At 38.8% G+C, this 72,089-nt stretch overlaps 1 protein-coding gene across 1 annotated transcript; it reads left to right on the top strand.

Annotated features, from left to right (window-relative positions):
- The first annotated feature begins 48,342 nt into the window (after positions 1 to 48,342).
- Positions 48,343 to 57,725, top strand: LOC140237517 (uncharacterized). The gene is made up of 3 exons (XM_072317448.1): positions 48,343 to 48,464; positions 52,458 to 52,504; positions 56,845 to 57,725. The coding sequence occupies exons 1-3, from the start codon at positions 48,358 to 48,360 to the stop codon at positions 57,723 to 57,725; spliced, it is 1,035 nt and encodes a 344-aa protein (XP_072173549.1). The 5' UTR covers positions 48,343 to 48,357.
- The last annotated feature ends 14,364 nt before the right edge of the window (positions 57,726 to 72,089 follow it).

The following is a 72,089-nucleotide window of genomic DNA, read 5'->3' as shown; positions in this document are numbered from 1 at the left end:
AGAGTGTTGGAAGCATCTCGTCTCATCGCGTTGCTTGCTCACTGTATGTCATCTCTATTTGCATTTCGAGTTCGGTGTGAGGAAAATATCAGGGAATATACGGACGCCGACAATAATATCGGAAGACATGCCGAATAATATATTCATGACAGTCAACGTTGTCTTCGTTGTCGCTCTCATCTTCGGGATGGTTGACGACCACGTGCTACAGTTTGGTGGCAAGGGGGTGGCGGCCTTTAATAGCTCCAACGACATCAGATCCTCTTGCTCGTGAGTAATGTGTGATTGGCAGCACTGTTTTAACTGTGCTAATGCTGAAGATAAATGTACACATGTGTCATATCATTACTGACTCATTGAAAGAAGTGCGTTCACAAATTTAGCTGAAACGTATCGCAACAAGACAGTGATGTGTTGTTGTTGTTGTTTGACTGTTTTGTCTTTTGACGTGGCTAAACCCTTTCATTGAAGGAAAATTTTAGTTCATGGATCATGCTTTATTCAGAAAGTAGAAATATTAGTTTGATCAGCCCTTTTAAACATATATGATGAATTGCTTTTTTAAAAACATTTCTGATGTGTCTTCTTAAATCATTTTTTTTTTTCTTTTCATCATCCAAGATCGGTAACTAGAAAATTAGACACATTTTCTCTTGCAGCCTCCAACTTTGCTGACAGCAAATACAGCCAGACTTTCACCCCTGAACCGAGGGTCGTTCCGAATGTATGTGGGTCTATGTGTGTGTGTGCGTTCGTGAGTGTGTGAATGTGCTGTGTGTTTGTGTGTATGTGTGTGTGCTCGTGTGTGTTTGCTCTGGTGTGAAAGATCGTATCATTTAAGGGGTACCTTATGTCTTTTTTTTAGATAAATGTATAATATCAACTGTTTCCTTTCTTTGTTTGAGATTTTGTTTTTGTTTTAAGACTGACTTTGATAATGAATAGAATTTACAGGAATGATGATAATCTACATGGAAGTTTTGGTATGTAGGCTTACAAATTTCATGAAGTATAAACATCTGGTATTCAGGTCGACCAGGTAGGTCGATCTAGGTAGAATATTCTGCTTAACAGGAATTTCTTCATGGTATAGGCAGTATACATTTTAAAGGGATAGCACAGTATTGGTGGAGGTGAGAATTGGGCTTTTAACTTTTTGCGAGATACCAAGAAAACACATGATATAGTACAGAGCATACCATTTTAAGAGGAATACAAAGTTTATTTGAAGAAAATCGGGTTTGGAATGACTGAAACATCGAAAAACAAAGTTAAACAAAGCAACCGTAATAAACTGCGGGTCCCACACTTTATTAATATCGCTCTTTTTTTTTTTTGGATATCTCAGCCATTTCAAAACAAATTTTCATCGTGATAAACGTTGAATTCCTCATAGAATTACATGCTCTTTCATATTTCATAAGAGTTTCTCATTATCTCACCAAAAAAAAAAAAAAAATGTTAGAAACTTGAAATTAGGTCTCAACCAAAATTATACGATCTTTTTAATGCCATCCAGTAACCAGTTCGCGGTGTTTCGGAGTGTGTCTTTCGTTCCCAAGTACAGTCTCTATCCAGTACTCTTCACCAGGAGCTTTCTCTATGAGATCTGACTTTTTTCTTTAAATAATATTTCGTCCACTGTGATACAATTCGACTTACGTCATTTTACATTCTCCGCCTCCCTTGTTCTCATTTCCTGTGCAATACTGTGTGTGTCTGTTTGTCTGTCAGTGTATAGTTATATCTCCCTCTCCCTCTCTCTATATATCTCTCTCCCTCCCTTTCCTATACTCTCACCTCTTTGATCTCTCTCTCTCGCACGCTCCTTTCATATTGAGTTACTTAGGTGGAACGACGAAGATATTGAAAGGAGAATAATAGTCTTATCATTAGTCAACAGCAGGCTGTGGATCTTACGACGACGTGTCTTTCGTTTCCAAGGCCAGTATTATTACTTAATCGACGAAAAACCGCGGCGCCTTTTCGCTAACTTTTTCATTAGGCTCATAGCGAGTAGCTCCCCATTGTCTTCGAGTAGAATTGGTCCTTCTTCCCTCTTCTTGGCGGGTTAATGCGTTCAAAAGAGGTTTATTTCAATTTTACAATGTCTGGCCCGCGCTTGTGTTCTAATTACCGCGATGGGAAAGGGAAGAATTCCGCCGCCAAGCTCCAACTTTATGCTTTTCAGTTGAGAAGATCTGCTGCGATTGAGGAGTATAATATGTTCTTGATTGTTTGTGTGTTTGCTGTAAAAACAAGGGTCCCTCACCGTTTTTCCGTCCTTTCGATGCAAGTGCCTGGTTTAGCTCGACATAATTTGTTCCTCTTTTCAGCAAGGGAAAGCATGTACTTAACAAAGTGTGTTTTTTTTGTGTGTGTGTGTGTGTATGTGTGTGTGTGCGCGCGCGTGTGCGCGTGTGGGTAGGCATGACATACTGTTGTAGGACAAGCAACAAAAGAAATTCCTGAGAATAATGGTCCCACAAGCGTAAATAATGGTCCCACAACTGCAAACAATAGATTTTGGCTTTATTTAGTATACGTTTGTGGGACGAACTTACTGTTGGTGTCCTACAAGAGTATGCTGTGACAAGAATATGTGTGCGTGTGTGTGTGTGTGTGTGTGTGTGTGCGTGTGTGTTTAATATGTTGACGTACACAGTTTATGTATTTATCTGTGACTTACACATACCGTTGTATTGTTTTATAGAACTTAATAGTTTTTCATGCTACTGTGAGGTGTTGCGAGAGAAAAAACAAAAACAAAAACAGAAATGCGGCAGACATGACCGATTGAGAGGTCTGAAGGTAAACGTGTATAAAGAACACCCGCGGGAAAAGGCGCGCCATCACCGGCCGCTATGCGTGGCACGTTCTCATCTTAACAAGATGATGTACTATCTGCGACTCGATCATCTTAAAGGGAGACTCCCATTGGCTGGCACGCAAGTCTGTGCAACTTATCCACCAGTGGTCTTAGTTGTTTATTTGTTTGCTTTTTCTTCTGCCGTTATCATCATGATCATCGTTATTCTTGTCATTGTTCTTACGTCACGGTGTTATCAGCTGAAGATGAAGCCGCAGGTAGTGTTACCGACGGTCTCTTTAAACTTGCATCATTTCATTAGCGTCTTCTCGCAGTAGTTTTCCCATTTTCCGTGAACTCGTTTACATGAACTCCTCCCTTCATCCCACTCAGTCATCGTACCTATAATTGCCCACGCTCTCACACCTTAATCGTCCTCTTTTGTCTCGTTTTACGCGCCAACACTATTTTATCATGTGTGATTCTTTTTTTTTTTCTTCTCAAAATGATTAGGACGAGTTTCTGCGTAGCCGAAGGGTATTGGTGAATCAATCACTCGAACAGTGCAATCCTCGTGCATAAGTTGTCATGGCGAAACGCGGAACTGAAAAGGGCTCTCTTCGCAATCATAAACCGATTTCCATAATGTGATTGACATTCAAATGTCAACTAGTATTCCACGAAATGTTCTCTGCCCTTACCTTTGGTTAGGAACAGTGTTTAAGATAGGATATTTGGCTCTAATTCTTTCTCTGCAAGAAGCCATTACAGAGAATTACGTCGTTAGTGCAGAGAAAGAACAGAAGAAAGAATTCTTAAAAAGCGAAGCATTCCGCCTAAATATGATTATCCCAGGCAAGATTTCTTTTGGCGCCTTTACTTAACTACCACGCAATGTGTGCTGTATGCTGTGCACGCACAACAATCCACTTACCGTGATATCTTTAAAGAAACCGATTGACGCTTTTATTAGCCTCATTTCCCTCTGAACAATATTTCTGCTGGTAATTTGTTCCATGTTGTTTAAAACATTTCTTTTCTTTTCTTTTTTTTTTTGTTGTTGTGCTGCTTACTATAACATGTATAATATGACAGAACTGTCTAGCAACAACACTCGCACATTTATTCAACTCGTCGAATGTCAGGCAAACTTGGATAAAAAATAACTTGGCCACCTTGAAATAATTCTCCCCGTTCTTCCTTAACAAACCTTTCAACCGGACAAAACTTTCAAAGCTATTTCACCAATCGATGCAGCAACAGAACTATTCTGCCAGCTATAATAGTTGTTTCTCATTTTACCTTTACTATAGGCTCCCGCATTCACATTCCTATAACAGTATTATGCAGTTTTACATGAAAAATGTCTTTATTATACGGCGACTTTACAATATGTTTATATAATTATATATATATATATATATATATATATATATATATATACATATATATATATATATATATATATATACATACATATATGTATATGTATATATATATATATATATCATACATATTATATATATATATATATATGTATATATATATATATATATATATATATATATATATATATATACATATATATAATGGTCTGTGGACTGAGTGAATGCAGCAATACAAGTGAATTAGTAATACATATTATAATAAAGTTTGAGGAAAGTCGGACAATCCATTCAAAAGTTGTGTTTTGTGTGTGTTTTGTTTTGATTTGTTTTGTGTTAGATCTCATCGCCTGATGAGAAGACTACAACAGTTCATGATTTCACAATAGGAGACTGATAAAGAAAAAAATGCAAAGAGAATTCCACAAAAATTCATTTTTATGAAAAATAATTTTTTCAACTTTGATAGCGACATAATTATGTTCAGGGTAATTTTATTTCTCCTGCCCTCTGAAAAAGATAGCAAAGCGCTCTTTCATTATGTTAAAAATAAAAGATGAAAATGTGTTGAATTCTTCATACATTTTCTTTATATCGTCGTCCTACTATGACATCAGGGATTGTTGTAGATTTCTTATCCAATGATTACGGTACATAGATTTAACCGATATGTCAACATCAAAATCATAACGCTACTGATCGTCCGATTTCCTTAAAATTCATTGATACTTGCTAATAATGTTTTATGCATTCACTGAACCCATCTATATTGTAATAAATTATTTGTCGTAAATTCCACTTTTAAGGCTAAACAAGGTGACTATCCTATGACGCACAACAATATCAGCGGATGGGAATAGTGACGATAGTAATTTCACAGCACGTCATGTAAACACGTTGGCATAATGAAACATTATGAAAATGAGAAGAAAAATGTATGCTAAATTGTCGTTATCATTCTGTACTACGTTCCTCTTAGTAATAAGTAAAGTTACCACGATGTTGCCTTGATATCAACTAGTCATGCATTGTTAAAATCCAATCGCATCACAAGAAGGATGATAAGATGTCATCTTTAGGCATGGTTACTAAAATCATTCCGCGTCACATGTCCTTCCTCGGGGGCCATTAACTCTAGTGTGGACAAGTGTGACAACAGCATAGCATGTCCTATAATAGTGATCGGAGTTGGTCTCTTGCGCCCGATAGAAGATAAAGAAATCGGAGCACCTTTAGTATGCACTCCGACCTTCCTCACGGCTTTTAGCCAATCTGTTCAGCCATTCCCATCGGAGCCGAGGCTTCGTTTCTCTGCCCAAACAGCCCTGTTGCCTCAGTGTCACACCTTCCCCCAATTTCATTTCTCATTCCTTCTTCCGTTTCTATTTTTATCTTTCGTTCATAAAGCCCTGTGTCATCTATTTACCCCTTATTTGTTTGGTTGCAACCAGAGCGGAAAATTACATATAGAGCACGAGACATTGTTATTCCAGAGGGTAAAGGGGGCTTAGAAACACCTTTTAATGCAGTGATTCTTATCTATGAAGTATAACCTCCCTGCAGTGTCTTAATTGAAATAAGGACTGTTTATAGACACTGAGGAAAATAACCCGAGTGTCAATGTGTGTTGGTGTAACGTATAAAGGACGCAATAATATTGATTAGTATTACAGTCCTCTCCCTATTAGGTTTCATGTATCTGAATTAGAACTGATTTGTTCTGTTTTGTTTTGTGTTTGCTCATCCGGGAGGAAAACATTACCCGTCTTCAATAAACTGTACGAAATCATAAGCATTTTGCATCCTTAAGATTGTCTAACTTAAAGACCAAATAGTAACCACAACGTCTATCTCTTCATTGGCACCAAGTGTTATTAAAGTAATTATTGGTAATCCTCAATAAAGAAAACCATCACTGCACGACCCGTGATTTAGCCATTTATGTGTGTGTGTGTGTGTGTGTGTGCGTTTGTGTTAGTGGTAGTGTATGTGCCTGTGTGTGTTTGTATGTGTTTGTATGTCCGGAGTGGTGTGTGCAGACTGGACAGTCTTCCATACAGGCAACACGGGTCCATGTAGGACAAAACTGAAGGCAAAGGTAACCTGTACTCTTTCCATCTTTGTAAGCTTCCTCTTCATATTTCTACCCCCCCCCCCCAATTCTGTTTGTCTCGCTTCATTTTTTATTTCACACAGAAACACACGCACACACACACACACACACACACACACACGCACTATATCATCGGGAACCACATCTAAAAGAAAAAAAAAAGCTACGCACATATAGCGCGGCGCATTGCGTGCGTGTGTAATCACGGCATGGGGGCACGTAGTCCGGGTCAATATTGACGTTGATGGTGGACATGGAAAACTCTGTTTGTTTCACTCTCAACGTGATTCCTTGTCCCCCAGCGTGCAATGTGCCGACAATTTCCTGCTAGTTACGGATCACCGTATGCTGTCATCATAGCATTCAATTTATTCTACCTGTGACGAATCCCTCCCCCCCCCCCGTCACCATCACCCCCATCTCCTTAAAACATCAGCGAAAGTGGCAGGAGCCCAATGCGTCAGTTGTCGGTGTCTTTTTTCGACCAACCTATTCTTAGACATTTTAGATTTATTGTCAATGTCTTTTTCGTTCCCCGGATGAAACCATACGAGATGGCAACACTTTTTTTTTTTCTGCAATGGATCTGAGACAGGCTTTACTGAATACGATGATCATTATTTCGAAGTGCGCCTACGCTGTGAAATAGCATTCACGATCCCATTAATCTGAAACATGTAAAGAGCACGCAAACACCCATTCATAAAATCTTGATGCTATTCATCAGGTTTAATGGGGCGGTAATTTTGGAGTTGCTTGGAAAGATAAAAGGACACCGTGACATTTTCTAGTAGAGATGTGATTTCTAAAGGAAATGATGTTACCTTGCACTTAGGACTTCATCTTTTTATCTTCTTCACAAACACATAGCATGCCTTGCCACTTGCGATGTTGTTATTCATTTGACGCTTCTTTTTTTCTGGCTCTTGTTAGAAAGTGACTTTATATGTGGGCCTTATGTCCGAGCTTTCACTCTCTGTGCAAATTGAGCTGTAGGCACTTCTTCTGGAATGGAAAATTACGTGATCGTCTGGAAGACAGGCTACGAACTATCGTGATCAATCATCAGTCGATCAATGATTGAATACCTCGCGGCCAACTGATTGGTCTGTTGGTCTAGTGACGTGTTCTCCTGTCTCTCTTAGGCGACAAGGTATTCGGCCCTGAAGTGGTGTGAAGATGACGATGTTTGGCTCAGATTCACATGCATAAACATGAGCGTTTAGTAGACAGTGACACGAGCTTATTTTCACGCCCAATACAGACACGTCGTATGAGATTCACCTGTTACAGGGAATTCGACATCTTATACGCAGTACTGGGTCATACAAATTTTCCCTTTTTAACCGTACCTGTCATTTCATTGCGAGCCTAATATAAACCCAGCCCACACAATATCAAGTCATCGTAAAGCTAAAAAAGAGTATTTCTATTCTGCTTCGATTTCTTTGAATTTTGTGGTGATCCCTTTTATTTAATTCGTTCGTTCGTTCATTCATCTTTCTTTTTTCATGTGACATGATACCATATAGAAACACATCTTGTTTTGTAGAAGACTGGAAATTAAAACAAAACACTGTAGAAGGGCTACTAAAAAGCGAACTTCGAAGTTTTCTCAGTTCCAGTACTTACGACTCTTCGTGAAAGGACGAAGACAATACTTTATTCTTTACCGTAAAATGAATCAGGAGATTGCTGACCCCTTCAAAATACGTGACAAGTGCAAAATATTTGCTAAACGTTGCTAGATGACAATTTAGAGTAACACATATGACACAGTATTGACTTAAATCATTTCCTGACCATGCGACAATAGATTTGTTTTCCTATGGTTTCAGCAACAGTCTTTCAGTCGTGATATCATGATGGATAATTATGTAGTTATAGTTTCAGGTACCCATGTTAGCCTCCTCAGTGCTTCCACACCGGTCTCCCTGTGGGTTCTAAATATAATCATCCCTATGATGACCATGTGCTATCAAAGATTAAAGGCATTATTTGCCATTTGCAGATGAACAAAAACCCAGCTTTAGCAATGTTTAGTGCTTCAAAATATTTCTAAAATGTGAGTTAGGGATAGAAACAACCAATTTAAAAATGTTAATCAGTATGATCAATGTCAAATATTGATAAATATACAAAATGTGAGCAATAGTTATGATAAAATTGTTTCCAGAATAAACCGTCTGCAGTGATGGTTTACTGAGACAAAAAAAAAAAGTGATACCTCCGTATATTTTAGGCTTTATAGAGAAATCTTTTATATAGTAGGATGTTTTGTGATGCAACTGACCTACACTATTATGTATCAAATTGTGATAACTCGAACATTTTTTTTAAATGAAATCACTGCGCCTGATGGTAAACAATACCTTTAACAGCAGGATCAACGGGATGACGAGGGAGGGGTGAAACGCGGGATTGAAACTTAAAATCTGGTGTCTGGTATGCTGTCTATACAGTAGAATGTGTGGATGTGGATCCAATATATGAGTCATCAGTTCTAGAAAACGGAAATATTTTTCTCCCTTCATGGGTTCACGTCTGTGCCGCCATGAGCTAACGTCGAATAGTGCACCAAAGACAGCTGACCCCGCTATCACCATTTCGACCTACAACTTTCCATCTCCTTGATTGCGAGATGACGAATCACCCTGGAGATTTCTGCTTTCTGCATCATTAAAGTCATCCCGGTGTTCACTATTACGTCAGTGTTAGATCGTCCGTTTAATTTTGCAGATGTGCCTTGCCCACATGTATGTTGTTGTTGTTTTTCTGATATTTTTATGTAATACTGTCATGGTCAAATGCACATTTGTGCTTGATAGAGTTCACTATTACGTCAGTGTTAGATATGTCAGTGTAGTTCTGCAGTTGTTCCTAGTCCAGAAGCATTTTGTTGTTATTCCTCTGATCCTCTAATGCAATACCGAGGAGAAGGTGTCACTTCTTTGATAGCTATGTTCGCATGCACTTGATAGAATGGAGATATTTTTGCGGATTGCGGTTTCCCAGCCCTTGGACTGACCCAGTTTACCAAATGTTTGATGGATATATTCTTGTCCACAGGGACTTTGCAAGGAGCTGTTCAATTCAAGTGTTCCCACCCAAACCATTCTAAAAAGCACCATTAAGTTTGCATGCCATAATTGTTCCTATATCGGGCAGCCTTCGGGCAAGCTTTCTGTTTGCCAGGTATAATACAGCTTTACAGTAATAAAAGTATGTATTACGTTTGAATGCGTCAGCAAACAGGACTGTTTACGACAGTGATTTTGTGCAGGAGGCAATTTCCGAAAAGCCCGCGCAATCATGCAACTAAACTAATGCCAATAACCGCTCTGGACTTGTTTGCTTTATTCGCTGCTATTCAAATGCGGACTTCAGTTGTCAGATATGCTCCAGTCAATGTTACCATCTCTTACCTTGACTCTATACTTGAAAACAAATAAACAAAGAACAAACAGACACTCATTCCATTCTGTTCTCCAGACTCAGTTTTGTGTCTTTCCCCACTCCCGTTCCGTACCTCAGTTTGCATCGATCTTGTCAGAGTCGATGCCGCCAAGCTTACCTTCAAATTGTCCTACTTGCCCATAAGCAATCACTGATCTCAGCTTCCACACCAGACCTACATACGATAGCAACTATTTTCGGCAGTGGTAAGACATAATTTGGTCTCTCCACCTCGCTTTCAGCATTGTATGAAAGTGATGATATAGGATAACAAAAGGGAACAATTTCAAATCTTCATTAGATCAAATAACTACGCGTCTAGTGTTAGTCTATACGACTGCTATCCTCTCCACTTGCTTTGCACGTCATGTTCTTAAAAATTTCACTGCTGTTAAACGGCCTACCGCAACAAACATTGCAATTCGATCGCAGAATTAAAAGGATTTTGAATGCCTGTTTATAACATTGTAACATAAATCACGTACAAGGAACTCAAATAAGATTGTAGCTAGATTTCCTGTTCACCGTAAGTTTCTCGTAAATCTTACCAAAATAAATATTGCGAGCGATACCCGCGATACGATACATGGAATTCAAGTTCAAAGTTCCAGCCTCAAGACCAAACCGGTTTTTACGAGATAGGCCCAGCTGTCATTTAAACATCATTTCATCTTTTGCAGATGAGAAGAAAAGTCCTGTGGTAGTTGGATCTTACCTAACAGTTCACGTGTCTCTGTTTTTGGGCCATTAGCAACCTCTTTGTGCCCTCTGCATCTTCTCGAATTTCAGCGATCTACCGATCTCTCCACATCTTTCAGTGAGTCTTTCTTCTGCTTTCTTCCACCAACCTTCTCTCTTCGTGTGAATTTGTGCTCTGCGCGTCTTCCCTGGTTGTAAGGATATGGTCGAAAGTGAACATGACCTTATAAGGCGCTGGCCTCGTGCGACTCACTCATCCCGGCTGGTAGCCTTCGGGATCATCTTCCTTCTCTTATCCCGTCTCCTCAAACGCGCATCTTAAAGTCTCGAGATGGACACCCGTTTATTGTCTCACTCGTAAAATAAAAAGACGGGAGGGACAACTCGGAACGTTGTCTTGAGAATTCGGCGGAATTTACGAGCATGTCATACTGCGTTAGTGATGGACAAACGCCATGTTGTTACGAGGTGAACTTTGCTTGGCGAACTCAGCGTCCTGCCGCGGACAAAAATAAACCGAAATCCTTCTCTTTCTTCCCCCACAGCCCGTTCCCTGGTGTCTTAAGGAGGGCCAACCTCACTTTGTCAAAGCCCACCATCATACGTCGCTCTCTTCTCGCTTTCTCCCGTAGTCTTTTTGTCTTCCGCAATTTGGCTCAGTATCATAATTATGTTCCAAATTTTCTGATTTGGATACTGTTGTGTAAAACCGCATAAACAAACAGCAAACAAATGCACACACTTACACACATACAGATAACATATCGACAGAGAAAGAGAGAGGGAGGGAAAGAGACTGAAGTTGGGCAATTCATTTCCAGCCGTTAGATTTTCCTTTGTCTGTCTTCAGTCTCACTTTAACTGTAAATCTGTTTGTCTATGTGTATATTTATAACGTCACTATAGTCTGTCGGTCCGTCGGTCCGGCGGTGAACCATCCGTCGGTCTGGCGGTTGATCGGTTGGTCGATCATTAAACTTTTTAGTTTTTTTTTTTTTTTTTTAATATTCCAAATCCACATCGTTGTCGAAAAAGCAACAGTTCTGTATCACCTCCCTTCATTATTTTCGTTCATTTCTTAGGAGCATTTCAACAACCGTCTTTAATTCGTAGGGGATAAAAGGTTGTGCTTGACGAAAGGTTGTGCTTGTCGAAACAAGTCTTTTTGTCTTAAAAAAAAACCCAGAATGTACAGTCTCACTGCGATATGGTTACCACTCAATGATATTAGGTAAGACTCGTAAAAGTTTTTTGATAGTCCCAGTAGGAACCTGTGGTAAGTTTTCCTAATTCATAGACACCCCCCCCCCAAAAAAAAAAGGTACAGGAGCTCGAGTTATATGAATTGTGTAAAATCGTCGCGTTGTTCATTGGCCAAGGGAGGCAGCTTGAATTAAAAGGGATAATCTCGTTATCGGCTGGTGTATATTGGGAGGCATCGGAATTTGGTGATGGAGTGCATGCAAGCGACAAAGCTTGTGGTGAAACTTGAAATGTCACATCGAGGAATTTCCTGGTTCATTTCAACCACACTGCCGTTGCTTCCGTAATGTTGATAATTCGGTGTAATTCATGCGCTTGAGCGTGATATGTTCAACAAAAAAAGAAAAATGTGCGACGCCTGAATGTAGGCAAGTTTAAAAACTTGTCCACTAGCGAGTCATTGCGCCTGTAACGCGACACTCGAGTCTGTTGCACGCGCAGTACGTGCTAGAAACGTGACGAGCATTACATTGCAATTGAGGCACTTTTTTCTAACACTCATTGAAATGTGAGAAAAATCATACCATCATCTCACCCCGTCCCTCTTTCTTTTTCTCTATCTCTCTCTTCCTCCCCACTCCACCATTCTCCTTTACTCTCTCTCTCTCTCTCTCTCTGCATCTATCATTCGATATTTTCATGTATGAACTCCACATAGCTACGCTGTATATGATTCGGGTCTGTATATCTGACTATGGTACTTATCAATCTCCATGCATTCTATCTGTTTATCTGTACATGTCTCACTGACTGTTTATCCATCTCGATTTTTTTTTTTTTTTTTTGGGGGGGGTCTTTTTCTTGGGGGAGGGGGGGGGGGGAAGGAGGGATTGGAGCCCCGCCACGCGTATAATGCAACTTTATATTGTCATCGATATGGCGGCCAAGTTGATAGTCTGTGAGTTCATGACGAATTGTTGCAGACATACATCTCAAAAGCACAGTATATAAGTAAAAACTTATGTATAGTTCCTTTGGTTCCTGGGCACAGGAACATCATACATCTTTCTCTGTATGTGTGTATGTGTGTGTGTGTGTGTGTGTGTGTGTGTGTGTGTGTGTGTGTTTGTGTATGGGTGTGTTTGTGTGTGTGTGTCTATCTGTCTATCTGTCTGTGTCTACCCCCTCTCTTTCTTAAAGAAAAGATAACTAAGGTTGGCAGATTTCTTAATCCAACCCGATCATAGCTAGTAGCAGATAGAAGCGACGCCGTCTACTTCGAGAGCTAAAATGAGACAGTACTGACGAACTACCAGTTTCTGTACAGTCACGCAAACAGGGACCGATATTAGATGTCTTCTTCAAGGAAGAAAGGAAACGCGACAAGAAAAAAACAAAAATGAGATACATTTAAGCGAGAAATTCGACAGGATAATAACACCATTATTCTGGCGCATATTTTGAGATTAGGGAATGTCATGGGGAGATGTAATCGTGCATTACGAGAAAGTAGTGTTGCAAGAAGGCGTTTCTCCAAACTGAAGATATCCGGAGATTGTTAACTCTCCGTATTTCTCTTTGTTACACTCTTATGGGAGGATGAAATGCATCTCGCTGTGCCGCCGTGTGAAAGATTCAATCTTGTTTCCATGACAACTAACGTGATCAAAATGACAAGCCCATGGTTTGTGCTCAGGGCCTAATCCTTTGATAGCAGCTGAAAAGCTGTCGTAGTTATCCTCAAATTAGAACAGACCTGGAAGAAACTGCTTGCCATGCTAGTTGCCAAGTATTTAATGATGCGTGTCTTCGTTGATTTCTTGTTTTTCTATATGTTAACACCATTGGCCATGGCATGGCAAGGGTAAATTGATAATGCATTTACTTCACAATCTGAAATGCAGTCAACCTCATAAAATACATGCTATAAGTTGTAATAGAGCATACGTTAGGTTAAAAAACATACCATGAACAAATCTGTTTTATTTATATATAATGTGTCAGAGAGAGAAGAGAGAAAGGGGGTTTTCCTGAATCAACTAGGCGAAACAACAACAGCTGAAATGTTGGGCGAAGTCTGACGTGAAAAACGAAATGAACATTATATATGTAACTCAACCATCATAATAGTTAACATTTATTCATGTGTACATTTTTCCTTTCGTCGTTATGAAATATCTGAAGGAACAAGAAATTTTCCCAGCCGTGGACAGGCAGATGTTTATTTAAGGCAACATTCAGAGAAAAGCAGCGGTAGAGAAACAGATGCAGGCTCCATGAAATACGTTGTTTATTTAAATTTCATATTTCAACGATTTATAAACCTTCATGTAAACCAGTCGCTCGTAAATCAACTGAGCGATAGCGGTGTTCTGTCATTTTGCGAACTTGAAGAAAAACAACAAAAGGCTGGATCCAAACGCCCAACTAAGGCGACAGCCGACTCGTCAAAAGAGACATGTCAAGATATCGCATTTTCAAGTCATAACTCTCTCGAAAACGTCACGGAGAGGGGCACTATTTGTTTACCTACACATTCCCGTGATGTATACTGTCGCTGTGGTTTAGATAAGGATGCAATAATGGGCCGTTGATAATAGCCGGACGTGTCACCGCGTTGCCAGTCTATACTTCGTTCCGACGTGTATGACGACACACAGGCAAACACACACAATCACAGACACACGCAATCACAGACACACAGAAGTAAAGCGTGCACACACAATCACAGGCACACGAAATATCACACACACACACACACACACACACACACACATACTTACACACTATCACACACACATGCAATCACAGTCACACACAGTCAAAGACACACACAATCATAGGCACAAACAATCATAGATATACTAGTACACAATCACAGACACATACAATCACCCTTGATACACGCAGTCACAGACACACACGGTCACAGATACACACAATCACAGACGCATACAAGCGAAACGTACAAACAGAATCACTACTCACACAGTCACAGTCACACAAGTCACACACACAATCACGTACACATAATCATAGGCACACACAGTCACCCACACACACACACACACACCACACGCAGACACGCACATAGTCATAGACACACACAATGACATTTGACTATTGTCATCCTCATGCTCAGCACATGCGCTCAGCTCGTCTGCCACCTATGCAAACTGTATACCCTTTCATTGCGCTGTCTCTTTCTATCAACATTCAGAAACACTTCCAAGAGATTTATTACAAACAAATAGACCTAGTTGACTAAGTTGCCTCCCACTCTCAATTCCCACGATGTACTCCGATATTATTGGAAGGATTTCTTCAACACCCACATTTTTTAAAGCCCATGGTATGGACCTTCTGTTCTAAAGCTGTATTTAGCACATAATGTTTGGGATCATAAAAAAGAACCTTAGTTTACATATCAAGATCTTATGGATATTATTTTTACTGTTGTTACAGTTTTGTTCTTCACATCCTTTAGTGACGTCCCTTAAAGACGAAGCTCTATCTTAAAAAAAACAACAACTAGACAAAGCAATATAAAAAAGGTAGACAAGCAAATGGTTGGACTAAAATAGAGTAGCCTTCAAACATATTTGGCGTAATCTTTCCCCCGAACAATGCAGCGACAAAAGTCTTGCGTCTCAGCTCCGCGATGCTGATAGATATTGTTCAATGTAGTCTGATAATTCTGCATATTTGAGCACCATACTTTTTTTTTTTCTGGGCGGGTACACCAAGGTTTGGGGTACGGCCAAGGCTTCACTCTAGTAGCTAGTAGGTCTATGACTTCACCATGACTCCCGCCAATGTCGCAAAATGACCTTTCTATTAAGTAGCCAGACGCTCGCCGATTTTCTGAATCCACCGAATTGGGACATTACGCCAACTGGTTTGTTGTTCCGTACCGCTCTGGTAATGTTGGCGTCTAAGCCACATGGTGCTCGTGCTAAGATCACCCTTAAAGCGCGATTCCATTCCATGGTCAAGTTGGTTGTATTGAACAGAGCAAAATCAAACAAACAATGATGGAGGTTCCATCTAAACCTGATGTAAAGACAGTAAGCAAAAATGATTTAGCGCACAAATCTGGCTAAATCTAGCTCTTTTGTCATGAAATCTAAAAGAAAGTATGTAGTATCGTTTTCAGTTATGACTTTTAAAGGGAATAATCATTAATTGCAAATTGTTGAATTATAGACACAGATATAATTCAATTATACAGTACACATATACATGAGTGGTAATGTATGAATGTAATATCATATATAATTATATATATATATATATATATATATATATATATATATATATATGCATACATTCATACATGCATACATACTAACATACATACTTACATACATACATACACAAGTATGTGTGTACGTTTTTGTGGTGTGTGTATCGATGAGAAAGATATGAGGTGTTGAGTGTTACGTAACTTGAGACTCTAAATATTATATATGTTTATATAGTAAAATCGACTTTTAAAAATTATTCTGATTGTTATTCACTCGGTATTCTTTTGTAATAATCGAGCTCCACTCTAAATGTCCCAATCACTCGCTCATTCTAAAACTGGACCTTATAATGCCACGACGATGCTTTGTATAACACTATTTATCTCGAAGAAATCACCGCGGTCACTTCATGTGACTTCTGTGGTGTGATGTCACACTGACTGCTGTACACGATAGTCCCCAAACTACAACCAGACGAACTTCGCAACAGGACTCATAACCCTGTTTCGCAAACCTGTCTCATTGAATAATAACATGGTATCTACACTGAACATTAAAATAAAGAATCAATCCTGTTGACTCGCTGAATGTTTAGTTGAGTGTTTGTGGGTCTAGACAAGAATGCATGTGTTTTCGTTCACGTATGTTTGGTGGGTGTTTGAGTGGGTGTATATCAAAGAGATGGAGATAGGTAGAGGCGGAGGGGGGGGGGGGTAGAGAAGGAGAGAGAGGAGTTTGCAGTGGAGATGGCAGGTAAGGCATTGGCGAAACTGCGTGGAAGATATACACATGTAGTATACCTCGTTTATACTCTATCAACGCCATACTAGTAGCACCCATTAGCGATATTAACGAGAGTGCTGTGTGGGTTGTCACCAGTGTGTGGGACCTTGGGCGCCATCCAGGTGTGACACATGCAACCCTCCCTGACGACCTTGCGTCATCGGTGCACGATCAGCATTCGAGATGGCGCCACGTTTACATGGTGGTTCCACAGCACGTGGGCGACATGGGTGCTCCTCAACCAAGAAGCTCCATGCCTCAACACACGCAGACTCTACAAAGAGCATTGAGAGACTTATAAGCGAAGTTAAACCGATGTTTCTGTTTGTTTGTTTGTTTTTATTGGGGTCTTTTTGCTACAGTTAACAATAACTTTAATAACATATCCTTTTAACATACTAAAGAGTTCAGAAACACTACACCCACTCTCGCACGTACATATAATTTACATGATATTTTTAGAAGGCATTTACAAATTGCCTACGGAAACTGGCCAGCATCGAGTGGTTACTAGTACTTCCACGTAATCATGACACACCCTCGTTAATACGCAGAAATCAATTCAATCCAAGTGAGTACTCACATTGATCTATGAATTAAAGGAACCCCCATAAGTTGGACAGGCAAGCAAATTTTGTGTCTGAATATAAGGAGATGAAATGGAATATACATACATTTAAAAACACACGCACACACACGCTGACACACACATACACACACAAATTATGCACATGATAAGTACGTGTGTGTGTGTGTGTGTGTGTGTGTAGGCCTGTTTGTATATATATGTATATATATATATATATATACATATACATATTATATATGCTATATATATATATATATAATATAATTATATATATATATATATATATATATATATATATATATATATATATATATATATATACATGTGTGTGTGTGTGTGTGTGTGTATGTGTGTGTGCAGCAATGCATCTAATGGCACCTTGACTCCTAAAATGACGTATGGTATGCGTTTGCCTTAAAGTTATTAACTCATCAAAAATTTGCACCAGTCGACTGTGGAGACACTACCTTGAAGTATCACGACGTAAGTATTAGTCACCACACATACATTTGATCCAACTTGGAATCACATGGGATGAGTGTGATCGCACAGTAGTTCCTGCTAATCATGGCCAAATCAGCGTTTCATGCAGAGTGACGCAAAGAAGGGACGGGGGGTAGTTGGGTCGTGATGATACCCTTAAGGGCTGCTTGTGCAATAGGAGAAGAGGAAGGGGCGTGGTGAGAGGGTGAGCTGTAACTGGTGAAACTACCTACCCAGAAGGGTGGAATCAAAACCATTCTTCATCGATCTCCCTGCCTTTCTATTTGGCGGAATCAACATTCTCGCTCGTTCACCACGCGTCACGTACCAACATTTTGGTTGAGCAAATGCTACAGGATTTTGTTTGTTTGTTTGTTTGTTTTAGTTTTAACGATGAATCCCCATTTATTTCCCCCATAACATGATTTTATTCCGAAAAGATTTACAACTTCAAAAGACAATAACAAGGAGTGTCACTACATTCCAAGTTGGAGATGGATAAGGTCTTACGTTCATAAAATCAACTTTTTATCCAGCTTATGGAACATATTGCTTGTTGGTTGATTTTTCTTGGATAGGTGATTAGATTGGGGAAAAAACCGCGTGTGATGATGCATCGTTGTTGGATGAGCTGCGTCGACATTAAGCAGCGATCCGGACGCAGTGTATTGTCGGCCTTCGTATAAAAATAAATGCCATGGCAGGCCTGGTGGGAAGAGAAAATGATAAAACACACACACACACACACACACACACACACACACGCAACAAGATCAATTCATTTTCTGACAGGAGACTGAATATCATTCACACGATGGTCGCCGACATTTGGCATGCTGTTTATCATTATCAAAAAAAAAAAAAAAAAAAACCCGTCCATCAAAATGACTCCATAAAAATCATCGCACTGCATGTAGGCCTGCATACGTTAACACAGCTGGTGACTGGCTATGCAGTCAACGTGTGTGTGTGCGTATGTGTGTGTGTGCGTTTGTCTAGGTGTGTATGTGTGTGTGTGTGTGTGTGTGTGTGTGTGTGTCTATGAGCTTATGTACAAAATACAATATAAACGCTGCACTCTCCGATCTCTCAAAGACTGAAAAGGGTGGATTTTGTCGGTAGAATAAATACACTGCCAACATTATATTATAGGTTTTCCCGGCCAATTTCGCACTTTTTTCAGTCCAATTCCTAATTTGTGCATTCAATTTAGCACAATTTAGCCTGGATGGCATGTTTGGTATTTCAATTTTATAATCTTTTCATTCAAATTCATTTTGGAGCATTCAAATTACATTTAACATCATTCGAATCAGTACTTTTTCAGTTCAAATTCGTAAGACAAGCACCATTTTGCAAATCGTTCATTCAATTTAGCATGATATAGTCACGTGATCACGTATACGCTGCGCTCGTTCATTCAAATTCATTCTTGGGCATCCAATTTCGCATTTACTGCAGTCAATTTAGCAGACACGTTAATGCATTTATTCCTTTTTTTCCATTTTCATTCATCATAGGTAGTGTTTGCAAGCATCTTAGCATTTCATATTTTCGTATTCATTCTTTATGCTGATATCACTTTGCAACAGTACTTTCAAAATATGTGTATGTGTTTAAAATGTTCGATAGCATTCGATTTCATTCACAGATACATTAATCTTGTTTGTTTTGACATTAATTGAGAGGAGGTTTCAATTTACACCGTAATTATATATTTCTTTCATCTGCATGTTTCATTATTTTCATTTGGTGGGTGCTTTCGTAAATTATCATTATGAATAAAGTTCTTGGATCAGCTCTAGCCATCAATTATATATTTGTCAAGGTTATTACCCTCAAATGCTTCTGTGATTCTTTCCCTGTCTTCTTGAGAGATACGCCTGTATCTAACTCGTACTGCCATGACTGGACATAAGAAAGTAAAGTGAATCTATGGTACTGGTGCATGTATAGTTCTGATAACATGTATAAAAGAAGAGGGGCGTTACAGAACAACAAACTTGAATTATTTAGGGTCAAAGATAACTTTGCTAGGCCTATATACTTAACAGTGTTTGGATGAAACAGAAATTCACATTTACCCCCTACGTATAAACCACGGTTCTCACCTTTTCAAAATAGAAATAACATTACGCCAATTTGAATGAACATGTTTGGAATTTGACTGCCCATACGCGAAATTGAATGACTGAAATACCACTTTCCGCCAGTGCTGGCGAATTTGAATGACTGAAGAGCACGTGCCAATTTGAATGCCCGTTTTACGAATTCGAAAGACACATGTGCGAATTTCCTTGATCGAAATGCTAAATTGAATGCACAAGTTGCAATTTTGAATGACAGAATGTGCAGTGACGAGGATTTTCGCTAAATTGAATGAACCTTTTATCAAATAGACTGACAAATTGCGAAATTGGCCGGGAAAACCTATACTAGTACATTTTGTGAAGATTGTGTAACTTTCATGTCAACCACAGCTTAGGTTAGCAATATTGTGAATTGTGTTTTCAATCAAAAAGAATAAAAGAACTAATAAAGAACCAATAAATCAGTATAATTTATCAACTAATGCGAATAACTGATTCATAGTGCATGTCACTATACCGAGATGAATTAGAATGATTTTCTTTGTGTGTTTGTACAAGTCTCGGAAATAATGAGCGCGCTACAAAATAGTTTCAAAACTGAAAGTTATGTGCTCGTCCAGTTTCTGGGAGACGAGTTAAGTTTCCGGAGGATTTTATTTCAGCAAACAAACAAAGAGAGTTTCTTGTTGCCAAAGTGAAGTTGCCCCAATCTATTTCGGTCTTCCTTGCTGTACACCGCCCATACAGCGTGGCTCTTTGGTGCTTTAAGGACGTGGGTTTGATGAAGTTTGTGTGAATTAGCATTCATCAGGGACATTACGCGGATTTGTATATCAGATTTTACTCCTTCCTACGCCTCTAACTGCCTCTCATTTATGAAGGGGTAACCCCTCCCCATAAAAAAAAATGAATAGTAAGTATATATATATATATATATATATATATATATATATGTGTGTGTGTGTGTGTGTGTGTGTGTGTGTGTACGGAATGTAACCGTATGCGTTGATGTGATTGTTTGCCTGTTTCATAATTACGTTTCTCTACACAGTTCGTGTTTGTTTCTTAACATCTCTCCGTCTTTTTTTCCAAATTATTTGTCTTCTCATATCCCGTTTTTACTCTGTGTGAAGAAAACATCTTTCTCTCTCCTGCTTCCCCTTTCTTTCTTTCTTTTTTTTTCTCTTTCTTTTTCCTTGTCGATTATCTTTCCAGTTTTAGTCCCCATTCATTCTGTTCCATCATGTCGTCGCCCCATACTTAGTCTGTCTGTCTCGATAACGCTGTCTCCTCCATTTAACTGCAGCTGTTTCTTCTCTTGTCTACCCGCTGCATATTTTATAGCTCTATTTAATATTTTTATGGATTCATTCGTTTCCGTTACCAACTGCACTGCTTATGGTATGAAGTACAGGCTGCCGCGTGCCTCTTACAAGATCTGTTTTTTCGCTGTCGTGTAAAGATTCCACCGCACACCGCACAATGGGTGTGAAGCGAGAAGACGTGTTTGGTTGATTAAGCTTTTTGGCGTTGAAATCACCTGCGGCGTATTGTCTTGTACATAATACTCGAGACATGGTTTTCAGAAAAAAAAAATGCATGACAGCCGTAAAGATCAGTGACGACGATACATGGCAACAGTTGTACCAAAACACAGTGTTATTTAAAGGCTCAAATGTTGAAGGTTTAGTCTGCTGATAAACAGGAAAATGAATCAAAACCGAAGGTAAATGGAAGTCAGAGTGAAAGCTAAGTGAGGACGGGCCCCGAGGATTTATAAATAAACCTTGACCTTGCAGAGCAAGATATGATTTTGAAATGATTTGTTGTAAACTGCAGACGATTTTGGTGTTCATAGTGCTTCCCTGCAATCATTGCTACCCCGATTTTGTTTGTTTAAAAAGGAAGCCCTTTATTGATTACCACTTATCACAACTATTTTTCATGCTACTTTGGATAACAGTGACAATCTGGAGTCCGCCAAATCCAACCAGCAGATGCTCTGAGATTAATTTGAGATTAGATTGAGAATTCTATGAAATAAAAAAAAAAAACTGCGAAAGATCATTGCAAATATCGTAGAGAAAGGTGCTCTTCTGACTCGGTGACGTTGACCATTCATGGGGAAAAACAAAATAGACGAACTCAAGTCTGGCCAACTCGTGTTTGCGGAAAACCGATACGTGACCCCACGAACCACACTGAAGGCAATGCGCGTCGTCTACCATGACTTCGCGAAAGGGCCCTGCCCTACGGATCGGAGAGGTTTACATTACTTATGGATGACTTCATCACGTGTCAGCTGCCCTTCCTTGAGATGGCGAAAGCATGCATGCAAAACAACTCTGATTTAACACCAAAAAGAAAAACGGAAAGAGAGAAAGATTAAAGAGTTTAGCCTGGGAAAGGGGAAGGAAGTGAAATATGAAAAAGGAGATAAAGAGAAAGAAGAAGAAGAAGAAGAAGAACAAAAGGCAAGCGGAAGAAATATACAAGATAAGAGGAATAGGAGAAGGAGAAAAGCCGAGACAATGAGCAGTATAGACAGAAGAAGGGAAGAACATCCGAAGAAACGGAAGACAGAAAATGCAGGGAAGAATAGTTCTATTATTTTGTGGTATTTTTCCCCATAAAAACATTGGAAAAATGTAAATAAGACGGAAAAGGGGAATTGGTTCGTCAAGTTTCCGACCATTTTTTTTTTCTAATCGAGAGGGAGATCTCTTTAAAGAAAAATGCACGATGACATTTCCCTACGGAATGCATTTATTCTACGTGCTAATGCGACTGTTGCACCCAGCCGATGAAAGCTTAGAAGACGGATGTCGTCCCGAATGTCGAACCCTCTAGGGGATCAGTTCCTTCGGGCCAGAAATAGTGATCCCTGAAAGTCATTACGCGCATGCGTGGAAATGTGAAGAGCACTCCGTCAATCATGATTGTTTTGTAACCCGCAGCAGGTTTTTTTTTTTTTGGTTTTTTTTTTTTTTGGTTTTTTTTTTTTTTTTAACTTTATGCCTGAATGTAAAGCCGAAGCATGGGAGCTGGTAGATAAGTTTCCTTAGTGTGTTTCGTAGATACTAAAATGTTTATTTGATTTGTTTGCATGTTTGGTTTACATAGACTTTGAGGAGAGATTTCAGATTGCCTTGAACTTTCTAAAGTAGAATGTTCTTGAATGCTGATTTCCAATGGATGGGATAGTCTTTTATTTTTATTTTAAGCAAGAATATTACCGATTACACTTTTGTTTATCGGAATTGTTGTTTGGAATTAATCTGTATCTGTGGAGACCGGGCAACTTCAGACTTTAACATCTTGTCTTCCTTTTGAAGTTCAATGCTAGATTAATTTTCCACGGATCACCTAGGGTCGAACCAGTTTGTGTATTATATCTAAACTGTCTTGAAATGTATTGCATGTTCTAGCACAACTCTGGAGCCGCATATCCCTTTGAAATCATGTTTGTTGATTTCAGGAGTCATAACTATCACAAGCAATTTGCCGAGTTCCGGGAATATTTTTCCTATAGCCTCGTGAACTTTACTGAGCACTGAGGGCTATGCCTCTCCTTCGATCTCCTTCGCAGAGGTAAACGACTCTTGAGTTTGATTTTGCCGTACGTGACTTCATTTGGCCGCCATCTAATTTCCGAAATTTATGTTCGGCATGCCGCTGATGCAGCGATCAACTGTTTTCTAACATATCTCCCCATCCCGGCCCGCTGATTAAATGGATTTTCTCTTCTCACGTTCTCCGGAGTCATGCATTTCGATATCGAAAGTGGTATGCAGCGTTATAAATGAATATTTCATTACAACTGATGGCATCAGCTGAATATGCGTTATCATCAGGGTATACTCTCAATAATGTAGTAAACTTTCTCCCGTAAAAGGAAAAAAGAGAAACGCTGAATCAGGCAAAAGGTTGAATTCGCTTATTGGTATCGATCACCCTTCGTTGTATTGGTTTATCTACGAGATGTTACCCTCTCCCAATTCTGTGAGATTTACGTATATATATATATATATATATATATATGCATGACAATGCGCTGGCGTGATGTACAATTGGTAGAATCGTGGTTCACGTTATAAGCTTTCATGCACCAAACTTCATATTGATGCGTTGTGATGACACATAATTATGTATGCGCGTGTGATGTGTATTGTAAGTGTGTGTGCGGGGATAGGGGACTCTTTATCTATTGTGTTCATCCCTATGGTATATATGTGATTCGGCAGTCTGTCATGTAACGTTCCATCGTCTGGCCAACGAGAACATTTCTTAAACATGGAACGTTTATGAATCGAAAGTTCAAGGGATATTTTCATTTCTCGCTGCATATAGGGCCTACGCTATATATTCCGTTGACAATTGTAGCGAAATTCTTCTGCACGTTATTTCTATGCCACACCGGATTTGACATGGAATCTAAAACGAAAGTGGAAATAGCTCCATCAGTTATTAAGGCATACGGAAGGGGATTGTTTTGCTTTTCATCACTTCACAATATTAGGCATACAGATAAATCTGGGTTGCTCTTCCTCTTACTTGCTACCAATTTGTGTAGTACAGACTAGTCGTTCAAGCGAAAACAATTTTTGTCAAATCTAATCAATTTGTTAATATCAAAGCGATTCAATCAAAGAAATTCTAACAATTTATCCTTTTCTTCCTCTCTTTCACTATACGGTAAATCCCCTTTCACTTTCCCTTTAATATCTTGCTCTCTTCCCCATCCCATGTCTTTGCCCCTCCCTCCCCCCCCCCCCCCATTCCCCTCTATTCTTCTCTACCATTAGCGTTAATAATGAATGGCCGGCCTCATCACTGAGGGGTTGGCAATGAGCTAAACGCAGAAACCACGCGTGCGCGCCGAAATATCGTCTCGCACCATTAAACCTGCCACAAACCAGCTAGAAAAATATGACGTCACAAATGGGTGGTGGTTACCAACCATTCGCTAGCAGAAAGGAATCTTGAGGTCAGAAGAGAGAAATATAATGAATAAACAAAACACAATGTGACATCGCACAAGACATGACGCGTGGGAGAAAAATGCGAAAATCGCATTAATGAGACAATCTTCTTGTAATCAATGATTCTTTTATCATCCATACTTTAATAGTATTACCTGTTGGTGGCTGATCGCGAAGTAACAGTTCAGAATTTCCCGCCCTTTGAACGAGGTTATTTGTTACGTCTAGAACAAAGAGAGGATGGCAGTCATTGGTCAAGGTCTGCACGTATACACAATAATGCATTCCTGTGAACATTTATTAAAACCATGAAATTCCAGCTTCCCCGTAAACCTCCGTTGAATGACGCATGAGCCTCGCCAAATACATCAATGAGGGTTTGAGTCTAGACTATCTTGTGTAAAAATAAACAAACAAACAAACAAACAACTGTGTGCAACAGATGTTACCCTTTAGGAGAGTAACACAGGGTTTCTTCATGGCGTGCAAGCGTCTTCTTTGCTGCTGCAACGTCGATATTATCTACAAACAGGGTGGATGCGAACATCCGGGACATGATGCTTTGATGAAAGTACCCACTCCAACATTGCAATGCGTCCGTATGTCACGTACGTTTTTAGTGTATTAAAAAAAAAAAAATTACGAGCAACACAGGTGAACATAATCATCACGTCATATCGGCCAGTAATTTCTTTACTGATCACAGTGTTTCAAATCTCATCCCTAGGTTTCAACAAATGTCAACCAATATTGAAATGTCACCATTTACTTTTTGTAGTATTTTCAAAGAGTGATAATGATAACAGCCTTGGAGAGTTTCAGCACACATCTCTGAACTCTCTCTGATAAACGGATATTCTTTATCGGCAACTAAACAAAGTCTTCTTTCTTTTACTGTAATGCGTTACTTTGTGTAAACTGCTAACCGGCTCAACCAGTAGGAAATATTATGCCGACAACACTTGAGATATTATTATATGGAAGAAACTAATGACGGAAGAAAAACCAAAACAATCATTTTTTTTCTCTATTGCTATTTTTTCCCTTTTTTTTAATTTAATCATGCAAGCATCACTTGAGGAAATGGAGAACACATACCGGTAATGCTGTTTGATAATACTTGCTTTCATATTCGCGCTAATTTCCCCAATCGTTCGACAAGCGCATGAAAATTGATCCAGTTGTTGTTAATAAACAGGACACCACCTCCAGATATCCCGGAGTAAACCGATCCTGAGTTTGTCATGGAGGAAGGAAGATAGCAATGAAGCCGATGATGTCGTACTACAGATTTTTTTTTTTTTTTTCATCAGGCAACGTATGGGTATATAATGTCTCGAGAGAAAACAAACGAGAGAACGAAAAAGAATACGCATGTTAATGGAAATTGCCATCGCTTGTGCTATAAAGGAATTTCGACTTATCTTTGGTATACTCGACGAAGTCATAACGTGATGTGATTATCTATTGCCGCAGAGTCGTTACCACCCAAAGAGAGACTATTAGCGGAGGTGAAGCAACTTGGGAATCGGCGATTCATGGTTTATTGGTCAGTGCCAGTTTAGAATAAAAAGCAAATGGAAATAATATTTGAAATGAAAAGACAAAAAAAAAAAGGTCAATATATTTTGAGATGAGTAGCAGCTAAATCGATCAGATGTCGAATTAAAGTCAGCTGAGACAGAACGAGAAAAGGTCATCCGTTCAGAGAAGAAAAATTTAATGATACTTACGAGGCTAACCCATTCAGCAGTCTTGTTCAGATATACACCATATGAATGAATATGGAGTGATTTAGGAGATAACGAAGAGAGACGGGATTGGCCCCATGAATTAGAAGAGTAGAAAATCCTCTGAGTAAATTAGGAGATCGAGGGGGAGGGAGCTTCTTATTGTACAATCACCGACAAGCCAAATAATTTCGTAAAAGAGGTCTAGCGGCAATGCTGACGTTGAGATTCTAGCCCTGAATTGTGCACAGATTTGACCCTTATGTGGGTCATATCATAAAGATTAGGATCGATACCATCAAGGCGACTCGAATGATCTCGTCTTTTCAGCATTTGCTAAAGAAGCAAAGTAACTTCTCAGTTGAAGCAATTCAATCGTCCTTTAAAATGGTTGATGAATGTAACAACTTTGCACATTTTCCTAACAAACGTTTGGACACACAGTAGATCGCGAACATGTCTTTAGATAAAGGATGTTTTCTCTTCTTGGTTAGTTAGGAATAAGAAGCATTGTAGAAAGAGAGACACATCTAAATGCTTGCTTCAGATGTTTCAAGATGTTTCGAGAGGGAGAATCAGGAGTGATGTAGTTGTCGCCTTGCAGAGAATCACCATCGATCGTCTCTTCAGAGTTCCGGCAACTCAACAGAAAAAAACAACATCTATCACGAAGTAAGTGTTGAGCCACGTTCTTGTCGTCTCATGTTAATTTAACTAATTCAAACCTTGATATTACGCCAACCCTAGTACCGGACAACCTCACCTCCGTCTTGCGCATACAAAGTGCTCGCCGAAAGGTCGCGGCCAGGCAGCCGGTGATCAATCGTGAGTGCACTAATTAAGTCATCACCCTTCGAATTGATAGTGCCGGATTCTTTTCTGACTTTTCTCAAGTTCTATATACGCATCGCTCACGGGCGTCAAGACTTTGAGGGTCTGGGATATCAACAAAGGTCGCTAGGGGGAATCTAATCAATTTTTGATGAGGAGCTTGAAATCAAATAATCGCACAAAAGAGCAAGGAAAACCTGACCGGGTTTATCTCTTATTGGGCATTGAATGAAAATGATTTGGTGTTTGGGATTTTCTTCTCCCCCCCCCCCCCCACACCCCCATAAGTCGGGGGTGAGATTTGGTATAGAAGGATAACATGCTTTTGCATCATCACCTTCAACAGTTGTATTGGCGGTAATTCGGAAATACTGAGCAGGTGCACTGGTGGTTTATCTGCTGGTTTATTGATGGTTTGAAATGCAAGCGTTTTATCAGGGAGTTGCCTACTGAAGACAAGCAGGTCGAGAAAAAAAAAAAACTTGCACATAACCTCTCTTTTATAATTAGAAGCACAATTTATGCGTTCAAAATGTTGTCAATGTTGTATGCGACCGATTTTTTCTTTTTTTCAATGAATTCAGTCACAGGCAGGGTGATAGGATAATGTCGGCGATTCCAGAGATGCACTTCACTAATATTTTGCATGTTGTCGAAGACTAAAATTCATGGAAGCTAGATCGATTACGGGGCACTGAAGATTCAATATAAACCTTCCATCCACACAGCTATTCACATCCAAGCAGAAAATCCATTCTGATCCAACAGAATTGAAAGACAGAGGTAAAATGTTTACAATATAGAAACTTTATCGCTGATTTGATGACGATATCAAGGTGTACAATTTCATTTCATTTCATTTATTTCATTTCCAACATTTTCATACACAAAATAACACAAGATCAGTGCAATGTAGTAACAAAGAAAAATACGTGAAGTTGACAATACTACGCATCACAAAAGCAAAGTAAACAATAAAAATTGAATTGAAACTAAAGTTGCAGGAAATGGAGGAGACATGCTAAAAAGCTAAGCTTGTATTTTGCAGTCTCCTCGTGGACAAAAAGACTAAATAACATCAAAAAGCATTTAGCTAGACATAATATAGAAGGTGTACAACACATACAGACCTATACATATAAACAAACAAACAAACAGACGGACAAACACAAGCAACCTCTCTTGTAAAGAGAAAGATAGAGAAAGAAAAACAAAACACAGTAAAGGAAAAAGAGGAAAAGAGAAAATTATTTTGAAAGAAGAAACAGAAAGAGACAAGAGGACAGGGAAAGGCGAGAAAGGAGAAGAGATGAAAGGTTTATACCAGCACACGCGAGGCACATGATGCCGTGGATCACCGAGGTATATGTACATAATATAGGAAAGGAATAGATAAAAGAAAAGAATGAGTATACGAATAAAAGAGAGCTCAAAATTAAGGCTAATTAAAATATAACTCATTCAACTATATAAGAATTTATGAACAACTTCTTCAGTTTAGATGTGAATGTGTTTAAACTTAGAACTTGTTTCATACTATCATCGAGAGTGTTCGAAATTTGGGGCCAGTAAAAGAAAACATAGATTTAGCAAACATAGTCCTAGTTAATGGCAAATGAAATGAGTTGGATTGCCGGGTAGGATAAAAATGAACAGATCTATTTTAGTGAACATGGACTCAAACACAAATGGGAGAGAATTCAGGTAAGTTTGTACATGAATTGTCCTAGGTGTAAAAAATACAAATCCTTAACTTTTAAGATTTTGTTTTCAGGAAATAACACATCAGTATGACTTCTCCACGATTCATTGCAAATAATGCGAAGAGCTTTTTTCTGTAACAAAAGGAGTCTTTCCAAATGAGAAGAATGTGTGTTTCCCCAGGCGAGTATACCATAATTCAAATAAGGTAAAATCAGAGATGAATATAACATTAAAAGAACATTTTTGGGTAAACAAAATTTAACTTTATTTATAACACCTATATTTCTTGAAATAATACGGCTTATGGAATCAATATGTAAATTCCAGGTAAGTTTACGGTCAATAATCAAACCTAAGAATTTGATTGAAGAAACTTCTTCGATAACTGTGTCATTCAGATATACATTTCTAGGTACATTTTCTAAAGAGTTACTAAAAATCATACATTCAGTTTTTTTAATATTTATGGACAATTTATTTGCTCTTATCCATTGAAGTAATTTATCCAATTCAACATTTAAAACATCGATTAACATATCAGGATCAGAATGTGACAAAAAACATTAGAATCATCAGCAAATAATAGAAAGGAAAGAATACTTGATGAATTCGGCATGTCGTTAATGTAAAGGATAAATAAAAGAGGTCCAAGCAAACTTCCTTGAGGCACTCCACAATTAACATTTTGCATGACAGATGTATGTCCATTAACATAAACAAATTGCTTACGGTTAGAAAGGTAACTCCTGAACCACTCCAAGGCCTTTCCTCGGATACCATAATGTGATAATTTATAAAAAAAAAAAAAGTATATTGTGGTCAATGGTATCAAAGGCCTTGGAGTAGTCCAGGAAAACGCCGACTGTATGATGAAATTGATCAATAGCTTTTGAAACTTTATCTAAAAAGGTAAGTATTGCGTGGGATGTGTTGTGGTTTTGCCGGAAACCAAACTGATAGTCAGAAATTATTTTATGAATATCCAAAAACTTCAATAATCTAGAATGAACAATCAGTCCGGAGTGATCACGAATTGATGGTGAAAATCTTTCCGGATATCGACATTTCTGTATATATCGAAGGATAAAAAAGAAAATAAAGATGTAAAATCTACCGCTTTTGTCAAAAAAAACACAAAAAACTACATGTGAGAATGAATCACTTCATCCTTGGAAGGCGGTGTCCTCTATGACATCACAGTGTTGTATAAAGTGGTTAATTGCAAACACGAACGGTGCAGTCTACAGAGGCAACTGATGCATTTCTGGAGCTACTGCTCCGAATGTCTGTGGAAGGTAAGAGAGTGGTATGAATGGCCAAACTTCAAGAAGACTCCCAATCAAGGGAATCGTTGAATTTCCCGACTTCTGGGAATAATTTGGTTTGTTTTCATTCACCGCGGCTCCATTCCGTTCCCCACATTCTGGTCACCCTATAACACGTGCTGCAATGACCAGTCCGAAGCGATGATTTCACCGATTCACATTCAAGCCACAAATCCTGGAAGAGTTACTTTTTATCATTTCCCATTCTCTAATGATTTGGTAATACATTATTCTTTTCTTAATTCTGGAATGTGTTGAAAAGACACAACCCCATGTGACAAACAGGGGCTTATAGTCCATGAGCCAAGGCCTGAAAATTGCATTTTCGTAGCACCCCCAGGGGGCCCAAGATATCTTGGTACCGTTGGATAGGTACAAGTCTCTACTTTTCGGAAATGATGATCTTAAGTTCCAACTCTTGATCGTTACCATGGCAACGCAGTTGATATCACAACCTCTTAAAACATGTGCCGATTCAATGTCATTTCTAGAGAATGAGACAATATATTAAAGGTAAAAATTTTCTGTAAGTAATCGAATTAGTAGGATATTCTTGTCTTGGAATAAAGGCTTAAGTAACGTACTAAAGACTTTTGCAATAAATATGAACATGACTCATTCTTCGAGGATATGAAGGTCACTTCAAGGTCAAATTATTGAATATCACAAAATTGATACAAATTCAGGACTAATTTTTGTGATAAAAGTTTTTGTCAAATCCTTCAAGGAACTGTACATGCTACTATGAGTTTGCTACACAAACTAGGAAGCAAGCTGACTCTAACTCTACCACATGACCTCAGTCTGCTAAGTTGTTACCATGGAAACGGAAGTTGAGTCTCTTGTGCAAAGAAGAGCTTTTGGCTCTGTAACAGGCCCATGTAATAGAAATTTGTTTTTAAAATGTGTAACAATGTAAAATAATGATCATTCAACTAATTATTTCTCATTACTTATCGTAATTAAGCATTTCAAGTATTTTCAATAGAGGGTATCTGGTTAGTTTACCCTCTAAATCCTTCTCAAGGTCATTCTCAAGGTCATTCTCAAATTCAAAATGCTTAATTTACGTGTATAATGTCAGTTCCTTTGCGAGAATCCCTAATGATCAAATCATTAAAGTTCACAATCTACAGAGTGTGTTGTTTTTTTTTTTCTAAATAAATGAAAAGATTGTTCCTTTTTGTTACCATGGCAACAACAGTATTTAGTGCAAGTGATTCATGATAGCTTTCCGGCCCTATAGTAGTCTACATATATATGACAGTAAAGTGCTTTATGTGCAAAAATGATCTACAACCAAAACTGAATAAAACAGTATCACACATTTCATATTGACTTTCAATGAAGGATAACCATGTACACTAGGTCATTCCCAAGGTCATTTTCAAGGTCATGGCGTTTATAACATTTTATCTTGTAATTTTGTATGTGAAAACTTAAAGTTTTCCACTGCCTCCTCTAAGGCTGTACAAATACATGGGTGTATCATAACATCATTTTAATTCATCATAGATCTACAACATTTGCTTTTTCACCAAACTGACAACAACACATAGAACAGAATAGAATAATATGGAATAGCATAATTTTATTAACAAATGTTCCTTGGATTCTTTTTCTTGGATAGTTTACATACATGTCTAATTCAATATGGATAATCCACTCAATCCATTCAATGTATTCAATGAGGATGAAATGCAGGATGTTTCTTTACCGTAAGGTGAAAGTCTAAGATGGAGGGGCACAAAATAATAGAGATATTACAAAATACATAATGTATTATCATTCTTGATTTTAATATACATGAACTTGAGAGGATATATATACTTTGTTTGTTTCCTTGCCCTGATGATGGATATGGTTTGTTCTGCAAAATTATAAAAAGTACTTACAACTATGACTCCAATTAAAGACATAACATACCTTTTGAATGAAATTTTTTTGAAAATAGATGAGAACACTAGATGAGTATTGCTCTTTGCTATCAATGTCCGATTGTTCAAATCAAGCAATAATCACACTAAGTCCAATGGAGGCTGCAAAAAGGAAAAAGATATATCAAGTAATAAAAATAATTATCTATGCCGCCCAAGTCTTTCGGAGCAATAAAACATGGATACCAGAAAGACTGAATAACAAGGAACTGAGCAACAAATAAAAGAGTCAACTTAAGTCAAACGCGCAAAAAGTTAACCAACAAATAACATCCATCTAACGAGATGAAAGAACAATGACAAGTCTGATCAGTAATGGAGATGAGCCGGTGGAGCCTTCCGTCGTGTACAGCGCTGGAGCGTGGGAGGGGAGGGGTCAGCGTCTGGTGCGGCAGGGAGAGGCTCCTCCTTACGTCCGGGGCATTGAACGGAAGGAGAACACGGATGGAGCGGGGCAGACGGCAGCGTGGTTCCAGGCCCAAAGGCAACTGCGAGGTAGGGGCGTGGTCCCGTGAGCCGGAGGAGACGGGCTGATCACTTCGGCTGTCCTGCACTGGGGAATCGTGGGACGGCTTGGCAGTGCCAGTTGGGGGGAGTGTACTCTCTGTGGTGGGGAAGGGTGGCTTGTCATGGCCCGTTGTGGTGGGGTGAATGGCACGAGGTGGAGGCGAGACCGTGGAGGGCCCTGGGTATGTGGTGAGGGTCGCTCGAGGGATAACCGGCTGGTACTTGCGGAGGAACTTCATGTTACGGAGTGTGAAACGTCCTGAGCCGTCCACCCTGATGACATACTGGTCGAACTGGCACACTTCAACCACTATTCCAGTCTAATTGTCCCACTTTCTCAGGTGGGGGCCTGTTTGGTTCTGGATGCGGACGCAGTAACCAACGGAAAGTGGGGGGAGTACCTGTGTGTGGGCGGAGAGACGTTTGGCAGCGGGCATGTGCCTATTCCGCAAGGCCTCCTCCCGGATTGGTCGACCGAAGGCACACTGAACAGGGGATAGGCAAGTGTCACGGTCGGGAGTGTTCCGATACTGCAGGATGGCACGCTGGAATTCATCAGTGTCGAGGGAGCCATCAGCAGTGGTGTTCCCAGGGATGAGACGCTTGACCGTCTTGACCCCGACCTCTGCACGGCAATTACTGTGTGGAAACGCGACAGAGGAGATGCGATGGTGGACCCCCCAAGCCGGAGAAATGTTCTGGTCTTGTTGGACGTGAACTCAGACCCACCGTCAGAGGTGAGATCGTTGCTAATGCCGTAGGTGATGAATATGCTTCTAAGGGCGGCAATCAGCCCGGCGGCCCCATTGGCAGCCTCCTCCACGATCAGCCAATTGCTGTATCTGTCCACCACCACAACGAGGAAGGACCGACCATGATAGCTAGTGGAAATAGTTGGCCACGAGGCACTGGAATGGATATGCTGGGCTGACGGTGGGGGCGGGGGCGCACGGCTGAGAGGGAGCCATGAGGTTGCATGTTGAACATCGTGCCTGCAGGTCCATTATGTCAGATGACATCCCAGGCCAGAAGAAGGAGGATTCAGCCCTGGAACACATTTGAGAGGCCCCTTGGTTGGCCGAGTGGAGGGCTCAAAGGACCTTCTCTCGCAGAGTGGAGGGAATCATGATACGGTCGTTGTAGAACACCATCCCATCAAAACTGGATAGACCATCGCGAAATTGGTGATACCGGCGAAGATCAACAGGTAAGTCATCGCGGCAGTCTGGGAAGCCATTCTCCACCAAGTCGAGTAAGAAGGGGAAGGGGGGGGGGGGTCACTGGAGGCGGCTAAGAGGATGTCATCCCAAGTGACTGACTCAACGATGGCATTGTCATCGGGGGTACCCTATGGGCACAAACCTGTGGAGTGTCCGCAGCATGCCCTCCACACAACACCGGGGGGCAGCTAGGATGGCACGTGAGAGTTCAATGTGGCCAGACTCACTAGTGGGTCCCTGGAGGTTGGCGATTATCCGGGAGGTGTAGCGGCTGGGACTCACTAACTGGATGGCATGAGAGAACATCAACCCCAGTGTGATGAAGGCACGGGATGTGCACCACACGGAACCGATATCGCAGGGTCCTCTCCTTGAGGTTGCGAAGACAGGGGTTGGGGCTGGTGTCAAGAGAGCGATCACCACATATTCTCAACAGAGGCTTGTGATCCACAGCAACAGTCAAGTCAGAGCACCCAAGGACAAAATAACGCACCTTATCGAGGGCGTCCACAACAGCGAGGGCTTCCCCTTCAATTGGAGCATAGCGAGATTCTGACCCAGATGTGAACTGGCTGCCGACGAGGGTGACCCGCCAACAAGACTTGCAGCAGAAGGGCTTGGTGCTCCAGCACGGGCAGTGCTTCTGTAGCAGCCAAACACTGATCCCATCCTTCGACCAATCCGTGGCCAGGCAGGTGGGTCTTCCCTTGTCGAAGTATAGTGGCACCTTCCTGGATCTCCCCGATGATCAGGGACTTCGCTTCATCAAAGAGCTCTTGCAGGGTGTCTGTCCATTGAAAATGTCTGCCTGGCTTGAGGAGTCTTCTGAAGGGAAGCATCGTAGGACACCTGGTTCACCAGGCCGAACCAGCTGCGGACATCGGTGACGTTCTCAGGTGCGGAGAATTCGCGGATGGCCTGGAGGAAGCGCGGGCAGGGCGGACAGTCGCTGGGGTTATCTCAAATCTGGCAAACTCGATGGTCTGCTGTGCAAAGACGAACTTGGATGGGCTCTAGGTGATGCCGTTGCGGCCACATACGTCAAGCCGCCTGGAAGAAGGCATCCTGAATACTATCCAACCACATGAGTGCGTCGTCCACACACTTTATCTTCGCTGGGAAGTCTGCCATGATGTCATCAAACCGGTGGCTATAGCAGTCCCCCGAGGCGATGTACCCCTGTGGGGCCACGAGTTACCAATAGCGACCCCACGGGGTGATAAAGGTGGTGAGATGGCGGTCCCGCACATCAAGGAAATGCTGTGATATCCATTCCATGCATCAGACAGAGTTTTGTACATGTTAGATGGAACCACACGGGCCTGGTGGAACGGGGATTGCGTATGGTGGGTCTCGTGGGTAGCATGGTGATTGAGTGCCTGGAAGTCACGCCTGAGCTTACCCGATTTCTTCGCACAGATGACCATGCGGTAGCACCGCGTGACGGGGGGTGCCTACTGGGAAAGTTTCGAGAACACCAAGTCGGATGTCCTGATCAAGGCCCTTCTTCACGTCATCCTGCCAACAGATGGGGATGGGTATGGGGGTATGGTGAGCCTCTGGTGTGGCGCCCGGTTCCACGAGTATGCGCATAGGGGGACCAGACATCATCGGTAGGGGCTGGTGATCACACACATTGAAAGTGCTGGACCGGTAGTATGCAAGTAGCCAGTCTCCAAGTCTTGCACAGTTCTCCTCGGTTGCCGGGAAGGGGAGGGAAGTGGGAAGTGGGAAGGGGCCTCACGTCGTGGGCATGGGAAATCAAGTATGGGGGTACTGTCCGGTTGCGACGTGATAGGGAATGAATCCTCTTCATCAGTGCGGCCACGCACACCCCCTACATCTCCGTCGGGCTGGCATCGATTGACGGGCAATAGCTGATAGTGGTCAGACTTGGTACACTCTCCTGAGTAAGCCTGTTAAAAGCAGTCCAGCTGGGGACATTCTGATGTTTGTCATCACATTCTTGGAACATCACTTCCTCAGGCGCCAACCTAGTCAAGAACCATGCAAAGTTATTTTTCCTTGCCACAGCATTTTTCGAAGACGATGCTGTCAGATCTTGATCAACTACTAGTTTCTCTAGCTGGTCCTTTCCTTGGAACTGATTGGTACGGCATCACTGCATTTGGCTGGGGCTTAATGGAATGCCTGCGATTGTTGATGTCGCCGTCAGATTTTGTGTTTTGAGCATTGGTGGAAGACTGTGACAGCCCTATTTCTTGACGTCTAATTTGTAGTACTATGCAACCAGTGCAGTGTGTAGTTCCATGTCCAGAGAGCGTCTCTTCTTGAAGGTCACTGTTATCCCAACAAAATGTCTCAAATACACCATTTTGTCAGTTGCTTGGCAAATTTGAGTAAGTCTTTGAGACATTTTCTTCAAGCGAAGTTTCCATCTCTTCTTACTGTGTGTGAGACAAACCATGACCCATTCTGTTCAAGACAGTTATCATTTCTGAAGATCCACCTAGGGTTCTGACAAGGAAAGGAAGTGCCACATGCTTTGGAGTTTTTACTCCCCCCGACTCACAGCATGTATGAGATCTTGACTTATAGAGAGGACTTGACGATGGATGGTAGCTGGTACAGAAACCCACTGATCTACTTGAATTCGGAATGTGAACATTGTTCTCATCTATATCTTCAGGCCTAATGGGTTGGGAGACCGCTGGATTCACCTGAAATAGAGCCTGCTGTACGATAACTGCCACATGTTGCAAGCTTTTTTCCTCACTTTTATCATATGAGATGATGTCGCTGCTCCATGCTTCTTCTTCCACAGACGTAGATGAAGACTGCCCACCTGCCTCAGCAATTTGGCCCTTTGGTACCTCTTCAAGGAATTCCATCTCAGACTCAGAACGATTCTTTGGATGCCGAAAAGACAACTGATTTCCATAGTGGCTCACTATTCTTCTGTTTTTCTGATCGATAGTCAGATTCAGTGCCAGCATCAAAGAGGAGCTCTTTGAACTTCCTAAGAAGATCAGCCATCTGCATTACCTTCATATCCTTAATTAATTCAGTGTTGATGTATTCCTTTATGGCATCAAATGCAGCATCATATGAGCTTGTAATGTGAGCATCATTCTTCTGAGCCAAGCGTTCCAAGGATTTGTGCTTCGTGAAGCGTTTGTGACAACTCGTATGGTATCTAATGTGCGTGACTGTGAGATCTCTGATGGCTAGTAGGAGTTCTTCATCTTCTCTGACTTCTGCGGCTCTTTGGATGTTTTCGGTAACCTCCTGAGATTGGCAAGTTATAAGAGTCTCTGCCACCCTACTACCTGAGTGTGACTTGACATAGGTCATTGCTTGGCAAAAGATACATTCCCTGAGATCTCTTGGAGCAATGCTAGCTCTAGTTGTTTGCTTTTCAGGTAGTGGTCCATCGTGAATAGATGGAGAAGTACCCTCACTCACAACTGACCGCTTGACCGGCTGGTGGGATACATTAAGTGAAAAGGCATCCATATCTGAAAAAAAGAGTTCATACACAAACAATTTATAATATAAATTAAGCGTCTACTGGTGAGATAAAACGTGACATATAAAAGTGCAAATGAAAAAAAAATACTTTAAATGAAATATTCCTTGAGATTTTATGAAAGTGATTTAAAGGAAGAGCTTGTGGAAATGAAGGTTTTCGATGGAAATGAAAATCCTCTATATTTTTGTTTGACAGTTATTTTTTTTTTGTGTGTATTTTTTAAAATATTTTTTTGGCTAAGACAAATTCTTAAAAATGTAAATCATTGTTATGGTCTACATTTTCACTACTTTGTGGCACGTTTTATGAAAGCGCCCGCACGTGGCAACCTTCTGATAATGATTATCTGAAGGTCACCATATCACCATTGAAATTTCTTATGGATCCGGATTTAGATCATGACTTGTTTTACATCTGCGCCAAATTTTAGAGCAATCGCTTGAAAAAGAACGAAAATACACGGAGGTGGCTCAATGGGCCCTTTGCCAACCTTGTGCCATGGAATCTAGAAGTAGTTTGGACTGAGTAGCGATCACTATGTCCATTGCGCCCTTGATCTAGATCTGGTCTTCCTTTTGGCTTAAATCATACTGACTTTGTTCTTAAATATGAGAATGTTTTGCTTTATATCAAATTTCATCATCTTAATTTCGGTATTTTCCCACTTTGTTCAGCGTTTATTTTGACCAACATTGACTGGGTTTTTCTTTTGTTTTGTTTAATTTGATCATGGCATTTCCATAATCTTGGTCCTGATATTTTATCTTACACTCAGTCTAGGTCACTAAGTCTTATTGATCACCATTGAAATTTCTTATGGATCCAGATTTAGATCATGACTTGTTTTACATCTGCGCCAAATTTTAGAGCAATCGCTTGAAAAAGAACGAAAATACACGGAGGTGGCTCAATGGGCCCTTTGCCAACCTTGTGCCATGGAATCTAGAAGTAGTTTGGACTGAGTAGCGATCACTATGTCCATTGCGCCCTTGATCTAGATCTGGTCTTCCTTTTGGTTTAAATCATACTGACTTTGTTCTTAAATGTGAGAATGTTTTGCTTTATATCAAATTTTATCATCTTAATTTCGGTATTTTCCCACTTTGTTCAGCGTTTATTTTGACCAACATTGACTGGGTTTTTCTTTCATTTTGTTTAATTTGATCATGGCATTTCCATAATCTTGGTCCTGATATTTTATCTTACACTCAGTCTAGGTCACTAAGTCTTATTCCTGATATTAATCTAATATGTGCCTGAGTCTTATGATGTTCTTAATCATATTCTAAATCTTAAAGGGTGTGTACAGCTCTGGTCGAGGTGAGGATTTAGCTTTTAACGCTTTGCGAGATATTCAGAAACCACTTTATGAGATGTCAAAGAGCATGCAATTCTAAGGGGTATCAAAAGTTTATTTGATGACAATCGGTTTTGACATGGCTGAGATATATCCAAAAACAAGGTGAAACAAAGAGATCCTAATAAAGTTGTGGCCTGTCGCCTTTTATCATTATCACTATTTTGAATATCTCAGCCATTTGAAAACCAATTTTCATCAAATAAACGTTGAATCCTTCTTAAAATTACATGCTCTTTCATATTTCATAAGAGGTTTCTCATTATCTCACTTAACAATGTTCAAAACATGAATCCCCACCTCAACCAGTACTGTACAGTCCCTATAATATTAGGATAGGGTAAAAGGTTTTGTTCACTAGCAAAGACCAATAATCGTATAACATATCTATTCATCAGCTCATAACGTGATCGTGATCTTGGTCCTGATTTAACATTTTGGTCTAAATTAAAAGAAAACAGTTTTGAACCTTAGAATTCTTGCATTGGTCCATATTCTTGACCTATTCTTGATGATATACAGATATAATGATTTTACTCTGACTATCGTTATCTATTTGTCACAATGCCAATGCTCCTAATCTGAACAAGTGATTTCCTTTTTGATAGCTTGGACAAACAGAGATTTGACAAAGACTACGCTTTAGCCTTTAACGAAAGTTCATATAACTTACATGAAAATTGATATATGGGACTAATCTTTCAAGACCTTTGTTTTCTAGTTCTAAATATTGAGATCAAAGATTAACACAAACTTTGTAATCACTTACCTATTGTAATCAATGCTGTCTGTTCGGGGTGTATCAGCTGGTTAGCTTTCTCCCTTATGACAAAAACAACTTACACCTGGATCATGCCATCAAAGAAATACTTCCGCCATTTCCGCCATCTTTGTTTCCTTCAGATGTAGAAGTATTATTTCATATTTGGACAAAAGAGGGCGCTTTTCTAATGATCTGAAAACTTATTTTTGATGTCATGGTGCTCCTTCAGCATTGCTTAGTATATCTTCTATTTTTTTTTATTTTCTTTGCAGTGTGTATTACATAACCATGATATGAAGCTGCCACTGTACCATATGACCTTGAGCATGACCTTGAGAATGACCTTGAGAATGACCTAGAAATGACACAGAAATGACACTGAACACTGACCCGATAAAAATATCTAATTGTTCATCGGTCAATCAATTTGGTCCTTTATTGGGACAGTCAATAATTTTTAATGAAGTTTTGGTTTTAAGACTGTACACTTCACAGACATTATTGCCCTTACTGGAGCTTTGTGTAGGCAGAATCACGTTTTATGCTCTTTACATGATTTCAGTTGCCATGGTAACAAACTGGTAGTCTGCCTCAATATGGGAAAATTGAAGTCATTAGACACTATTCTTTATGAATATGCTCCGTTATAACAAATTTTGTCCATTTTAATTGAATAATGCCAATATAAAATAACATTTACTAAAATTTTGACAATGCATTGATATGACTTACAATGATAAGAGTCACATGACATTCAAACGGCATTAGTACCCATAATGCAACACTCATGTTCGTTTAAACCAATTATTTTTCAAGAAATTTATTAAACCTACATTCTTACAAAATACTACTTATATGCTAAGAATATGTTCATGAAAAATAAACTTTGAACTATCTAACCCAATTTCTTGATTTGACACTGAAATGGCACACACTACCAAAGGTTGTGATAGATCAACTGCGTTGCCATGGTAACGATCAAGAGTTCAAGGTAAAAAATGTCATTTCCATGAACTACAGACTTGTACCTATCTTTTGGAAACAAGAAATCTTGGGCCCTCCGGGGGTGCAACCAAATCGAAAAATAAGGGCTTTTTCAGACTTGGCTCATGGACTATTACTGATTTACTGACCTTCTTGCATGACTGAATTGAGACATTATAGTACGAATTGATGGTTTGAAAACAAGGGTTTTCACCATTGAATTCTGACACTTTTCTCTTTGATACATGGTGTCACCGAGGTTTCCTTTACTACCGCGATCCCATTAAACGTTACACGTACATCTGATTGGCCTCATCCATTATCTTCTCGTGTGCAGCTCCTTTCACCTTTCAATGAGACATCACTCTTCGAATATTCCAGCGGCTATCGGCCTGGATGTCAAAATAAATTCATTAGAGGCCATTATTTTCGTTCTGTTTATATCAGCCTCCTCGACAAACGTGATCTTCCTCTATGCTGATTGGTGGGAAGCAAGCAGTATATCTCTGCTTCTGATTACTGGCACAAGTCTTCGGGTCACTTTCTATTTTAAGGGCAAAGCTACTCTCCCCTCCCCCCGCGGAAAAAAGGGGGAGGGGAGTATGAAGACAACCTCAATTTCACAAAAATTTTGTCTGTAAATCGTGTAATTGGCATGAATTGCAGCAAGTGCCAACCTAGAGAGTGGGGACGTAATGGCTTTCTTTTAGGAAACAAACAATACAAAATAGTCAACAATTTCTTTCCCTTCAGCGCATATTTCTTATCTCAACACCCCGCATGTCAACGCTGACATTAAATGATATGAAATGCAAGTACTTATAGGATGCCTATACACAATAATCTTCAGAAGTGAAGGACGTAGGCAAATCCAGAAGAAGAAAAAGAAGACATTTAAAAGTAGGCTACGCGTTCATATTCAGCGGTTATCATTCGATCGTTCTCTTGCCAAGTTGAATGCGTTGGTCTTTTACAATTTATGTTCAGTCGATTTGATGCAGGGCACTTTAATGTCATCTTCAAACGAATAGTCGTAAACAGCTTCGAAGTCAAGGTCATTCGAATTCAATCTACGCAAACCAATATCATAATGAAATAGAAGATATGTGTGTGCGTGTTTGTGTGTGTGGTTGTGTGTGTTTGTTCGTAGCTTTGCTTTGGTATAAGGCGGTATTCCCACACGCATTCATGTGTTCATATGACACGTGATAATACTTAGTACAGCGTGATACGTGCATGCGTGGAGGAAAAAGTCTGATACATGTACCATCATGAAGAATCAGCTAAAGTACCCCAAGCGCTTTAAGTGATAACGGGGACCGAGTTTAGAAGTGTCTATTGATAAGTTTCGTGATTTATTGCTCTCAATAAGACCAAAATGTATAATGGGGAAAAAAATCTGCTAAAGTGCATTGTACTATATTTCGTGTTGTGCAGATTTGCAGCTACACATGAGTAGTACAGTTACAAACTTTTATTTGGCAAGGTGGTTACATTTTCGAAAGCAAGCAAGCTTAGCGCGAACAAAAAGAAATGTGTTTCATGACAATGACTATCAAAATTTACGGACAACTGGATGTGCACCCACAAGAAGATAAGCGAACGTGACAGAAAATATATAGTTTAATATATACACTAATAGACAAAGAGATAGACAGGTATAGGTAGAGAGAGAGAAAAAAAAAAGAAAACCGCAGAACAACTGCCAGAGAAAGTGTGAAGTAGGAAATGAATCAGGTCATGATTATTCAATAGTGTGGTCTAATTATTGATTTCTTGAAGAAGTGCGACTTCTGGTGAATATGTACAGTGTCTTCATCCGCACCCCAATCGGACAGCTGTCTATCGAATGCACAAATCACTTCACTGCCTGAATGCAAAACTGGCTTCTGCGTGCTTATGCAATCCCAAGAGTTGGATTGCAACGTTCAAGATTAAAATGCAGAGCTGATCTGCTCTTTTTTTTGTGTGTGTGTATGTGTGTGTGTGTGTTTGTATGTGTGTATGGGTGTTTCTTACTGGCAAAGAAAATCCATGAAGTGGTCGGTTTGTCCTTGTTAAAATGAGATACAGAAATCTGTGTTTGCCCTCGATTCAGAGACACGGTTTGGTGTCTTCCTTTTATATAACATACCGGATATATCACCTCATTTCTGTGTCACTGTGACTATTATGTTCCTGTGTATCTCCCTCCCTCTCTCTATCTAGCTCTCTTTCTCTCTTCTGTATGACATATATATATATATATATATATATATATATATATATATATATATATATATATATATATACATATAAACAACACATACACTTCTGATGAATATGTGCACTGTCTTCAAACGCACTCAAATCAATATTATATATATATATATATATATATATATATATATATATATATATATATACATGTATATATTTATATAACATTTTTAATAGGTCTACATGATATTTCTTTAATCATTTTTATATCTTGCAGTATTCAAGCAAGCTTGCAAACATCTACTTTCGTATCACATCATCGTTGACCATTATAATATATGCCTCTTCGACAATTTGAAGTTGCAATAATTGCGGTTGTCCTGGCAACGGAATGGTTATATGCAATTAGCTCTGCATGGTTCATGACAGTTGCAATCATCATCATAATGATTAGTGGTTTAAGATTTAGTGTCTCTGCTGAACAGGACGCAGGTAACCTGGCAGCTCTCGTGCCGTTGACATTTCACGTCCTTCTTGCGCTAATTCTTGAGAAGTAGAAGGTGCAATGAGCTAGTGGTGTGAAAGAGACAGTGTGTATGTTTGTGTGTGTGTGTGTGTGTGCGTGTGCGTGTGCGTGGGTGTTTGTGTGTATGTAAAATGGAAACAAATTCATGCACTTATGTTAGCAATAACTCATGGAAATCTCATCAGTTAACTACAAACTACAAGCCTGTAACTCTGAGTGTATATATCTGATGTTTAATTTCCTTGTAAAACCCCGCCGTCTTTTTTTCATGTTCAGCCAAGGAATCGGAATATGGATATTAAGACATGCCCGTGTCACTACGTAGAAAGTTGAAACACAGATCTTATTGGTAAAGGTGACAACCATTTCTCTGTACATGAAGCCTAGAACGTCAACAGTCCCACCTCCTGTGGGTGCGTGTCACGAGCTCGACACCCACGAGTCATACAGCTCACTAGAGAGACACTAAGTGAACAAGGGCCACGAGCTCGACCTCAACTGAAATAGACCCACGAATTACACACTAGACAAACAAGGCCCACGAGCTCGACACTAGGTAAAACAGGCCTACGAGCTCGAGATTACATTGAGGGGCTTAGGTAGTATCGAACTCGTGGGCATCATTTACCTAGTTTCGAGCTCATGGGCCGTATTTGCCTATAGTTTTCACTGCATGTGGGGCTTGTGTGCCCGATGTCTGGCTCATGGACCTGTTTTATTCAATGTCCAGCTGCATGGGCCTGTTTTACTTGGTGTCTATCTCTTTGGCTGTGTGAATCGGAGACCCTTCTTCAACGTCTAGCTCTTAGGCCATATGACTCGTGGGTGTCGAGATTCATTCATAGTTACAGTTGTGTAAAAAAAAATATATATATATATCATAGATGATAAATATGGAGCAATTGACAAATATCTTACAGAAATGACAGATCATAATACCTTGTGGTCTTTTTTCGCAATTGAATTAAGATTTGTCCCGTTTGCCAGTCGGCGCGAATTTGCCTTCAGCGTTTAAAAAAATTATATCGAGATTACTTTGGATAACAAATGGACCCCAAGAATTATTCTAAAGAACTATACTCTATGGAGATGATGACTGTCAGAACATGGGACCATCAAGTCAAATAACATGTTTTGTGTATTTTTATCCCCCCTTCTCCCTCCCAGAATGCGTACGTCTGGTATTCAGGCCTTCTTTGAATGCTGCTCCCATGAGGTGGAGCTCACAGAATGCGTCCAAGGTAAGGACATAGGAGAGATTAAGGGAGAACGTGAAGCGGATTTAGAGGAAACGAGAAAATCGCTTCGTCTGGTCTTGATATTGCATTTGCTAATATCCAGACGTGATCATGTAACTACTTAAAACCTAATCAACGACATGTTGTTTACGCCTAAAAAAAAAAATCATTCGATGTCTGCAAAGCACGACAGATGAACAAATATCACATGGAGGAGGGGAAGAGGTAGAAGAAATTGAAGTAGCGGTAATTTCACGAGTTGAAGTATGAGAAACAGTAGTAACAATAGAAACAATTGTAATTGTGGTTAGTTAGAGTTATCAATAGCACATGTTTCACTGTTGTTATTATATCATTGTTATTGGTATTATCAGCATCGTTTTATTTTCATTATTATCATATTAAATTGTCAACATCAGGATTGTCTTATAATTATTGCTATCACTACTATTATCACTAGTAATCATATCTACATTATTATTCTTATTATTGAATTATTATTGTTAATATTATTATTATTATTTTTATTATTATTATTATTATTATTATTATTATTATTATTATTATTTTTATTATTATTTTTATTATTATTATTATTATTATTATTATTATTATTATTATTATTATCGTCATTATTATCATTATTACCATTATTGTTATTATAGTTTTATCTATAGTGAAAGCAGCCATGGAACCGAAGTATTTTACCTGCTTGAGATTCTCGCATTCCATAATATGCCACATTTTGGCCACTAACCACAGAATGTCCCTGTCGTTACGGAGGTTATTGTGACTTCATCGCCCGCAAGTGTCGCTGTCCGCCGGGCCGCTCGGGTCCTCTCTGCCGCGAGACTTGCCGGACGGGAACTTATGGTATAGACTGTGTCCAGCGTTGCACATGTGGGGACGGGGCATCCTGCGACTTGTACAGTGGGCTATGCAGCTGTCATCCAAATCAAAGGTATACGTAGTTAAAAGAGAGAAGTTTTTCTACCCAGTAACTCTGTCTCAAGATGAAAAATATACCCAGTTGGAATTAACATACCAGTTGTATTGAATCATATCTGAATGTGCTTGAAGTTATTGAAGGGAGAAAGGCATCAAAAGTACAAAATAATCCGACTCATGGTAATGGAATCAATTCTTAAAGGGATGGTATAGTATTGGTTGAGTTGAGGATTCAGCTTTTAACTTTTTGCGAGATACTCTGAAACCACTTTTTGAAATGGTAAAAGAGCATACAATTCTAAGAGGAATTGAAACTAAGATAGGTAGATGAATAGCAACGCAAGAGAAAGTGATCGTTATATTAATGTTTGTCACAACGCTGTATGGCTCATTACTTTTCAAGCTTTTCGCTGCGTCTCTTTGTTCCCAGCTTAAACCGCGCTAGACAATAAAGTCAAATATTTACCATGCTTTGCGTCGAAAGATTATACGTTGGTTGTGTTTTGCAAGTACTCCTGTGTTGATCACCACCATGGATCATATGAAAAACATTTCTGTAGAATCTCACGAGCTGCATGCCTTGAATGAGAGCTTTATAGGTAATTTTGCTAAAGATTCTGATTGTAAAGCTGTCAGGAGGTTTCAATTCTCGATGGCTCGTAAAACATAAAAATGTGTTTGGTGGAATGATTTACAGATTGGCCTACTGTATACTAGCAAAAGAGTTAGCAGCGCAGATCGGCATATACTTGTCACAGGGGGCTCCGCAGCTTGTTGTAATTAAGCGATTCCTCAAAATTGCGCGTAATGAATTTTACTAAACCATTGCTGCATGTGATGAGATGTTTAAAAGAGAGGACAAGAGCCTTATCAAGCTGTCATTCTTTAAGACTGTTCGATGTTTCTTCGGATTGCTTGCAAAATATCGATGCTTCTGAATTCACAGTAAAAGCAGACACCTTTTAGCAGCATTAAGTAAATTACCCTACTGTAGAATTGAATAAAAAGCAGGAGTCAATCAATTTTGATACGAACATTGGTTGCGCATTTTACAGAACGTTCGTTTTGATTATGCGTCTTTACTCTATTTCATTCATTTTCTTCCTTTCTTTTTAGTTTGTAAAGCCGACATCCATCAGAATACAAGGGGCTAGGCTCAAGCTATCATTCCGCATTAGCATTTTACAAGCAGAAGCTTACAGTTGCATTAAGGATTCTGAAAACAACGCTCTTCATAACGCGGAGTAATCCCTTATTGTGTGTGTGCATGTGTGTGTGTGTGTGTGTGTGTGTGTGTGTGTGTTTGCTGTTTATTTGCTTGCTTCTTCTATTTACTCTGTTATGGATTTTGTTCCCTTGTTTCATGCTTTCAGCTGTACCGTGTGCCGAGGCGGCTTTTTCGGGCCTACCTGTAAGATATCTTGCCCGTGTGACCCCGGAGTATCGTGCGACCAAACGACGGGACAGTGTCATTTGAGTATGTAGCACGTTTTGCTTTGTGATGCAACAATCACCATTATCTATTTATGAAATGCTTTCTTGGTAAAGAAGATTGAGACATTTTCGTATCAAATGCCAATCATGCAGTTGTGACTCTATTTTTAAGGGGCGAGTCACATCATATTCCAGTTAAATTCCTTGCCAAACGGGGGGGGGGGGGGTTGTCTAACTGGTAAAAAGTTGCACGTGTTATTACGAAATTATGATATCGTGTTTAAGTTGCACACTCATATAACGTAATGTGACGATGTTTCCTGTGTCATTTAACTCCACAAAATAATATTCCTATGAACATGAATTTCAGATATTGAATGAATAGAATCATAATCAGCTGTCAAAGTAAATGGAATGCAAATTACTCGCTGATCAGGGGATCCCTCACATAGCTGGCCGGTGAAAAGTCAATTGGGCAAGATATTTCATTTCATTTATTTCATTTCCAACAGTGCAAAACATTTACATACACAAAATAACACAATATCATTACAATGTAGTAACGAAGAAAAATACGCGAAATTAATAATACAACGCATCTCTGTCAGATGAAACTATATTATAATTAAAGTTGCAGGAAATGGAGGAGACGTGCTGAAAAGCCAAGCTTATATTTTGCAGTCTCCTCTTGGACAATAACTAAATGTTGAACAAGCTAATTATGACCAGTCGCAATTGCAGTAATGTTCATAGATAAACAGTTCAATACAGAACTAGTGGTTCCTCTAGTCGGTGTTGATCAACGTCTCTGGAATAATGAAATGTGGCAGTGTGAGATTGTGAAAATGGGACATGCTTTTGTTCTTTTCTCCAAAGAAAAGAGCTAATGGAAAAATAAACTATGTCGCGGTTTTGGAGACTCTCTCGTTGACCTGCAATATTGCATTGTACGTAACCATCACTTATTACTTGAGAAGCTTTGCAATCATGTGATCCGTGTGCGACTGAAATAGTGTACGTTTTTGTTTTCATCTGTCGCTTTATCTAAGACAATAATGATGTCCAAACATGTTAAAGAGGTTGATTTTACCGGTATGGCGATAACAACGAGGTTTTCATTTGCAGTGTTTGGTGCTTGACGCAACTTTTTTTCCTTTTTTTTTTTTCAAATAAGGCGGTGTTCAGTATCAATTCTGATGTGGAATGTGAGAATGTTATTTTCAGGCATATTTTCCTCTCTTTTTTATTTCATTTTGTCTTTTTTTTTCGCAGCTCCTCATTCGGACGACGACAACTTTTGGTCTGACTTCTCCCTCAGCGAAATGGCTGCCATCGCTTTGGGAGCAGCGCTGTTGGTATTTATGGTGATAGGTGGCGCCCTCCTCATTCGGTCCTGCTGTCGACGGCGATCATCTCAGATGCTAACCCTGTAAGTGTGGGCACTCTCCGTGTGACGTCACTCATACATTGCAATTTCAAAAGCTCTATAGTCTTCTATTCTACCTGGTATGTCATCACATATGCAATCCCGCCTACAGAGTTTCTTCATTCCCAAAGCCTGATATGTATTAATATTTCCCATAATATGTCCGTAACGTTAATCATACATTCAGCTGCAATATAACCAGAAAATCAGGAAATGGCTTTGCGAAATTTCCTGGAGATGTTGTTGTTGTTGTTGTTTTTTTCTTTCTGTTTTGACTGTTTTGACTTATTTTGGTTTTCCTTCAGATCAAAATGACATTTGTTGTTAGGAATTACATTAACCTTTGGTGTGCCACTTTTATTTCCTATCATAGTTGAATCACTGGTACACACAGGGTTAAAGTATAAAAGATTAGCCGAGGAAGGAGGGAAAGAAACCGATTACATACAACGATGTCTTTATTTCTCATAGGTACATCTTAAATCAAAAGGTAAAATCATAATGGACAATGGAGACGTGACAGTTGACAGAGGTCGTTGACCGACAAAATCCTTTTCGTAGCTTGTTTTTACTCCCCCACCGCCCACAAGCCCGCAACCAACACTTTGATTGATTGATTGATTTTATTGTTCCACATCTCAAAACATCAAACATGATACGATCGATTGAACATAAGATTGAACATAGCGTCGTAATTACAAAGTACAAGAAAAGACAATTTAACAAACATGAAATGTGGAAGAACTGCTTCCACACTTAGGGGACAGATTGAAAACACACAAGGTGTTCAGACACCAAAACAATAGACAAATTCAGTGTAGCTCTATTTATGTGTCTGAACGCTAACTAACGAAATGCCGTATAACGAAACAAGGGTAAAAGCGTCGTTTCGAACTAGAACTCGATAATGAATCACCTTCTGTGTGTCTGAACAACGTACAGCGAAGGTGACCTTATCTTACCACCTCTCATTTCTGGCGGCCACTATAACAACATGCACAGTGCAAAACTGCTCATCTATGGGCCTACGATTTTTTTTTTTTCTGATCGGTTGAGATAGTATGTGTCTGATCGGTCCGTATAGGCTACTGTACATACGATGAAAATGTAATACGACGTTTCTTTATCGAGTCTCGGTGTAAACCTTTTTTTTTTTTCTGAGCAAGGGGAAGGTCTTCCTTGTAAAATAAATCATTCTCATGTCAAAGTATGTGAATAAACTTCCTGTAGTCTGATTAATCACTGTTGAAACTACATGGGGGGGGGGGTGGTTCTTTCGGCGTGTAGACATGACATTCGTCCGTATTAAAGCTGATAACATATTATATGACGTCGGCTGATTATCCTGAGCTTGGTGATAGTGCTGTTATAGGAGTTGAACAGGAATGTGGAAACAGTTGTGGAAATCTCCACTGCATATCAAAGTAAAGATACCAATAAACATGAAGCAACATCCCATCATTATTTTATCACGAGCTTCTCATATTCAGGTTTTATTTTGTTTCTTACTCTCTTGTATTATCACTATCTCGTGAGCATGATCCTTCAGCCATGATGTTTATCCTTTCAGATCGATTATGCTCTTCACAAGTCTTTGATAACCTAGTGCCCTTTTTCTCATTCTGTTTTCAAAGGGTTGGTTTTGTTTGTCGAGGGTTTATACGAATGATAAACTTGGCGAAGAGAATGTATAGACATTCAAGTGAAGCGTAACACGAACTACTGTACGATTGGTTATGAATTCTCTTTTTGTCTTCGAGTGAAGTTCTTTTGTCAGAAACCACATCGACAATTGTTTTCTCCTTCGTCTGCTCCTCAAATACTTTTTGAATAAGATGTCTATTGTGGGGTTATGTCTATATTTGGAGTGTCTGTCGTGAATTGATTGTGTGTCGTAGTTTCGCTGGAGTTTCACTGCATACATTCTTGACAGGTCTCCGCTCTCTCTCTCCCTCACGACCTGCCACTGTTCACTTGCTCTCATCTGTCAGGTCACTTTGAATTCATCAATCCCTCAATAATACGGAAAGTATATCAGTGTTTGATATTGGAATTTTTGTTTTGTTTTGTTTTGTTTTTGTTTTTTGTTTTTTTAGCTCTGAACAATGCTACGCCCCCGTAAAGATCTGCTGGCAGTATATGCCTAACATAAGCCCACGCTTGTAAACAGAGGACGTATAAGGGTATACCCATGCAACTGCTCAGATGCCATAGAAACGCCAAATTAAAATAAAAACAGAATTAAAGGAACGCTTGTATAGTATTGGTTAAAAAGAAGAACCATGAAATGAGCATCATTCTCCCAAAGAAAAAGATACAATGAGTAAATTAATAAGTGCAGTGAACTCGAAATACTGGATCAGCGAAAGAATGAACGATCTCTGATAGTTATTTACTAAAATGCTTTTTTTTTCACTGAATCCGTTTGTTTCAAGCAACTTCGCTTGCCTAACAAGATTTGAGTGACAAAACTTTCCTCCTACGTGTTGACTGGTGTTGTGAAGGTCACTAACTATTAAGACACTTTCAAGTACAAACTGAGACGTAAAAAGCGCTTTCTCAATCGAGAACTGCCTTTTGAGATACCCAGTTAATTTAACACCATGTTAGATGTCACATTGTTATTTAAAATTGATCTGACGTTATTCATTGGCCCAATTTGGCACATCTCATTAAAATTGTGTGGATACAATTTCACTGCTTTCACGGGATGACAATTTCTCAACTGGAGTACACATTCCCCCTTAAAACAAAGTCTTGAGAATGCGTTGTCCCAGCTTCTTCATATATGTGACCAGTCATTATGCCTCCTGGACGTTCATAAGCCGAGAAAAACTACACAAGTTGTGATTGACTGTGTTTACTGGTGGGTGAACTTGTTACTGCTTCCTGGTTGGTTTTGGTTATAAAGTGGGGAAGATTTGATATGGAGGGAAGGTTTAGGATTTGGAGGAAAAAAGAAAGAAAGAAAGAAAATGACCCGCCAAAATCAGAAACCCGATTTCTGTGACTTGCTCAGACTTTCGTTATTTCCATATAGAACTGGACGTCAAGGGTAACTATTCCATGAAACAGATTATAGGTCACTTAAAAAAAGAGAGAAACCAAGGAAACTCGTCAAACAACAAAGAACAACAATGCAAAAGAACTTTCACCTACACCGTGCCAGTAATTGGGGAGTCCCGTCCTCTGTCAGCCCCCGAGTCCGTCCGGGGGACCAAGGACGACCAGATGGGGAAAGGTAGATGAGCGGAAACCAAGCGTGATTACACATGCACCCGCGCTCTTTTGTGACTCATCTCTTGAATATTGCTTCTTCTTTAATGCTTCGAGTGGACGTGCGAAAGGGGGGGGGGGGGTGGGAGGGAGATGATCAAGGAGCAGGAGCATCAGTTAAATTTTTAACTATGTATTTGATATATAAATAATTAATGCATCTATGAAAGATAACTCTGCTATTTCCCTTATAATCAAAGGTTATTGCTAGTAATAGGGGAACCCTTCCCCCCAAATGATGGCATTTTATCGGAAAGCAAGAATGGTCTTCGCAATCGAAATAAAACAGAATAATAAATAAATAATAAGAGCAGGCTGCCAACTGCATGACTGCATTGTCCTGTGTAGGAATGTAGACGAGAAGTCTGTTTTTTCATTAGGACGGCCTTCAATAAGATTTATGTCGGATATGTTTTCGCTTCCTCTTAACTGAAAATACGTAAACCTTGCTACAAAGCTTGTGATCTTACTTCCGTCTATCTGTTCCATTTATCTATCTATCTATCTATCTATCTATCTATCTATCTATCTATCTATCTATCTATCTATCTATTTTCATTTTCATTTTTCATTTCACACATGCATGTTCACATGCATGTTTTTTTATTTTCATTTCCAATCAAACACAGGTAATACACTTTGACATGATTACATATATTGGAACATAATAAATCATAATAATCTATCTATCTATCTATCTATCTATTTATCTATTTCCAGGACTCGACTGCCATCAGATGAACCGTGCAGATATACTGTCGATTCAGGTATGTAAAGTCGTCTCCCTCTACTATTGTATGATTAATAGACTAAATGCTGGCCAGAAGCTATTCAGCTATTCTGATAAACTGTGGCATAAAGACTGGCTATTTCCAACAACAACAAAAAAAATCACAATACTGTTTTTTTTTTATATATATAATTCCAAGCTGTATACAGTGTTCTGAATCAATCAGGCATGGATCTATATGGCTCCTATATGGCTGACTGGACTTATAGCTATGAAATTTACAACTGATCAGCGCAAACATCTTGTCGGTTTCACTTTGCTACAGATGGGAACATCCGTTGGTCCATATCATATGCCCGGATTAAGTGGTAGTTACTTAACTTGAACATGTAGGCTTTTTACGACAACTTCCCTATATTAAAGACCCTATCAAACACATCCACACTTTTTTGATAATTCTTTATTCGAATTTCGTTCAATTTCATATCACAGAAACAGAAACGTTCACAGAAACAAAAACAAAACATCATACAAAGACAAACTACATTATACACAAACATCGTACAAAATAACGTCAATCTTACACATTTTAAAATGCAGTAACACCAACATTGTGCAAACTAATGTCAAACTTACATTGTAACTCTTTTAACCAAGGAAACGAAATCCGCTTTTCTTTAACACATATTCTCGCAAAAAGAACATAATTGATAACTTGCTAAAAAAAATGCCCAAAACTCACACACACACACACACACACGCACGCACACACACACACACACACACACACACACCCACACACACACACACACACACACACACACACACACTCATGCAACCATAGACACGCAGACAGACGGACGGGAATGCCCTTTCTGCGGCTGGCCCATTACAATATGGAAGGGAATTCCCCAAAGCAGGAATCCCGAATGATCATGCGAAGTGTTAAGTTTAATAACATTTCATACGATGGGTAATATTTTGTCCAAAAGCACATTCAGCATACCTTAATGAAGTCGTTGGCGGAGTGTGGGTGTGTTGCATGCATGCTTTCCAGTGCCAAAACGTTATCCTCTGCAGCTGCAGAGACAAAATAGCCATATTACATTGTAAGTGAGAAATCCACTATTCCCGAGTGGTTTCCATTTTAGATACTGGCAAATTAACACGGCACATTAAAACCTGCTTAATGACTGGAGACGGATGTTGTAAATGGCATCAATTATGTCGATGATGTGAATTGCCAAGCGAAGAGTCAAGGATATACTGCTGCCTGTATATACAGTATATAGATCTATTATTGAATTTATGCTGTAGGCCGCCTGGTGGGGTTGGCATTCATGAATATATTATTGGCTATTGCGATATCAAGAGTAAGAAGGAACGCTGTGAATGCACCATAACAAAATCAGTATCATCTTTCTAGCTTGTTGGAATGGAGGACATTCCGTTAACCCAACCGCCCCGCCCCTCCCCCCCCCCCAAAAAAAAAAAAAAAAATAGAGAGAAAATAATGAGTTAGGATAAACATGCTTACAGCAAGATATTATTGATACTTCATAGAATTGGAATCTATATCTGAATCAGCCCTGTCGTATGCAGTCCAGTTCAGATGATGTTCGTTATTCCGAATATTCGTTGATCCTAAAAGGGAACAAGGTTCCTTATTCCGAAGGCTCGTTTCAAAACACACAAACTCCCTTTACGATAGATGTTCGTTACTCCGAACAGTTGTGGCGTTATTTCGAAGGTTCGTCATTCCGAAAATACCTTTGGGATAACGAAACTTCGGATAACAAACCTTTGGAACAACGAAATGCAACCTCTTTTTCATTTGTTAACATAATGTATTTCAGTCGAATGGGGATTTTTGTATATCAATCTACGCTAAACTGCCCCGTGCTTTTCTGATATCAATGTCAGGGTACGATTGCAACTGACGATGACCGCCACATTTGACCCTCTGAATCCTAAAAATATAATGCTCTATAATCATTTTGTTCTTTCCATGGTACACTCAGTTCCCGTATCCGAAGGGTTCAAGGCTAGCTGTAACTGGAATCACACAGACACAAGTTGTATGGCCACATTTTTTTAAGAATAACAAAAACGACAGTTTATAGTATAAAGAGGAGGTGTCCGTGTGGCTCACAAAGCAAAGAGTAGAATTGATTCAGAGAACGAATAAAAACTGTGACAGACTTTGATTAATCAAACCTGCTTGATGGAGTAATCATATCAGGAATAAGCAGGAACGAATAACACTAATTGAATATTGTAGAACTGTTACGTTTTACATTAACCAGTGTTAACTCTATACTATACCGTATACATAACATTCCTATGAAAACATTCTTATGAGGAAAAGGAGAGGAATTATGGAATGTATTTCTTGTTTGGGTGTGTATGCAGGAAGTTGTTGTGGTGTGTGGTTAATATAGCCGAAGTTAGTGTATCATTGAAATCATGTGAATATGTATGCGCGTGTAAGTGTGACAGTGCGAGACAAAATGAATTCATGTACATGGGTTTGCTGTGAAGTTTCCGCCTGTGTGGGTGTGATAATGTGCCAAATAATGCCTATTTGTAATCACTGGTAAGGAGAAGGACACTGATATGGTTGATATCTCTAATCAGATAATATTTCTATTTTGATCATAAGGTCAACCAAACTTGAAAAAAAATATTAAAAAAGACCCGTGTTGGAGGGATAAATATTTCGACAAAAACGTACGTTGTTTACATGCGCCTTGATTAGTCACGTCTTACTGATTTTTGGGCTTGAACAATCTTTTGTTAAATTGTCACTCACGATATGACAGTCAGTCGAACGGCGAATTGGATATAGTTGATCTTCAAATTTAAGTGAAATTTGTTTTGGAATAGTGAGAGACGTTGGTTTGTTGTCTTCCCGTACATGAGTAGATACCTGTTTGTGAAATATGAATGTATTAAGCAATGAAAATGAGGGCTCGCCGAGAGATGAATAATATGAAATTAGTCACAATGTGAATAGCATGTTTTTGGAGTGATAACAATGGATTTTCCTACATTGTACAACAGATTCCTCTTAAAATTATTTGAGAACAATATATAAATTCACCAGAACACGTTCAAATAAGGTTATTATATTTCCGCTCGAAAAGAATGCCATGATTTCTTCATGGAGATTTTTGGCACACGATGTCATGTTAAATAACAGTCATGCCCCTCTTATAAACGATATTAGAATCGCTGGATGATCTTGAATGATACTCGAAGTATATAGACTGAAATCAAGTAGGACATTTATTTATCAGGAGAGCACTACAAGTGATACAGTCGAGAAAGTACAGGATGAACGAATCAGTCTATGATGTGGAGTAGTTTGTCGATGACGTCAGCGCACTTTGAAGAGGAGGAAAAGGGAAAACCACTTTGCGCGATTTTAATGTTGATTTTCTTTTTCTTTGTTTTGTTTCGGTTATGTTTTGTAGCGCGCGCGTGTGTGTGTTTGTGTGTGTTTGTGTGTGTGTGTGTGTATGTGTATGTGTGTGTGTGTGTGTGTGTGTGCGCGCGTGTGTGTGCTTGACCTTGAACTGACCATCCGGCATCCTTTCAAAAATGAGTAACGTCAGTGTGAAACTGTTTATTACTCATCGCAAAAACACATTACGCACTCCCTCACAGCAAGTGTGAGCATCGTTATTAATGGGGCAGGGAGGGAGGGAATGAGAAGGCTATTAAACAGAATCTCGAACCATTACGACAGAGACGCAGATATATTTGTGATACCAATAATATACCAATTAATAATCATAGAATGATCTAATTGAAATATCGATTGCACTTGTCACTTCTTGATGGTTTTACAAGCCGATGCTGCATGTTCTGACATAGACGAGATGTGATACTCCTTTTTTCATTTCATTTCATTTCGTTCCATTCCTTTTCATTTCACTTTATTTCCAACAAAATGCGGAAACAGTAAGACATTTACGCATAGTTTTACAAAACTGTGCAACACTGAAAGAAAGGAAAACGCTGTACTGTTATGTCGAAACAAAGTTGTTGGAAGTGGTGGGGCTGCTGAAAAGCAGGGCTTTTCTCGTCTCTTGGGTTTTTATCATCTTTCTATATACACTACGAGTTACTCTACTGTTCAATATCGTAATGTCATGAAATTTCAATCATTTCAAGGCATTTAAGCAACTTTGAAAGTGGCATTGGACGATCTGTCATAGTTTACCATTTACATCATTCACATGTATGCAGTTGTTATATTGACAGTAACTCCCATTGTTTGGTTCCCCTGCATTGGCGAACAGGCTTAATTTTTAATTCTTTTTCATTGTATAATTTGCCTTCTTTCTATTGCACACGCAATCCTGATCGCAGATCACGCGACGGGGGTGACGACCACCAAGCGGCATTCGGCAGTCCTTCTCACCTCCGACGGGGACGCCAGTATTTACTGGAATCAGCGAGCGAGTCACATCGAGCGCCAACTTCCCACCATACCGGGCGAAGGTCGGCTGCTACGACCAGCCAGCGCTCAACCTCTGATGCGACGGCCATACGAGAGACGATCACTCCGTACCGACCGCGCTCCTCGCTGTGTGTCCGTGGCCTGCGGCGAGAAGCTCGAATTCGGACGCGAACCCGTCGTAGATAAGACGAAACTGCCAATTCGCCCTCCAAACGTCGGCAGGCTGAGCGGCAGTGAGGGCAACCTGTGCCTACCGATGAGAAAAGACAACTCATATGGGTGCAGCGCCAGCGCCAGTATTCCGGACTACAGCCGTCATGGTCGTGTAAGCAGAAGAACAGGCAACTACGACCATTTGTCCAGACCTGTCAGCTGGATGTCGCACTGCTCACGTGACTCGTCACCTGAGACGTCACCTGATGGTTACCATCGATTGGAGACCCCGCCAACCTTACGCATCAAACGCCGAGATTCTAATAGTGGGACAACGCAGCCAAGTTCCAGACCCGGATCTTCGTCAAACGAGCTCGACATCCATTCCGTACCTGAGTGCGAACACGGACCAAAGCAGCCAATCAAACGCGGCAATGTGGACAAGACCGATAGCTTGCCCTTGCCTGACAATAATTACGAGGAGCCGATGAAAGTGTTAGGAATAACGAAAGAGGGGAGGCGAAATGTTGATTTAGGACGAGGTCGGAGTTTGGAACATAGTAGGGGTACTGGGTACAAACGAACAAATTCCCAGTCTTCAGTGGAAAATATGTACGAAGTACTTACTGCCCCGTAGATATCAACAATGAGTACCTTACCAGATATTTCACCGAAAGTATTAGGAGTACCTGGCTTGCACAACTTCGAGACATTATATGATGTGTTGGTAGAAAAGATTTGTGAATTCTTGAATGTCTGCACCAGATTGCCAATGGGACAACAAAGACAAGATGCACATGACAAAAATAAAAAGTGACGTCATCATTGATCATCAATATTGTTCGGTGACACATTTCCGACCTTGAAATCGAGTGAGGCACAATTCCGATCCAACGTCACCACGAAACCCTGACTGTACATAAAGTTCAAAGCTGAAAAAAAAAATGAAATCTTGAAGTGCGCAAAACGTTGGTGAAGTATAATAGACATCCGCTATTTTAAGGAACGAAAGATCAATCTCGTGTATTATGCTCACCAAAAACTGTTGCTCAGGTGAAAAGTGCTTCAATTAAAGTATCATCAGTCATTTCGATTGACCAACATAGATATCCATGAGCATTTTCGATTAATGTTTGTTTCTGACGATTTTAATCTTCACTTTGATGAGCAATGTTTGTTTACTAGGGCAGCGTCTGGAGATAGTGTTTATTTCTTTTATCAGCAATTTTTTAGGATTTGTTGATTACTGATATAGTGAGAAACAAGAAATACAGATCAAAATCACGTCCTCTTTCTCTCGTTCAGCATTTGCTTGGAACACATTACGTTGCTTAAAAAAGTAGTGGTTGGCGTACCATAATGATAGAAACTCTTCGGTAGATACTGTATTGTAACGTGTCCAATCTTCACCTCGTTGGTTGCATGTCGTCGGTGCGTGAAAAGAAATGCACACAGCTGCATTTGACTGGAGAACCCTTTTCCGTGGTTTTTCACAAAGTGCCTGAGTCATGCCGGTCTCCCAACCCATTGCTTTGAGATGGGTTGTTTTCACCCCCTGCAAACCACTCTAGCGATCTCGTTCAACCCCTATTAGTGAGTATTAGTGTACCCTCAATTTGTCTGCAGGTAACGTGGGCGTTGTTGTTGTTGTTGTTGTTGTTGTTGTTGTTGTTGTTGTTGTTGTTGTTTTTGCTGTTGTTCTTGTTCTTGTTCTTGCCAGGGACGTAGACGTATGGAAACGATAATCGGTGTGGATTAATAGTAGAACCTGTTTCCTTAGCCTTTGATATTTACTATATGACCGATCAATTCACGAGAGAAAATGAAAGGGGAGACTTCAACTGCTTCCACAGCTATCTTGGCATTAAAGAAATATATACGTGGAGCTCATACGTTGTCATTACTGTCAGATTGGTCCTATAAAGTTTGAACGACATTGAAAAGTTTTATCCAAAATGCCCACCCCACCACGACCACGACGACTGGTTTTGCTGTGTTTGTATTCGTATGCAATATCATAGCAAGTAAGATGAGGTGAGAACTGAATGAGATGTTCCACTCAAACTTACAACAACAAAAAACTGTAATCAGTGTTCCCTCTTCTATGCTATTGGATGTTTACTGGTTTCTGGCCATATTCACAAATGTTCACAGCCGAGTTGAAGTCGGGAGTTTTCCCCACATTATTTGTTGGAAAACTGTCTATGGGATAATTGCATATGCCTTTCAGTGTGTACCATGATCACGTAACGAAATCATCCCGCCTTGAATAAGATTGTGGTTGACGTAATCCCTCTAATGTTTTCAAAAGCAAAATTTTGTACAAATCTAAATCTAAAAGTGGACGCATGAAAATACCCTTGACACAAGAGTATGTCCCCGGAAGAAGAGGAAAATTTACAGCAAATCACCCCCACAAAGAGCGAAAGAAGGAGCCTACCAATCGGAAAACCCCGACGGCTCTCAAGAAGATTTTGATAGCCTGAACAAAACTCACAAAAACGCAAATCCTTGTAACTCGATTGTGCAACATTCATGTAACACTATAGTGAGTGACGTAATTATCTAATATTCTTCAGAGGTTGAACAAGAGCTGTAGCACGCGGATAACTGGTCAAAAATCGCGACTACAATTGAGCTGTGTGCAAGGAAGAAGAGGGGCTGTATCAGCAATTCTGGGGTTATTGTCGAAAGTGAAAGTGATCCTGGTGTGACATTATTTTCTTGTACATGAATTTCTTCGAACGTAATCGTCCTTTCTGTAACTTCGCTGTGAATTAAAACAAGTTTTTATCGACAATGCAGTTTATGGGTTTTTTGTTATCCTGCTCGTTTTTATGATATGTCAAATAATACGCAATGGAAAGTCATTTCAACCATAAGACCTAAACCACTGAATACGGATACCGCGTGACAATACAAGGATGTACAGCCTCTGTAATTTTAAAGAGTTTTATATGATACTTCTAAACTCCAGAAACAGAAAATAAAGAGACTAAATGGGCGGATTGATGTCAAATCTCCTCAGTATTTACCATGGTGATTCAGATGGCACAAACCACAAACAAAGACATGGAGTCTATAAAGTAAGGAAGTTGTTGTTGTTGTTTTTGTTTTGGGTCAATGAACTCCTTAGTCTATGCCAAATAATTCAATTAAACAGACCAACAATAAAGACTTTAAATCGTGTCGTAGGAAATATGTACCATCAGAGATATATGATTCATTTATAAAAGAAGAACAGTTAAAAAAAAATCAAAACTTATGATTTGACTTTGAGTAAACTCTTCAGCTGGCTTACATCCTTGTACGTTGGGAGACACGGGTAGGATGGGGGAGAGAGGTCGGCAGGAGGCTAAACCATTGTGACATCATCAGTGTTCACCCACTCAGCCCATCCTAGACGAGTAGATTTAAAGCACCCACAATTTTATTTGAGTGAACTGGAAGACCAATATTTTTATGCGACATATATATATATATATATATATATATATATATATACATATATTGAGATTTCAATTCAATTCAATTCAATTCAATTTAATTCAAAATGATTTTGTTTCCAAATAAAGTATTACAAAGTAATATACATAACGCTTACATGAGTACATAATATTTAGAGGAACTTTGAATCACGTATTGGCTCCACGAAGAAATGAAGAAAAACACTGGTAATGCATTTTTGGCCAATAAAGCTTGAGTTTATTCGACTCATATTGAATATGCACATATTATATATATATATAAATATATATATATATATATATATATATATATATATATATATATATATATAATACATATACATATATATATACATATATGTATATATATATATATATATATATATATATATGTAGATATAGATATATACATTAATTTGCTTGTTTATGTATTTATTTATGTACTTACTTATTCATATTTCTAATTACTTATACTGAAAAAGATAGAGTTAAGCCATTTTACTTCATCAATAGCAGATTGTTTTTTTGAATTAGAGTGGTTACCAACTCATGGGTATTCGGAAATCGATGACAAACTCCCGGAAGAGGAAAGTGTGTAATAGACAAAGTCTGTGAATTCATTCCGAGTTGAGAGAGTGAGACAGAGAAAGGGAGAAAAAAAAAACAACAAACAAAAATAGACCGTGTTTGAAAACGGATGGAGGAACAACTGAATCAAAGGCTGAGATATGCTAATCACGCATTGTGGATATGAGTTGTGGATGGGTTTAGGAAACATGCACACACTCACGCACTCCCCCCCCCCCCCCCCCCACACACACACACAAACAAACAAACACCTGATAATATTGATGTATATAACGTGTATTAAAGGGGAAGGCTAGTAACTGGTCAGTGGGAATCAGTGGAAATGCTGGGAGATGATTGTGGCAATCCTTATGGGATTCATTCAAGAGTTCATTGTATATCTATTGTTGTGTGAAAATGATTTGCTTCAGAACGGTCTCATATTCAAGTAATGTGCAGATTAATGCTCCGTCACTGACCAGGGACGCTAACCTGGAAGCATTAAACCGCACATTACTTGAATATGAGACCATTCTGAAGCAAATCATTTTCACACAACAATAGATATACAATGAACTCTCGAATGAATCCCATAAGGATTGCCACAATCATCTCCCAGCATTTCCACTGATTCCCACTGATCAGTTACTAGCCTTCCCCTTTAAATTCGTGGAAACACACATACATAATTATGTACGAGTATTTGCACGAATGTATGTATGAATGCAATCGCAGTTAGTCTTTTGATGATGCCAGACACACGAAGTCAGGCCAACAAAAAACAAAAAACAAAAAGGATTCTTAGTATTTCCATGCCGTTGCCTCGTAAGAACTGGTAATTTATGTAATTCATGTACTGATGTACATGGCAAGTATATTGTTAAGTGTAAATCATGTGTACACACTCGCGTGCAACATACGAAACAGTTTGACTGCATGCGGACGTGCTCTGGTCGCTGAAGATCCATGGAGTTGTTGTATCGCTCTATTATAATTATGGAAGAAGCAAATTTGATAGCACGTCAGTGCAACACCGCCTTATTGCTTTCAGAACATCGGACTGTATTAGTTACTAGTATGTTGTATAAACAGCTCGCTGATTGTGGTTTCGTTAGTGACAAGGCTTCTCTCAAGGACGAGGTCGAAATCAACTGCAATGCCATTGAGGCTGGTTTAGTGTTTTACATGTGCCGACAAAAGTAATAATATTCCACGCAGTAACCTGTTAATAACAACAAATAATGTCACTCAACCTTTTTTCCGGATCATGCTGATGACGATGATGATGATGATGAAACTATGGTGAAAATGTTGCCGATAAATGACGAAAAACCAGCACTATACTATAATGGACCTGTGCCATTGTTTTTTTTTTTTTTTTTTTAATAGGGATGGCTTGATGCGTGCCTCATTGTACTCATTTAAGAAAAGCTAAAGCCAAACAAGTCATAAAGATGACGAGGAAGGGCAATAAACGTAAGAACATAATCATTGCAGCGAGATCCTTTCGGTTTCGTTGAAGGCAATTCGTGCTGGCCCTATCCTGGACGTGTGTGAAGGAATCGTATCCTACTTTTATACGGGACAGTCTTGCCCTTGGCTATGATGGGGTTAATTTTGTGATGAGTTTTAAAACATTAACTTTTATGTAAGACAATATGTCATGGTAGCGTCGATAGCATTTGCAACACCTGTCCGGCGTTAACTTGTGTAAATCATGATCGGAACACACAGTTCTTAGTATTTGCTTATTTTATTTGCTTACTAAAAATCTCTGAGTGAGCGCGGTAATATGCACAAGTGAAAAATGTTACCCTCTTGATCGCCACTTCAGCAAAGTAACAAGTAAAAATGATTCGTATCATCGTCACATGCTCATTAATACACTTGAAGATTCGTAACACATACTCACACACAAACACTCACTCTCACACACACACCACACACTTCTTTTATTCCTTCTTTATCCTGAGTGATGGTACCAAGTTTGTCTCGTTACCACAACAAGAGCAATGAGAATACACACTTTGATGGAGTGTGTTCCTATGTATTAGTCGCTATACTACGACTTTTCCCCCTATCATTCTACATCAAATTCATATTCATCTAAACACATAATACATCATGATATTTAAACAACAAAAACAATTTGAAAAATAGGCAATGAAATGATTATTGTGACTCAGACCATCATATCAAATATAAAAAGCAGGTGTCTAAGCAGACACTATAGATTTGCTTTTAAATCCTGAACTAAGTTACACCATTGGTAAAGTACAGTCCCGGTAAATATCCTTCTTGTTTTGCAGGCTTTGAATACTTATATGACACAGTAGGCTACTACTTCATCATTGGTAAAGAAGAGAGGGCGTTACTGTCTTAAAGCTATGAAAATACAACAAACAGACTTGTTCATTTACAAGGTTTGTTAGTCTGTTTATTTGCTTGTTTGTTTGTTTGATTGATTGTTGTTGTTGTTGTTTTTGCAATTGGAGCGGGGTAATAGCAGATGGTTTGCTGACATGGCTTAAGGAAGGCATCACATGATTCAGCATCTGTTCGATTAGTGTTTATGTGACAATTGATGAAGCAACCTTGCTATTAAGGGCGAAACTCTTTCAGATCGATTGATATTAAATGCATGCAAAATTGCTAGGCAGGAAACTATTCGTGCTCTTTATTCCTAAACGTATCCCTACGTCTTGTGTAACACCGAGTCGTCAAAAGAATCACCCACAGCTACCCACGTCATACTTGATGGCAGTTACAATCTAAACTAGAATCGAGTACATGCTCAATGTAATATCCCTCCTTCTATCACTCTCAGATAGAGCTAGCATTCTTCTCGGGCAGATAAACTTTTCCAAACAACAATAACAACAACGCAAGGTTCATACTGTCAGTCTATTATTCTTGGGTCGCTGGTAAATAGCATTGATGTCCTACTGCTACGCCAGCCTATAGGAAACTCACACTTCCCCTGTGTACTTCTCTGCGCTCTACACCAAACCGCAGTATACCGGAAAGCATGTAAAGATTTCCTCAACTTAACTAAAAGCCGACCTACGCTAACAGTCTCACTCACAACTCTGTCAGACCGTAGGCCAGGATAAACCAGGATAACATCTTCATCTATCCAATTCCTATACGAGGATATACTGTATGTTCTTTTTCTTTTCCGATCAGGACGACTTTCCATCATCGGCGATATGACATTGTGTTCGAATCACAGTAAGTATCCATTCAAGTACAATACAAGTACTTGTCGTTGATGTTGAACTTTGGTGAGATCGAGTACTCTTTCCAGCAACTCCACGTTCATGCTTAGTATGGATGTTCTTTCGAATGGCTACAATCACGGGTGTATTTGTGTGATAAATGCACCTCGACTTGCTCCGTTCAACATTCGACTCTGTTTGGAAATATACCGGTTACTAACATGTTCAAATTAATGGATGTTTCTTCCGTTCTGGCGTTAGTAGTAACGGGCTATTAAGAACACTTTGCAATACTTGGAATCCATTTTGCATATTGGTTGTTGCTATGTCGGGCAAACTTCGGACAAGCTTTCGAGTTGTCATGAAGAACTATTGTCAGAAAGGCTTGCATAAACTTTGAATGTGTTAGTAACCCTGTCTATTGTTTGGGTCCAACGGTTCCATTCTGAAAATTGGATGAATTTGTTGCAAAGCATTTCCTTCTAAAACAAACAAACAAACAACAAACACACAAACACACATACAACAAACAACAAACAAACAAAAATACTTAGAAACAAACTTACATTTGAGAGCTTTTTTTCTTATCTTAAACCATACATACTAAGACGACGTTGCAGTTGCTATAGGAATATAATTTGTGGAAACATAAACCGAATTTGAACAATAAAGGTGGGTTTTTCCTTTTCTGCATCATAGAGTGGGGTTCTGAATAACGTTAGTATCAAAAATAGGATGGTGTGACATGCGTATATGTTTAAGGTAATGAAATTTGATTATACTCTATCTTACTATGTTCTCTGTTATAAAGTCAATTTTGGGGATAGGTGGTGACGAAGTGTATGAAACTGATTACTGATGAAGAGTTTCAGGGTGGTAAAGGGAGTTAGCAACAATTAAATAAGTTTGTTACTTGACTCTCTATGAAGGCAAGTACATTAGAATATCATCTTGGGACGCATTTCCATTATCTGGACACAGGTAACTAGAGACTCTGATGCACACATTAGTATGGAATATTGTTGTCTCTTCCCCATCCTTCAATCAGGTCAATTTAGGTTAGAGACAGAATGATTTTTACACGCTTTTAAGCGTTTTAAAAGAAGAAGTCACATTTTAAATGGTGAATGAGAGATATAAAAACATGAAGCGCAGACGGAGTGAGAAGCTTTACGGAAATGCATAGTTATGTGAGTTTTGTTTTGCCAGATGCAATCTATTGATCAGAACTTCATAGTATTGGTTAGGAAAATTATACCCAGTCAGACTTAAAAATGCAACTTCACACCATTTTCGAGTTGATTTCAATAATTTCAAACCACCAGAATGGCGGAAGAAGATTAAAATTGGACCTTGAAGCGGAAAAAAAAGAAAGGCAGTTCCTCAAGTGTTCCCAGAACAGCGATATTGCTCGTAACATTATTAATTGGTTTTATGAGTTCTGTAATTATTATCCGCGAGGAGATTGCGCATTACAGGTTTGGATTTTCATCATTTTGAATCTTAATTGGGCATAATCAGAGAAGCCACAGTATTTATGGCCAGATTACGGTAGTTTTCTTTGTTACACTGTACTGATTTTGTGTTATATGTTTAGGCCTATGTAAATGTTTTGTCTTGTTTGAATTGAAATCAATGAAATGAAAATCAATGTTAATCGATTAATAATAGCCTCAGGTGATGATGTTATCAACTCACAACTCTCTCATCAGCTTCTGACCAAACATAAATAACAGAATTTTTATTTTGGTTGCTAATTTGGAAATCATATCCCCCATATCCCTTTCATTACTTAGGAGTTATTTTGGCTTTGCCTGTTTTTGTAGTTCTGATCGATGCCAAGAAAATGAAACTGAGAAGGATTTGCATTGTACTTCAATGAGAAACGTATGACTTTATGACGTCATCATTTCATCTGATTTACATATCGCGTTTTTATTGATATCAATGTTTCCCGAACAAGTAATGTGAAACCTTTCTAAAAACAAAAACAAAACAAAAACCTACGTGTTTCAATCTTCAGTGTGGTTCTATACTTTTCTTATGAGAAGGCCAATTCCAACCGTGGTGTTGAATGACAGTTGATTTAATTGATTTAATCTGATTTGATTTTATATTATTTCTGTATTCCTAATCTTCTCCAATTGCAGTGAATAAAGTAAAAGTAACTTATCATTAGGAGCTATTAATTTCGTAACAACAAAATAGTTGGATCAAATAGCTGTCAAATGTCCGTGGCAGAGGCAAATGTTCATGCTATAAAGGCGTGTGCAGAAATGAAAGTTCTTCCACCAATTCCTCTCTAATAACATTTTGGTGTATTTTCTCCTCCCATCCCCCTTTTCCTTTTTATTTGGTTGGATGATCGCCTTCCTACTTGGTCACATTTTGCGTACAAGAGTTATAGATTTATGGTTTGTTTTTGTGGATTTTTTAAAAATCACATGCATACATTTCTTTCTTTCTTAAAGAAAAATATCTAGCTAAGGAGACAATAACTCTCTTGAAGCAAGTCTTCGTTTCCGAGGAGTATATACAGTACCTATCTTAAGATGAAACATAACATTTACTACCATCCTTAATATCAAGTCTCATAGTGCTTGTGGTCGCAACTATTGCACAATCAAACTTCTCTCGCAATCCCGTGACGGGCAGTCGCTTATTCCCCGATTTATGCTGCCATAAATGAACCCGATATGATCTTCTCTGTTTATATTGGGGACACGCCAGTTGCTGGAGATAGCGTCATGGCGTTCATGGGATAATGACAGTTAAATCAACGCGAAAATGACCTGTTCGTATACATGCACAATCAAAATGTGGACATGATTTAGAGCCAGATATCAACTTTCATATTTATTATGAACCCTGACGAAGCTATCGAAAATGAATATAAAGTGTTTGGCCCTTCATCCCCCCCCCCCCCGTTTTGTTGGGTTTGGTTTTATTTTTGGTTTTGTTCTTCGCCAGGTACAGTAATAAAGCGATATTTCAAAGCATGCAACGAATGTAATGCTACGTTTACACCATTTTCCCAGCGACCACGACAGCTCCGTCGTTCTCACGGCGTCTGGTCAGGCTAGATTACACATACTTCCCGTCGCGTCCCACTTCGGACCGCTTTGAAGTTTTGTTACGGCCTAGTACGTTCTGCCTCGTTTTGTTTGCGCTCACCCCGTTTTGTTACGACTTACAAGGTTTGTCATTAGCACTGGGACTGCGGTGACTATTTTTTTTTTTTGTTTGGACAGTTTGTAAATTTGACATGGCATTCGCGGAAATCACGGCCTGTCACGTTTGACAATTCCGTCCCACTGTCTCGCGTCCATCCCATTTTGCATACAGTGGTCTGAAACGTGACTGCCGTGGCCGCCGAGAACATGGTGTAAACGCACCATAACCTCCAAATTCTTATAAATCCGAAACTGGACTTGAAACTCTCGTCATGCGACATTTCGTCGTTGAACAATATGCTCGTTCTGGCGTTCTTCCAATGGAAAAATGGTCCTTTATATGCGTCAGTTAACACTGTCTCAAATATACATGTAGCAAAGTAGTATTGCATCTTCTTTACCCCTTTAAAAGGAGTAGAAAAGTATTCGATACACACGTATCACAAGCGAATACCATATAATTGTCTTTTAAGTACATCTCTTGAGGCACTCATGATCATCAATAGGGGCACTGACCGTATGAGACGAGGAAACATGAAGGATATCAAGGATTTCTATTAAAAAGCATTGATGTGATGTATTAACACAATCAGAAATTTCAGTTGTAATTATTGCATTATTGTGACCTCATGTTAATATTACACAATGAAATAATTACGCAGAAAACATAAACGATTTGTTTCAATCAATGTTTGAAGCAATATCTAATCTAACATGATAACTAACGGGTGAACCACTCCCTATTACTCTCTGTTATATTGTGACGCGACATTACACAGTTTCCCGTGAAGTCTGTGCCTTTCTTTGTGTGTGTGTGTGTGTGTGTGTGTGTGTGTGTGTGTGTGTTTCAGAACAGTCTTGGTTACTGAGTAATGTGGTTTAGATTTTCAGTTTTTCCTTTGTACAACCAAACCAAGTCACGTTGCCATAACTTCAAAACAAAATCTCATGAATATGACCCTTTTATTCATGAGTTCATCTGCACAAGAACGCAGAGCCCGAGCTTTACAAGTACATTTCGCTTTTGTAAGCTGATCTGGTATGCAACCGAATTACAAGAGTTTACTCATAAACGAAATTGTCAAGTTTACTTTCGATCAAGCAAGCTAAGCAAAAAAAAAAAAAAAGAATGCTTTTCGGTCATTTCAGCTTGTGAGTCTGTTCACATGACAGACAAGGAAGTAATTAGACAAGATTTGATGTAACATAACGGACAGGAGTTATCAAACACGTTGCTACTACAAGAGAAAAGTACTACTTTACACTACTAATACTGCTACAACTATTAGGTCTGTTACTCTGACAATTATTAACATCGCTGTAGAAAGAGCAAATGACCGCAACGTTAAGCATAGTTGGAGGAGTGGTCTGGTCATAGGATTAGCTCAAAGTAAAATTTTTTCATAATGACAAAGGTATCTGAAAAATGGTGCATCTTTTTCTACTACAACTTTACTGCTGCTGATGTTTCTACTTTTACTGCCTTTGCTACAATCATTTATACTTCTATTAAATTTCCTATACTCCTGCTGCTATTTCAAGTATGCACACGACCATTGATAGATTCTGTTTAAAAATGCCACATACTCACTTTTTCTTCTAAAACGACTGCAATTGCCATTCTACTTCTATTAGACGCATCAGATTTCTCATACCAATATTGCTGCTTATCACTTGAGCAAAACCAAACCAACCAACAAACAAACAAACAAAGAAATTATGATAATGATAGAAATTCTGAAAAGTTTCTTCATTTCATGTATTCAAATGGTTGTTATCCACATATAAACAAACCAACAAGAATTAATAGTATTTCATCCACTTTGATAGATAATATTTTTTTCTAATATTTCTGATAAAGAATTTGTTAGCGGTTTATTACATTTTGATATATCTGATCATCTTCCCATATTTGTTATATGTTATGATGAGTCTTTTATTGAAAACTCATCCAAACCTGTAATGTATAGAAAGGAAACGCCTCAAAATATTAAATCTTTTATAGCAGATTTGGCATCTGAACAGTGGTTTGATGTTTACAGTGAGTTTGATGTATACCTCTTATGATAATTTTAATAGAAAAATACAATATTATTATGATAAAATTTGTCCATTGGTAAAGTTTAAAAAGAATAATAAACATGGAAAGAGGCCTTGGATAACAAAATCGATATTACGTTCAATACATACAAGAAATAAGCTTTATAAGATTTATATAAATGATCCTACTGATTTCAATTTGAGAAAATATAAGATATACTGAAATAGATTAACAACTGTTATAAGAAATTCACGAAAAGTATATTGTTCTGATAAGTTGAATTAAGTTAAATCAAATATAAAGGCCACATGGAGAATTATAAATGATTTGGTTGGTAAGAAAGAACAACAATTACCAAAACAGGCTTTAAATTAAATGATTGTATTATTGATCAGGGAGATGCAGCCGATACATTGAATTCCTTTTTTTTTTTTTTTTTTGTTAATGTTGGTCCTAATCTGGCAAATACATTTGATGATGTAAACGACGATTTTTTTGAAATTTTTGCCAGAACCTATTTCCTCATCGTTATTTTCAAACCCTACAAATCCCACAAAAATTATTAATATTACGAAAAAGTTTAATTCTAGCAGGGCAAGTGGCTGTGATAGAATAAGCACATTAGTACTTAAACAAATCATGTATCAAATTGCTGATACACTTACTCACATATTCAAACTTTCTATATTGTCTGGAATATGCCCCAATTCAACTTTTCTTTAAAAATTGCAAAGGTAAACCCAGTTTTTAAGAAAGATGATCCTTGTCAAATTAGTAATTATAGACCAATTTCTATTCTTCCTAGTATTTCCAAAATTCTTGAAAAAATTACATATGATAGGTTTTTTATAAATTTTTGCATAATCATACAGTTTTGAATTTACATCAATATGGTTTCCGAAAGAATTATTCTACAGATTTGGCTTTGGTCCAGTTGTATGATCAAATTACAAACGCAATGGCAAATAAAAAACATGTTATAGGAATTTTTATGGATTTATCTAAAGTGTTTTGTACGTTACAACATGGTATTTTACTTAAAAAGTTACAGTTTTATGGTGTTCGCGGTGTTGCACTCTCGTGGTTTAGGGATTATTTATCATGTAGACAGCAATATGTTGTACATAATGACATGTCGTCAAATTTTTACAGATAAAATGTGGTGTGCCCCATGGCTCAATATTAGGTCCCCTTCTCTTTTTGTTATATATCAATGATATCGTTAATTCGTCGTTTATGTTATCATTTATATTATATGCCGATAACACCAATATTTTTTATTCCCATGATAATATAGAAACGTTAGTATCCACATTTAATGCAGAGTTACCAAATGTATCAAATTGGTTTAAGAATAATAAATTATCACTTAATATTGATAAAACAAATGATATTTATCTTAAGCATATGAAAACTCATACAAATTATTTTGTAAATAATATAAGGATTGATAATGTACTTCTTGAACGTAAAAGTTTTATTAAGTTTTTAGGCATTTTCATTGATGAAAACTTAATCTGGCATGATCACATACGTTATGTTACAACCTGTATTTCTAGAAATATAGGTATTCTTTCAAAGATGAAAAGTTATCTTCCTGAACATACTACTCTTGTTATGCTTTACAATTCTTTAATCCTACCATATATTATGTATTGTAATCTAGTGTGGGCTACAAGTGCAAAGACTAAACTCAATTCTATTTATTTATTACAAAAGAAAGCCATTCGCATCTGTACTGGTTCCCAATACTTAGCCCACACCAATCCGCTTTTTTATCACTTAAAAACACTGAATATATTTGATATAAATACATTTCATTCTTTGCTTTTTATATTTAAGTATTTGAACAACTTACTTCCAAACACTTTTCACGATTTCTTTACACTGAATTATACTGTCCATTCGTATCCCACTCGTAATTCGCAAAATTTTCATTTAGTAGATCCCAAATTATTAATTGCACAAAAATCTATAAGACATAATGGACCAAATCTTTGGAACACACTCCCAGATTATATTAAATCATGACTGTAAAACGTTATAATCTTTTAAGGCTAGATTGAAAACTACGTTACTGTCAGATTACAATTTATGAACATAGCATCTGAATATAGATTTTGTTTTGTTTGATCACGTTTCTTTTCCTGTAAATTGGATTTTAAACTACAACAAATATACGCAATGTTTATGTGTCTATCATTTCATTTCATTCCCATTATCTTCATCATCACCACCATCACTTTCATCTTCATTATCACATTTTTCCATCAACATTACCCTGTCATCATCATCATCATCATCATCATCATTCACTTTACTTTTATTCGTATCTATGCACTATAATATAAAAGATAATGCATTTATAGTGTATTATCACCATCCGGAGACAAATAAAGCCAGCAAACAAAGATTGTGTGCATTTGCATTAGACCATGGTCTTTATTAAACAGCAGAATTTTTCTCTTTGTCGATATTTAGCCATTGATACATAGGCCTGCTTCTAATTTGAATCTTCATAGTTCAAGTGATAAC

This window comes from Diadema setosum, chromosome 14 (assembly GCF_964275005.1).
Source record: "Diadema setosum chromosome 14, eeDiaSeto1, whole genome shotgun sequence".
Lineage (NCBI taxonomy): Eukaryota > Metazoa > Echinodermata > Echinoidea > Diadematoida > Diadematidae > Diadema > Diadema setosum.
The sequence above is the reverse complement of the archived record's forward strand: the minus strand, read 5'-3'. Positions and strand labels throughout refer to the sequence as shown.

What these genes read in the sequence shown, in the direction of transcription:
- LOC140237517 (XM_072317448.1), top strand. Translation starts at nt 48,358, where the DNA reads ATGGCTGCCATCGCTTTGGGAGCAGCGCTGTTGGTATTTATGGTGATA. An exon ending in TCATCTCAGATGCTAACCCT is followed by an intron (nt 48,465 to 52,457) that starts GTAAGTGTGGGC and finishes ATCTATTTCCAG; the next exon opens with GACTCGACTGCCATCAGATG. An exon ending in CAGATATACTGTCGATTCAG is followed by an intron (nt 52,505 to 56,844) that starts GTATGTAAAGTC and finishes TCCTGATCGCAG; the next exon opens with ATCACGCGACGGGGGTGACG.